The 71,474-nt window shown below is 40.3% G+C and overlaps 2 protein-coding genes across 3 annotated transcripts in view; both read left to right on the top strand.

The window, feature by feature from the left end:
- The window catches only part of PDCD2L (programmed cell death 2 like), a 22,803-nt gene extending 140 nt beyond the window's left edge, over positions 1–22,663 (top strand). Inside the window, exons 2-7 of one of the 2 annotated variants that reach the window (XM_044922276.1) lie at positions 82–248; positions 394–454; positions 1,652–2,018; positions 4,073–4,184; positions 9,389–9,537; positions 22,533–22,663. In XM_044922276.1, coding sequence (XP_044778211.1) covers positions 82–248; positions 394–454; positions 1,652–2,018; positions 4,073–4,184; positions 9,389–9,537; positions 22,533–22,663 — 987 coding nt within the window. Of the gene's footprint in view, positions 1–81; positions 249–393; positions 455–1,645; positions 2,019–4,072; positions 4,185–9,388; positions 9,538–22,532 lie in introns of both variants that reach the window. The other variant, XM_044922275.1, reaches the window with a different exon arrangement.
- Positions 22,664–27,170: 4,507 nt separating this feature from the next.
- Positions 27,171–68,778, top strand: UBA2 (ubiquitin like modifier activating enzyme 2). Its single transcript, XM_021701020.1, has 17 exons — positions 27,171–27,358; positions 29,441–29,524; positions 30,873–30,943; positions 32,558–32,622; positions 34,026–34,126; positions 35,788–35,909; positions 41,288–41,355; positions 41,822–41,943; positions 48,539–48,638; positions 51,072–51,238; positions 53,059–53,152; positions 53,238–53,350; positions 56,351–56,506; positions 57,849–57,945; positions 62,188–62,293; positions 63,863–63,999; positions 65,543–68,778. The coding sequence occupies exons 1-17, from the start codon at positions 27,221–27,223 to the stop codon at positions 65,722–65,724; spliced, it is 1,923 nt and encodes a 640-aa protein (XP_021556695.1). The 5' UTR covers positions 27,171–27,220; the 3' UTR covers positions 65,725–68,778.
- The last annotated feature ends 2,696 nt before the right edge of the window (positions 68,779–71,474 follow it).

The raw sequence follows: 71,474 nt of genomic DNA, 5'->3' as shown, positions 1-71,474 counted from the left end.
GTGCTGGTGAGGGCTACGGGCTGAGGGAGGGGGCGAGGTTCCTGAGCAGAGCCGGAGTCTGAGCGCTTCCCCTGCCCTCAGGACGCCCTGCCGGCGGTAGCAGCGCCGAGGCCAGTGTGTGAACGTTGCAGGCAGCCTCTTGCCCTGGTCGTGCAGGTGTACTGTCCGCTGGAAGGCTCCCCGTTTCACCGGCTACTGCACGTGTTCGCTTGCCCCTTTCCCAGGTGCGGCCGCGGCGGGACGCGCAGGTAGGCGGGGAAGTTCCGAGCTGTCTCGGGGTTTTATGCCGAGTGGGCGGGAGCTGGGGGCCGCACCGGCCGTACCGGATAGGGCTGGCCAGCTGGCTGGTGGTCAGCGTTGGAGCCTCACTGCCATTTATTTTTTACCCCGAAGCTGGAAGGTGTTTCGTTCCCAGTGCCTGCAGATGCGAGAGAGGGAGGCGCAGGACGCTCAGGTAAACCGGTTGTGATTAGCATATTATGACTTGCTGTAATTTGAGGGTATTTTCTAGAATATTGTTTAAGATAAACTTTCAGCCGTGGCCTTTTGAAGTACGTTGGAATGGTTTTTGCACTTTTCTGAACTGTGAAGTGCTATCTCCTTAAGATTTTGTTCTTTTTTTCTTTTAATATACACTGAAGGCCTTGAGGCACATAATTCGATGTTTCTGTTTGGGAAAAAAGTATGGATGTATACATATATGTGTTTGTGTGTAATACATATATATGTGTTTATAGTAAACGTAGTTCCTGTGATACCTGTACATGTATATAGCAAACAATCAGAAAGTTTGAATTTATTGAATTAAAAGGTTGGGCAAGTTGGTAGCTGCAGAACAAAATTCAGTCTCCTTTTGCCTGTAAATGTCCGCTTATGTATGTATATACACTGAGTTCTAAACGTGTGCCAGGCATGGTATCAGCAGTACCAGGAATGAAAAGATGAAACCGATGGTGTCTGCCTATATTTGTCAGGGTTGGGTTGCAGGTAATAGAAAAACACTGACTTTTTAAAGCCGAGACAGAATTAGGTTTTTACTATCACTGGATAGGTTGGAGGGGGCCGCTCCAGGAACGAACCACACCTCAGAACTGGCCTGTCAAGGAGCTGTTATACCACCTACCCCACCTGCAGTCAGAAAGCTGAGATGTGATCTGGTGAAGCGGAAGCTGCCCTTGTTAGATCTTTTGGCTCCAGGTCCAGCTCCAGTGGCTTTATATCACTTTTGCTTCATGGCCTCTCTTTCCACCTCATTCTGTTTCAAGTTTGTGTCTCCCTAATGGACCTGACTAGCCAGCCCTTGATCATATCTGAACCCCTAGCTGCTAAGGAGTCTGGGAAATGTAGTTCTCTCCTGCTAGCTTCTGTAGTACATGAAGCACAGCTGAAAGAGTTGGGAAGAGATGGTTGAAGAAACCACTGTACTACATTTGCCACGCTGCCCCTGGAAAGGGAAGAGACTTATTGTTACCTCCAGCATGCTTTTGAGTGTATGGGGACCAGGAAGTTGAATCAGAATGTGCAAGAGGGGAAGGTGCTGTGTGAAGGCTCCCTCGAGAAGGTGAAGGAATGGGTAGCTCAAGCCAAGGGAATAGGTGAGATCGCTCAAGTGTGCTTGGGCTTCATTCACTGAATATTCTTCCAGAAACAGGAAAATGGCCTTGCAGCAGAGGATTGGTGCGAGGGTGCAGGTGACTGGGGAAGTGACAGTGAGGAGGCGCCGCCACCAGAGCTTACCTTGGATTTTGGAAATGATTCCAGTAGTGCCCGAGACATAGACTGTACTGCCCAGCTCCAAGATCTCCACCTGCAGGATGCTGTCCCGGGCGCTGCTTCTCCTGTTTCTCCTGGGGAGGAGATGGCCTTGCCTTCTGAGGTGCCACAGTTCCTGCCATATTACATCTGTGTTGTGGATGAGGAGGATTACAGGGACTTCGTCAGCCTAGAGCACGCTCATAGCCTTCTGAGGGAGTATCAACAGAAAGAAGGAATGGATATGGAACAGTTGCTTTCCCAAAGGTGAGAACATGTGCTGCTGAGTCTGAGAGGGGACTTGATCAGGAAGCTGCCACAGTAGGTCCCCTTTGGTTTGATTCTAGTACTTGGGGAAACTTTTTCAAGCAGAGCTTGTACGTGTAGGACCTTTCTGCTTTGCTCCTCTTGGATGACAAAGGGAAACAGACAAGGCAATCTTACCAGCCACCCTTGAGTTAGCTGGAAGACACTGCTCTGTTTCTAAGTACCCTCAAGAAGATGAACAAAGGGCACCTGGGTGGCTCAGTTGGTTAAGCGACTGCCTTCGGCTCAGGTCATGATCCCAGGGTCCTGGGATCGAGTCCCACATCGGGCTCCCTGCTCGGCAGGAAGCCTGCTTCTCCCTCTCCCACTCCCCCTGCTGGTGTTCCCTCTCTCGCTGTGTCTCTCTCTGTCAAATAAATAAATAAAATCTTAAAAAAAAAAAAAAAAGAAGATGAACAAAGAAGTTAGGGGTGACAGCTTGTACAGAAGAACATGTGTTTACTATCTCTTTAACTTTATTTTTTGTCTTTAAATGATTGGCTCAGACAGGTAAGTTAGAAAAATGCCATTTGTTTTTTGACTCTTGGCTGTGGCTCAAGAACTGGCCTGGGACGTCAGAGACCCGCCCAGAGCTTCAGCCTCACCAGTGAAATGAGAGTCGTGTTGATATCTCTGTTGTCTGTCTCATCAGATGGTTTTAGGAGTCACTTGAGAGAATAGGTCCTAAAAGGCTTTATAAACCAAAGCCCTATAAAGAAATAAGAATGATCATTTTTGCTATTATAATAGAATTACGATAGGATATTTGGAGAGATGACCTGGTTCTTTTTTTTTTACTATTATATTATGTTAATTAACATACATTACATCATTAGTTTTTGATGTAGTGTTCCATGATTCATTATTTGCGTATAACACCCAGTGCTCCATTCAATACGTGCCCTCTTTAATACCCATCACCAGGCTAACCCATCCTCCCACCCCCCTCCCCTCTAGAACCCTCAGTTTGTTTCTCAGAGTCCATCGTCTGTCATGGTTTGTCTCCCCCTCCGACTTCCGCCCCCTTCATTTTTCCCTTCCTGACCTGGTTCTTTACCAGAGCTGTTTCCTTTGTAAGCTTTTCAGAATAATGTTGGACTGCTTGCAGACTGGTTGGTGTTGAAAAATAATCCATAGTGGGGAAAGACATGGAGATAGTCAATGGGCATAAAGACTTTTAAAATTGCAAATAATTATCCCAGAGTTGAAGATGGCAAGGGAGCAGGGCTTGGGAGAAGGGTGTGTAGGGGATTACTGTTAGATATTACAAGGTATTAAATTTACGATTTTTTTTTTTTAAGATTTTATTTATTTATTTGACAGAGAGAGACACAGCGAGAGAGGGAACACAAGCAGGGGGAGTGGGAGAGGGGGAAGCAGGCTTCCCGCAGAGCAGGGAGCCTGATGTGGGGCTCGATCCCAGGACCCTGGGATCATGACCTGAGCTGAAGGCAGACGCTTAACGACTGAGCCACCCAGGCGCCCCAAATTTACGATTTTTTAAAAAGGTTTCTTGGGGCGCCTGGGTGGCTCAGATGGTTATGCGTCTGCCTTCGGCTCAGGTCATGATCCGAGGGTCCTGGGATGGAGCCCCGCATCAAGCTCCCTGCTCCATGGGAAGCCTGCTTCTCCCCCTCCCTCTGCCACTCCCCGTGCTTGTGTTCCCTCTCTCGCTATGTCTCTGTCAAATAAATAAATAAAATCTTTTAAAAAATAAAAAATGAAAAGGTTTCTTTATTTTAGAGTGAGCGAGGCGGGACGGAGAGGGGCAGAGGTAGAGAGAGAATCCCAAGCAGACTCTGCACTGAGCTCAGAGCCTGACGTGGGGCTTGATCCCACAACCCTGAAACCACGAACTTCGCCGAAACCAAGAGTCTGACCCTTAACTGACTGCACCACCCAGGTGCTGCTTAAATTTATGATTTTTAAATTATGTGCATTATCTTGTTTGTTCTTAAATATTGTAATTCTCTGGATGTAGGGACTCAGAAGTGTTTTCTGCTTTTCTTTTTTTGTCTTCCTAGGGATGGTGATGAAAAATATGAGAAGACCACAATTAAAAGTGGAGATAAGATATTTTACAAATTCATGAAGAGAATTGCTGCTTGTCAGGAGCAGATTTTGAGGTAGAGGCACATTTTCTTTTATTGTTTTTCTTGATTCTAAAAGCAATACATGTTAGTTTGGAAAATACTGGGAAATATAATGAGAAAACCAAAATCTAATATTCCACAAACCGAGAGGCTACGATTTTAGTGTATTATGTTCGCTTATTTTTTATACATTTGGACGTATGCACATGGGTAGGACTTGTGTGGGGTTGTTTGTTTTTTAAAGCTTTATTTATTTATTTTAGAGAGAGAGGGAGAGAGCATGAGCCAGGAGGGGGAGAAAGAATCTCAAGCTGACTCCAGGCTGAGCACTGAGCCTGATGTGGGGCTCGATCTCATGACCCGGAGATCACGACCTGAGCCGAAACCAAGAGTTGGGTGCTTAACCAACTGTGCCACCCAGACGCCTCAGGAAATGTGTATTTTTAAAAAACATAATTTGGGGGGCACCTGGCTGGCTCAGTCAGCAGAGCATGCAACGCTTGATCTCGGGGTTGTGAGTTCGAGCCCCATGTTGAGTGTAGAGATTACTTAAAAACTAAAAAAAAACCCATAATTCGGATCATATACTGTGATTTTTTTTTAAAAGATTTTATTTATTTGACAGAGAGCGAGAGAGCACAAGCAGGGGGAGCAGCAGAGGGAGAAACAGCCTCCCCGCTGAGCAAGGAACCTGACATGGGGCTCAATCCCAGGACTGAGATCATGACCTGAGCTGAAGGCAGACGATTAACTGACTGAGCCACCCAGGTGCCCTAGTATGATTTTTTTTTTTTTTAAAGTAATCTCTACAATATCTTTTCAGTACATTGAGAACTTTGATTTTTTATTTAAGATTTTTTTAAAAGATTTTATTTATTTAATTGAGAGGAGAGGGAGAAAGAGAGAGCATGAGCAGGGGGAGGGGGCAAAGGGAGAGGGAGAAGCAGATTCCCTGTTGAGCTGGGAGCCGGATGCAGGGCTCATCCTGGCACTCCGGGATCATGACCTGAGCCGAAGGCAGAGGCTTAACCAACTGAGCCACCCAGTTGCCCTCAACTTTTTATTTCCTCAGAACTTTCTCTCTAACCGAAGTTTACATTTAGGGGTCTGTGATCCATTTTGAGTTAATTTTTGTATATAATGTATGAGGGTCAAGGTTCTTTTTTTGTATGAATATCCAATTGTTGCAACACCAGTTTCTATTACTAATCACTTTTGTCTCGCTTATCAGTTACTAAGAGAGGAGTGTCAAAACTTTCAGCTATGATTATAGATACGTCTTCTTCTTTTAATTCTGTTAAAGTTTGTCCCATGCATTTTGGTACTGTTTTAAGATGTATGCACTTGTAGGATTATTTATCTGATGAATTGATCCTGTTATAATTATAAATAAATGTTGCTATTTATTTCTGTTGATGCTTCTTCCTTGGATTGTATTTGATCTCCTGTGGGTATAGCCACACTAGCTTTCTTTTGTTTAATCTTTATATGGTTGATCTTTTTTATACTGTTTACTTTTAGCCTCTTCTTTTAAATATAGAGTGTTTTTTGTTTTTTTTTTTAAGTTATTTGATTTCTTTAAAGTAAAAAAGAAAAAAAAACCAGTTTACTTATTTCTCCCACCCCTGATCCCTCGACTCTGGAAACCACCAATTTCTTCTCTATGAGTTTGGTTTGTTTTTTGTTTTTTTTAGGTCCTGCCTGTAAGTGATTTCACACAGTATGTCTTTCTCTATCTGGCTTATTTCACTTAGCATTATGCCCTGGAGGCCCATCCATGCTGTCGCAAATGTCAAGATTTCCTTCTTTATGGCTGAGTGTTCTGTTGTGTGTTGTATTTGTATATGTATGTGTACATGTATATACACACACAACACACACACGTACGCACACACACCACGATTTCTTTATCCATTTATTTGTCGATGGACACTTGGGTTGCTTACATGTCTTGGCTATTGTAAATAATTCTGCAGTGAACATGAGGGTAGTTCTCTTTCTTGAGTTCGTGTTTTTGTCTCCTTTGAATAAATACCCAGAAATGAGCTTGCTGGATCATAGGGTAGTTCTGTTTCTAATTTTTTGCGGGACGTCCATACTGTTTGCCACAGTGGCTGCACCAATTTCCACTCCCACAAACAGTGCACAAGGGTTCCCTTTCCTCCACATCCTCACCAACACTTGTTATTTTTTGTCTTTTTGAGAATTGCCGTTCTGACAGGGGTGAGGTGATATTTAAAGTATACTTTTTAAACAGCTTATATATATGGGTCTTGCCTTTATTTTATCCAGACTGTTTGCTTTCTACATAGGGTCTTGAGTCCATTTAATGTGATTATTGGTGGCGGTGGGTTAATTTTGTCACTCTGGTATTGGCTTTTTTCCTTTTTAGTTTTTTTGTCCGTCTGCTCCCTTTTGTTTTAACCTTATTTTCAGTGAATTGAATATTGTTAATTTATGATTTTATGTCTTTCCTGTTGCCATAAACAGTGTTGCTTTAGTGATTATAATGTGCATCTTGGACTTCCTGCAGTCTGCCTTCACACAGTAGGTGCTACTTTATGAACTAAGAACCATAGCACAGAATCCTGTTTACCTTTCCCCTGCCCTTTGTGATCTTGTTTTCACATGTTCACTTCTCTATGTGCTTTATATCCCATAATGTATTATTATTTTTGTTTGAAATAATAGTTTTTAAGGATAATATATATACAGTAAAATTAAAAATAATGATTGGGGGTGCTTGGCTGGCTCAGTCGGTAGAGCATGCAGCTCTTGATCTCAGGGTTGTGAGTTCAAGCCCTGCATTGGGTATAGAAATTACTTAAAACAAAAAATAAAATCTTTTAAAAAATAATGAAAATAATGATCAGAAGGTCTTTTATATTTATCGACCTATTTACTCTTTTTGTGCTCTACATTCCTTCATGCTGAGCTTCCATCTGGTATTTCCCTTAAGTCTGAAGGACTTCTGATTTTTTTTTTTTTTTTTTTTTTTTTACAATGCAAGCTTAGGGGCGCCTGGGTGGCTTAGGTGGTTGAATATCGGGCTGTTGATCTCAGGTCTTGATTGCAGGGTTGTGAGTTCAAGCCTTGCATTGGGCGTGGAGCCTACTTAAAAATAAGTAAGTAAGTAAGTAAATAAGTAAAATAAAAATAAAGTGTGGGTTTGTTGGAGATAGCCACGAAGGTTTTGTCTACAAATGTATTTGTTAATATTTCTTTTAATAGACATTTTATTGGATATACAATTTGTTTTTTATTGCTTTCCATTCAACACTGGAAAGATTTTGTTCCATTGACTTGTTGCCTTTTAGTGTTTCTGTTAGAAATTAGCTGTAATTCTTATTGTTGTTCTTATGTTTGTTATATTTATGTAATTAAACTATTATGTACTTCAGTGACTATAATTTTTAATATATCCTGTGTGGGATTTGCTGAACTTTTTGGATTTTTGCGTTGATGTCTATTCATGAATTTTGGGAAAATGTTGGCCATTATCTCTTCAAATATTTCTTCTGCCCTTTTTCCTTTTTCTAGGACTCTAGTTACTTGGATGTTTAGACATACAATTTGAAATTGTCCCATGGTTTTTAAAGACCCTGTTTCTTTTTTTAAATTATTTTCACTTTTTGTTTCATTTTGGATATTTCTGTTTTCCTCAGATGCACAGATTTTTAGTTGTTGTTTCCTACCTGCTGTTAACTTTTATTGAATGAAATTCTTTATTCAGCTACGGCATTTTTCATTTCTAGCATTTCTCTTTCAGTTTCCATTTCTGTGCTGACTTCCTCATCTGTTTATGCATGTATACCTTTTCTGCTAGATTCTATGTTTATTATTATTATTATTTTAAAGATTTTATTTATTTATTTGATAGACACAGAGAGAGAGAGAGCACAAGCACGGGAGCGGCAGGGAGAGGGAGAAGCAGGCTCCCTGCTAAGCAAGGAGCCCAGTGTGGGGCTCAATCCCAGGACCCTGGGATCATGACCTGAGCCGAAGGCAGATGCTTAATGAACTGAGCCACCCAGGTGCCCCTATATGTTTATTATAGATATTTTATTATTCGTTTGTTTTATCCCCCTTCCACTGACATTTTAAAGTCTTTTCCTGGTAACTGTCATCTTGTCTGTGGGTATTCCTTTTTTTTTTTTTTAAGATTTTCTTTATTTATTTCAGAGAGAGAGTGCACAAGCAGGGTGAGGGGCAGGCAGAGGGAGAAGCAGGCTCCCTGCTGAGCAGGGAGCCCATGAGGGACTTGATCCCAGGACCCTGAGATCATGACCTGAGCTGAAGGCAGCAGATGCTTAACCGACTGAGCCACCCCAGCGCCCCTGTCGGTATTCTTTTTTTTTTTTTTAAAGATTTTATTTATTTATTTGACAGAGAGAGAGACACAGCGAGAGAGGGAACACAAGCAGGGGGAGTGAGAGAGGGAGAAGCAGGCTTCCCGCTGAGCGGGGAGCCCGATGTGGGGCTCGATCCCAGGACCCTGGGACCATGACCTGAGCTGAAGGCAGACGCTTAACGACTGAGCCACCCAGGTGCCCCCCCCCGTGGGTATTCTTATATTGACTTTTTTTGTGGCTTAAATTTTTCTGCTGCTCTTGGGGCACCCGGGTGGCTCAGTTAAGTGTGCGACTCTTGATTTTGGCTCAGGTCATGAGACCGAGCCCTGCGTTGGGCTCTGCACTGAGTGTGGAGCCTGCTTAGGGTTCTGGTTCTCTCTCTCCCTCTTGCTCTGCCCTCCGCACCCCCCCCCCACCTTATGCACACACTCTCTCTCAAATAAATAAATTAATTTTTTGCTGTTCTGTATATCTAATTTCTTTTTATTGTTTACCATTGTATGTTGAAGAACAGTAGATACTGAAGTAAATATTTACTCCTTGGAAGGGTGTGTCCCTTCTTCTGTAAGGCTAGTAGTGTGGAGATCCAAGTCTGCTTACTCTTGAGCTCTGTCTGGACTTTGTTGCAGTTGTAGTTAGATTTGGTTCAACATTGGCTTTAGTGCCTTCATCCAGACTTTGAATCAAACATTGACAAGACTTCAGATATCTTGCTGATCTCTACAGGCTTGCTGCTAGGTTTTGGGCCTTTGGGTTTTCTTTGCTCTCTGGTTTTGCTCCTGGTACTCTGCAAGAAGGAAGCAAAGTTTGCAAAGCATGGTCTCTGATGTTGAAATGTGATTTGTGTATGGTCCTTCTTCAGGGTCTATTGTTTCCTTGCTCTAGGTATTCCTGGAGTGGAGAACCACTTTTTTTGACCTGCCCTACATCAGAAGTCACTGAGCTCCCAGCCTGCAGCCACTGTGGAGTCCAAAGGACATTTGAGTTTCAGCTTATGCCAGCACTGGTCAGCATGCTCAGAAGCACTAATTTAGGTAATAAGCCCGTTATTTTTTTATTTTTTATTTTTTAAAGATTTTATTTATTTGAGAGAGAGAGAGAATGAGAGAGAGAGCACATGAGAGGGGGGAGGGTCAGAGGGAGAAGCAGACTCCCTACTGAGCAGGGAGCCCGATGCGGAACTCGATCCAGGGACTCCAGGATCATGACCTGAGCCGAAGGCAGTCGCTTAACCAACTGAGCCACCCAGGCGCCCCAATAAGCCCTTTATTAATTTGAGTTTGTGGATTTATTGCACTAATATGGAATTATTTTACAAGGAAAGGCTATCATTTCATTTTTGTTTACTTATAAAATGTAAGCTATTACAAAAAATTTGGGAAATTTATAATCCAACCAATCCAGCACAAACACTGATACCATTTTTCGGCTTTTTTTTTTTTTTTTTAAGATTTTATTTATCTGTGAGAGAGAGAGAGCACAAGCAGGGGGAGCGGCAGAGGGAGAGGGAGAAGCAGATTCCCCGCTGAGCAAGGAGCCCGACGGGGGGCTTGATCCCAGGACCCTGGGATCATGACCTGAGCTGAAGGCAGATGCTTAACTGACTGAGCCACCCAGGTGCCCCCATTTTGTCGGTTTAAGGCCAAGCTGTTTTCTATCCTTAAAATTATTTTCATAGCGGGAGCCCCTGGCTGGCTAGGTTGCTGGAGTATGTGACTCTTGATGTCAGGGCTGTGAGTTCAAGCCCCACACTGGGGTAGAGTTTACTTAAAAAAAAGAAAGAAACAAACAAAAAACTTAAATAGCATTGTATTATAGTCAAAATTTATTATTATTTAAAAAAACTGGGGGCGGAGGGGACAAATAACTTTTACAGGGGTACCTGGCTGGTTCAGTTGGAAGAGCAAGTGACTCAATCTTGAGGTCATGAGTTTGAGACCCATGTTGAGTGTAGCGATTACTAAAAATTATTTTGAAAAACTTTAAAAATTAAAAAATGTTTTAAAAAAATAATTTGGGGCACCTGGCTGGCTCAGTTGGTAGAGCACGTGACTTGATCTTGGGGTTGTGAGTTTAAGCCCCATGTTGGGCATAGAGCGTACTTAAAAATTTTTAAAAATTTAAAAATGAACTTAGGGGTGCCTGGGTGGCTCAGTTGGTTAAGCGTCTGATTTTGGCTGTGGTCATGATCTCAGGGTTCTGGGATCAAGCCTTGCGTCGGGCTCTGTGCTCATTGGGGAGACTGCCCGTCCCTCTGCCTCTCCCCCTGCTCATGCTCAAGTGCTCTCTCTCTCAAATAATAAAATCTCTTTAAAAAAATTTTTTAAATAACTTTTACGTGATTCTAGTCATTATTTTGTCATCATTATATGGTCTTTCTAAACAAAAATTAAGTTTTTATAATAAAAGTAATGGGGCACCTGGCTGGCCCCGTCAGTAGAGCATGTGACTCTTATCTTGGTCATGAGTTCAGGCCACACACTGGGCGTAGAGCAGGGCTCACTCTCACAACCCTGAGATCATGACCTGAGCTGAAACCACGAGTTGGATGCTCAACCAACCAAGCCACCCAGGCACCCCTAAGTTTATTTATTTTTTTAGTAATCTCTATCCCCAATTTTAGCTTGAACTCATAATCCCGAGATTGAGAGTTGCATGCTCTTCTGACTGAGCTGTTATATTAACGGTATTAATTCTTGCAGTTCATCAACATGGATGTCTTTCCATTTATTTGTGTCTTTCATTTCCTTCAGTAGTGTTTTATAGGTTTCAGTGTACAAGTCTTTTGCCTACTTGGTTAAATTTATTCCTAAGTATTTTATTTTTTTAATCTTTTTTTTTTTGGGATTGATTGTTTATCCTGCAACTTTGCTGAATGTATTTATGAGAGGCTGTGAAAGCAATGCTCAAAGAAAAAGTTAGAGTTGAAAACACATATGTTTAAAAACAAAGATCTCAAGGGCGCCTGGGTGGCTCAGTCAGTTAAGCATCTGCCTCCGGCTCGGGTCATGATTCTAGGGTCCTGGGATCGAGCCCCGCATCGGGCTCCCTGCTCCGCGGGAGGCCTGCTTCTCCCTCTCCCACTGCCCCTGCTTGTGTTACCTCTCTCGCTGTGTCTCTCTCTGTCAAATCTTAAAAAAATAAAAATAAAAATAAAGATTTTATTTATTTATTTATTTGACAGAGAGAGACCCAGGACCCTGGGATCATGACCTGAGCCGAAGGCAGATGCTTAACCGACTGAGCCACCCAGGCACCCCAAATAAAATCTTTAAAAAAATAAAAAATAAAGATTTCAAATCAGTGACCTAACATACATTGCAAGGAACTTAAGAACAAGCAACCAGCCAAAGGTGGCAAAAGAAAGGAAGAAATAAAGGCTAAAGCAGAGATTTCAGAGGAGAATATAGACACAATAGGAAAAATATATGAAACCCAATTTTTTTGTGTGGATATTTAGGTTTTTCTACATAGAAGGTAAAATCATCTGCAACAGAGATCATTTTATTTCTTCCTTTACAATTTTGCCTTTTATTTCTCTTTTTTTTTGCTTAATTCCTCTAAAACTTCTGTGTTGATTAGACGTGGCAAAAGTGGGCATCCTAATCTTGTTCCTGATTGAGGAATTTCCCTTCTGTTTTTGGAGTTCTTTTTATCACTACAGGGTGTTGATTTTTGTCAAATGCCTTTTCTGCATCAATTGAGATAATTGTGCAGTTCTATTTATTTTATTAATGTGTATTACATTGATTTTTGTATATTTAACGACCTTTGCATGTTAGGGTAAATCTTACTGGATCATGGTGTATAAATCTTTTTTTTTTTAAGATTTTTTTTTTAAGTAATCTCTACACCCAACATGGGACTCAAGCTCAGAACCCTGAGATCAAGAGTCACAGGCTCTACCAACTAAACCAGCCAGGCATCCTGCTGTATAAATCTTTTTAATAAGCTCTTGGATTTTGTTTGCTAGTATTTTGTTGAGTATTTTTGTATCTTATATTTATTTATTTTTTTAAGATTATTTAAGCAACCTCTTTATCCAGTGTGGGGCTTGAACTCACAACCCCGAGATCGAGATCCTCATGCTCTACCCACTAAGCCAGCCAGACACCTTGTATCTTACATTTATAAGGGATATTGGTCTATAATTTTCTTATAGTGTCTTAGTCTAGACTTGGTATTAAGATAATGCTTGCCTTGGGGCACCTGGCTGGCTTGGTTGATGCAGCATGCAACTCTTATTTATTTAGTTATCTAATTTTTTTTTTATGGTTTTTTTTTGTGTTTCTGTATGTTTTTTTTTTTTTAAAGCAGGCTCCATGCACAGCACGGAGCCCAACATGGGGCTCGAGCTCAAAACTGAGCTGAAGGCCTGAGCTGAGATCAAGAGTTGGACACTCAACCGACTGAGCCACCTAGGCACCCCACATTCAACTCTTGATCTCGGGGTTGTGAGTTTGAGCCCCATGTTGGGTGTAGTGTCTACTTAGAAAATAAATTCCTTGTAGAATGAGTTAGTGATCATTCCCTTCTCTTTAGTTTTTTGGTGGAGTTTAGGAAGGATTGGTGTTCTTTGTTATTTTTTATTTTTATTTTTTTAAAGATTTTATTTATTTATTCATGAGAGACAGAGAGAGAGACAGAGGCAGAGGGAGATGCAGGCTCCCCGTGGAGCAGGGAGCCCGATGTGGGACTCGATCCCAGGACCCTGGGATCATGACCCGAGCCGAAGGCAGACGGTTAACCGACTGAGCCACCCAGGCGTCCCAGGATTGGTGTTCTTTGAATGTTTTGTCATATTCACTAGTTAAACCATCTAGTTCTTGGCTTTTGTGTTGTTGGGTGGTTTTTGATTACTGGTTCAATCTCCTTACTAGTTACAGGTCTGTTCAAATTTTCTATTTCTTGAGTCAGTTTTGGTAGATTGCATGTTTTGGTAGTTTGTCCATTTCATTTAGGTTATCTGATTTATTGCTATACAACTTATAATACTTTTTTTCTATAAAATTAGTAGTAATGTCCCTACTTTATTTTTGATTTTGGTGATTTGAGTTTTTTCTCTTTTTTTCTTAGTCATTCCAGGTAAAGATTTGTTGACTTTCTAGATTTTTCTCTATTGTTTTATAGTCTGCATATTTAAAATCTCTACTCTATCTTTTATTTTTTCTTCTGCTAGCTTTGGTTGGTTGGTGGTCTTTTTCTAATTCCTCAAGGTATACAGTTAGGTCATTGATTTGAGATCTTTCTTTGTCCTTTTTTTTTTTTTAAGTTTTATTTATTAGTTTGAGAAAGAGTGAGCAAGTAAGGGGAAGGGCAAAGGGAAAGTGAGAATCCTGAAGCAGACTTCCCCATTGAGCTCAGAACCCCACACAGGGCTTGATCCCAGGACCCTGAGATCATGACCTGAGCTGAAATTAAGAGTAGGCACTTAACCAATTGAGCCACCCAGGCACCCCTCTTTGTTTTTAATGTATGTGTTTGCGCTTCTAATTTTCCACTTAGCACTGCTTTTACTACATCTGATAAGATTTGGTATTTCGTGTTTTTGTTTTCATTTGTCTCAGATAAATATTGTCTAATTGCCCTTAATGATTTCTTCTTTGACCTCTTGGTTATTTAAAAGTGTTTTATTTAATTTCCACATATTTGTGAATTTTCCAGTTTTATTACTTATTTCTAGTTTCATATCATTGTGATTAGAAAAGATAACTTTGTGTGATTTCAATCTTTCTAATTTATTGAGACTTACTTTGTGGCCTAACATATGGTATATCCCAGAGAATATTCTATGTGCACTTGAAAAGAATGTGTTTACTGCTATAGTTGAGTGGAGTGTTCTGTATGTGCCTGTTCTTTTTTTTGGGGGGCAGGTGGTATGTGCCTGTTAGTGGTAATTGATTTATAGCCTCGTCAAAACCTTTGTTTCTTTATTGATCTTATGTTTGGTTGTTTCATCCATTACTATAAGTAGGGTATTGAAGTCAACTATTATTATAGCACTGTCTATTTTTCCCTTCAATTCTGTCAGTTTTTGCTTCATACATTTTGGGCCTCTTCATATAGAAGTATATATGTTTATAATTGTTACACTATTTGCTTAGAATATATTTTTCTATCCTTTTTCTTTCATTCTCTTTGTGTCCCTGTATCTAGAGAGTCTCTAATAGATAGTGTACAGATGGATCTTGTTTTATTTTTGTTATATCCAATCTGCCAGTGCCCTTTTTTAATGGAGCTTAATCCATTTACATTTAATGTCATTATTGGTAAAGAAGGATTGACTTTTGCCATATAGCTATTTCTTTTCTGTATGTCTTATAATATTTTTGTTTCTCAATTAATTCTTCCATGACTGACTGTTTCTTTCTTTTTTGTATTTAGGTGATTTTGGGGGGGTGGGTTGTATAACATTCAGATTCCCTTTCATTTTTTTAGTTACTCATTTAGTAGTTACTTTGGGGATTACAGTTAACATCTTAAAATTATAACAATGTAGTTGAATAATACCAACTTTGTTTCAATAGTATACAAACACTCTGCTTCTGTATATCTCTTTGTTCCTCTTTTTTTTTTTTTTTAAAGATTTTATTTATTTATTTGACAGAGAGACACAGCGAGAGAGGGAACACAAGCAGGGGGAGTGGTAGAGGGAGAAGAAGGCTTCCCGCAGAACAGGGGGCCCGATGTGGGGCTTGATCCCAGGACTCTGGGATCATGACCTGAGCCAAAGGCAGACACTTAACGACTGAGCCACCCAGGCGCCCTCTTTTTTTTTTTTTTTTTTTAAGATTTTATTTTTAAGTACTCTCTATACCCAACGTGGGGCTCGAATTTACAACCCCAAGATCAAAAGTCACATGCTCCATCTACTGAGCTAGCCAAATGCCCCAATATTACCTCATTCTTTTAGCATCCTGTGTTGCTATAGAAAGCAGTCCCATTCTGACTGTTAGTCCTTTGAATGGGAACTCTTGCTTCCAGGTCACTTTTAGAATCTTCACTTTATTCTTGTTATTTTGAAATTGTATATATTGTGCTGAGTACTTGATAGGTGTTTTGAGTTCAGAAACTCATGTCCTTCAACTTCCTTGATGATTTTCTTCCATTTTTTTTTTGTTGTTGTACCTTTATGGGAACTTCTGTTTTGATTCTGTTCTTTTTTGTTTTGATTTTTGTTTCACTTTCCAGTTTTCTTCAACTGTGTACTTTATTCATCTTTTTAGTTGTGGTAAAAAAATATATATATATATATGTATATATATACATACATATATATATATATATAACATAAAATTTAACATCTTAACCATTTGTAAGTGTGCAATTTAGTAATGTTAAGTTTATTCAGATTGTTATGCAGCCATTCTCCAGAACTTTTTCCTCTTGCAAAACTGCAACTCTATGACCGCTAACAACTCCCCATTTCCCCCTCTCCTCAGCACCAGGCAACCACCGTTCTACTTTCTGTTTCTATGAATTTGACTACTTGAGATACCTCATATAAGTGGAATCATAGTATTTGTCCTTTGAGACTGCCTTATTTCACTTAGCATAAGGGAGGTTCATCCATGTCATACCATGTGTCAGAATTTCCTTCTTTTTTTTTTTTTAAAGATTTTATTTATTTGAGAGAGAGAGACTGAGAGAGAGAGCACATGAGAGGGGGGGAGGGTCAGAGGGAGAAGCAGACTCCCTGCCGAGCAGGGAGCCTGATGCGGGACTTGATCCAGGGACTCCAGGATCATGACCTGAGCCGAAGGCAGTCGCTTAACCAACTGAGCCACCCAGGCACCCACAATTTCCTTCTTTTTTAAAGCTGAATAATACTCTGTAGTATGGATCTACCACATTTTGTTCATCTGTTCATTTGTTGAACACTTGGGTTGCTTCTGCTTCTTGGCTATTGTGAATATTGTTGCTATGATTATAGGTGTACAAATCTCTCTTCATGATCCTGCTTTCAGTTCTTTTGGATATATATACCAGAAGCAGAATTGCTGGATCATATGGTAATTCTATTTTTAATTCTTTGAGGAACCACCATAACATTTTCCATAGTGGCTGCACCATTTTATGTTCCCAGTCAACAGCGCACAAGAATTTCAATTTCTCTACATCCTCACCAACACTTGTTTTCCGTTTTTTTGTTTTGTTTTGTTTTGTTTTGTTTTGATAGTAACCATCCTAATGGATGTAACGTATCTGCTGTGGTTACAATTCGCATTTCCCTAATGATTAATGATGTTGAGCATCCGAATGGCTTGTTAGCCATTTACATATCATTTTAGGAGAAATGTCTACTCAAGTCTTACTGTTCATTTTGTAGTCAGGTTATATGACTTTTTGTTGTTGAGTTGTAAGAGTTCTTTTTATATTCTAGATATGAACCCCTTATCAGGTGGGATTTTTGCAAATGTTTTCTTCCATTTTGTAGGTTCCCTTTTCACTGTTGTGTCCTTTGATGCACCTAAGTTTTTAATTTTGATATAGCCCAATTTGTCTATTTTTACATCTGTTGCCTGTGCTTTTGGTTTTATATTCAGGAAATCCTTGCCATGTACTTCCTTTTTAAAAAGGAAGCACACGGGGCGCCTGGGTGGCTCAGTCATTAAGCGTGTGCCTTCGGCTCAGGTCATGATCCCAGGGTGCAGGGATCGAGCCCTGCATTGGGCTCCCTGCTCAGCGGGGAGTCTGCTTCTCCCTCTCCTGCTCCCCCTGCTTGTGCTCTCTCTCCCGATGTATCTCACTCTGTCAAATAAGTAAATAAAATCTTTAAAAAAAAAAAAAGCACACAGTAAAGTACACCAATCTTAAGCCTACGGCTTGATGAATTTTTACATAAATAAACTCTTGTAATTATCACCCAGAGTAAGATGGGGAGTGTTTGCAGTGTCCCAGAAAGTCCCTTGGGCCTCCTTCCCTCTCTAGGGTTATCACTCTCCCCTGTCTCCCCTTATGAATTTTGCCTGCTCTGGAACTTCACACAAATGGAATCATATGGTGTATGACTTTGAGCCTGAGTGCTTCTATTTAACTTTACATCTTTGTTAACTCTTATCTTCTAACCCTTCTTTTGAATTTAGTTTGGCTGTTCTATTTTTATTTTTCAAAAGCTCTTCCTTGTTCTCTGAAACTTTTTCATACCACCTTTTTGTTTTGTTTTGTTTTGTTTGATGCGTTCTTTCGTATCTTTAAGAAGTGGTCTAGGGGCACCTGGATAGCTCAGTCAGTTAAGCATCCTACTCTTGATCTCAGCTCAGGTCTTGAGCTCAGGGCCGTGAATTCAAGTCCCACCTTGGGCTCCATGCTGGGCGTGGAGCCTACTTAAAAAAAGAGAAGTGGTCTGTTTTTTAAAGTTTTCACTTGTTACCCATGTTGTCTATTTTCTGCAACTTTTTTTAAAGATTTTTAAGTAATCTCTACACCCAGTGTTGACTTGAACCTACAACCCCGAGATCAAGAGTTGGGTGCTCCATAGACTGAGTCAGTCAGGCACCCCCTCCTGTAATTTTTCTGATCCCCAAATGTTATGTTGGAGATTTTCTATAAATGTCTGGCGAACCTTGAAAAATCACCATTACTAACAACATATGTCAACATCATTCTAGTCATCATTCTTTTTTTTTTTAAAGATTTTATTTATTTATTTGAGACAGAGAGAATGAGAGAGAGCACATGAGATCTAGTCATCATTCTTGACATTAATACAGGTAGGAAGTTTAGATAGATCGATGGCTAGAAAAAAATTTTTTTTTCTTTTTTTTTAAAGATTTTACTTACTTAATTGACCCAGAGAGAGAGAGAGTGAGCATAAGCAGGGGAAACTGCAGGCAGAGAGAGACGGAGAAGCAGGCTCCTCGAAGAGTAGGGAGCCCCATGTGGGGCTCAATCCCAGGACCGTGAGATCATGACCTGAGCAGAAGGCAGACACTTAACCAACTGAGCCCCTTAGAAAAAAAAAAATTCTGCCTCCGGCTCAGGTCATGATCCCAGAGTCCTGGGATCAAGTCCCACATTGGGCTCCCAGCTCAGCGGGGAGCCTGCTTCTCCCTCTGACCCTCTCCTCTCATGCTGTTTCTCTCTCTCTCTCTCAAATAAATAAATAAATAAAATCTTAAAAAAAAAAAATTCTAAAGACAGGAAAATTCAGTATATACTAATTAAGAATATTGGAATAAATGTGTGCAAATTCAACATAAGGAAAAGTAAGTGTATGTGAAGCAGTTGCTGGATTTAGGCAGTGGGTTCTTTTACCTAGTTTCTAAACGATCCTTCTGAAGCTAAGAGAATTACATTCATTCCGTTTTTCAGTTTTAGATCATATGTATTTGGCTTTTTACTATAATAAGGAAATTTATGTCCTGCTCTACTCCAAATATTATAGTTTTTTGTTTGTTTGTTTTTTGTTTTTTTATTTCTTCAAGTAATCTCTGCACCCATTGTGGGGCTTGAACTTACAACTCCGAGATCAGGAGTCACATGCTCCCCCAACTGAGCCAGCCACATGCCCCATTTTAGTATTATTTGTACTTCATTGAGGTTTATAAGTCTGTACTCTGTCACCATGATTGTCACAGCTAATAAGCTTTTGTTCTGTGTTTCAGTGGTTTGTGTGTTCACACCATTCTTTTCAGTGAGCTTTTCCATTCCTGAATCTTTTATTTTGATTCTTCTCTGGCAGCTACATTCTATCAAGTGATAGCCTTAAGGAGGGCTTATAGTGGTTATTCTTACTTCAGAATGTCTGCCTTTGTATTGAAGGACAACCCATGTATAAAATCCTGAGGTCCCATTTTCTTTCCTCCCGACGGTGGTAGACCTGCTGCTGTCATGTCCTCACAGTGAGAGCCCCTCTGGCTCTCCTGTCATCTGCCGTGGCCCCGTTTCACAGAGAAGTACATTTTTCTCCCAATCCCTGAGATCCTTTATATTGAGATCTTTAGGCTGTGAGTGAAGTCTGAGGGTGGCCTGATTTCCCCCCGCTTTGTAACCAACGTTTATGCTAGCACCTGTAGATTTTTCTTTATTCCTGAAGTCCAGTCTCTGAACTAGCATGTCTTGCTGCTGCATTGTTCCATAATCCTTTCATCCTGGGACAAGGTGGATTTTCAGACCTGCATTTAGTTTTTCTTTCTTTCTTTCTTTCTTTTGAATTTCTGAATATTTTTTCTGTTGCATGTGTAGCTTTTCTGAGAAGCAGTAACAGTTGTGTTGGTCACCTTTCTTCTCCTGTACTCCCATCTTTCCTCTTTCCCTCTGCGTTCACTGCCATTCTCTTAAGCCTTCCCTTTCTACCTGTAATTACATTTCACCTGTCTTTTCTGTTCCTTGTGGCCTATGCTGTTTTTCATTAGATGCATACTGGGGCTGTTTTGACCTCCACATAGTTTCCTCTTTCTCAGTTTCCTCTTTCTCCTACCCCTCCCTCGCCCTTCTATGCCAGGGCCCTGGGCTCAGGCCTCATGTTCAGTACTCCGCTGTTTGGTATTTTGTTCCATCTGATTCCTTGCCGCTGCTCCTTTGCTACCCTGGTGGCTACCAGTTCTCAGACTGCAGCCTTCTTATGCCCTCTGCAAAGTACATGTGGCATATTCTGGTTGGAAATTATCTCAAATTCACCAGGTCATTTCTCCCAAATCAGCTCTATTTTGGCCTTGTTAGTTCTGTCTTTGGTGCTTTTCTTTCCATTATCCCTCCCTGCATTTTCTTTTCAAAGTGTTTTTCCTGGGGCACCTGGGTGGCTCAGTCATTAAGCGTCTGCCTTCGGCTCAGGTCATGATCCCAGGGTCCTGGGATCGAGGCCCACATTGGGCTCCCTGCTCAGCGGGAAGCCTGCTTCTCCCTCTCCCAGTCCCCCTACTTGTGTTCCCTCTCTCGCTGTCTCTCTCTCTGTCAAATAAATAAAGAAAAAATCTTTAAAAAAAAAAAAGTGGTTTTCCTTTGCTGCTCCAAACCAGTTGTCTAGCTCCTCATGTTGACTTGTTTCACCGTTCTGATATCAGCAGGAGTTCTTGTTGATCATGTTTTCTTGGTGTTATTCTTCATGGCTCTGTACATTGATAAATTTCTGTAAGCACTTAGGATTTGTGTGTGTGTGTGTTTGTGAGAGAGAGAGAATCCTTTTTTGGAGGTAGTGTGTTCTCTTAGTGTGATATTTATTTATGTATGTGTGTAAGTTAAGTAAGCAAGCAAGCTCCACACGCAACTTGGGGCTCGAACTCATGACCCCGAGATCAAGAGTCACATGCCCAACCCACTGCCTGAGCCAGCCAGGAGCCCCATGAAATTTTTTTTTTAAGATTTTATTTATTTATTTTAGAGAGAGAGAGAGAGTGTGAGCAGAGGGAGAAGGAGAGAACCTCAAGCACAGTCCGTGCTGAGCTTGGGGCCTGACACAGGGCTCGATCTCAGGATCCTGAGATCATGACCTGAGCCGAAATCAAGAGTTGGACGCTTAACTGACTGAGTCACCCATGAACCCCCCCATTTTTTTTTTTAAGTAGGCTCAGTGTCCAGCATCGATCCCAACAAGGGCTTGAACTCACGACCCTGAAATCAAGACCTGAGCTGATATCAAGAGTCAGATGCTTGGGGCGCCTGGGTGGCTCAGTTGGTTAAGCAACTGCCTTCAGCTCAGGTCATGATCCTGAGTCCCAGGATCAAGTCCCGCATCGGACTCCCTGCTCAGCAGGGAGTCTGCTTCTCCCTCTGACCCTCCCCCCTCTCATGTGCTCTCTCTCTCAAATAAATAAATAAAATCTTAAAAAAAAAAAAAAAAGAGTCAGATGCTTAACCAGCTGTGTCACCCAGGTGCCCCCAACCCCTTGCCCAGCCCTGTGACATATTTTTAAATGATTTTCAGTGATGGGCACCTAGGTGGCTCAGTCAGTTAAGCAAGCATTTGCCTTCGGCTCAGGTCATGATCCCAGGGTGCTGGGATCGAGCCCCACATCAGGCTCCCTGCTATGTGGGGAGCCTGTTTCTCCCTCTGCCTGCCGCTCCCCCTGCTTGTGCTCTCTCTCTGTCAAATAAATAAATAAAATCTATTAAAAAAACCCTGATTTTCAGTGTCCAGTATCCTAGACAGTTATAATAAAGACTTTAAAGTATATTTCCTATTAAATCTGCTTTTTGTCATCAGCGGTCACTTACTGTGGGGAGGAATGTGGCTGAAAGGTAATGAACACTGGTTTTCCTGTTTCCTAATTTTTTCAGCTTATCGGGTAAAATCACTCCTGGAGCAACACCAGCTACCCTGATATTGCGTCATCGTTCTCCTATTATCTTCTCGTTGCTTAACCTCTTTGTTTTACATTGAGCACTTAAGATATGCCAGGCTCTGTTCTAAGTATCTTAACATGCACTAGTTTATTTAATCCTCCTCACAACAATCTTTTCTTTTTTTTAAGATTTTATTTATTTATTTGAAAGAGCGTGCAAGCACGAGCACAAGTAGGGACAAGGGGCAGAGGGAGAGGGAGAAGCAACTCCCTGCTGAGCGGGGAGCCCGACATAGGGCTTGATCGCAGGACCCTGGGATCCTGACCTGAGCCGAAGGCAGACACCTAACTGACTGAGTCACCCAGGCACCCCTCTTCACAACAATCTTATCATCATGATAAATGCGGTCATTATTACAGAGCAGTGAAGTCCCTTACTCAGGTGGTAGAACTGGGATTTAAACTCAGGTAGTCTTGCTCCAGAGTCTGGGCTCTATCCACTAAGCAAACCTTTAAATAGTGAGTGTATCTCCTAACATTTCCTCTTTGTTAGAATCCTGAATTTGGGGCGCCTGGATGGCTCAGTTGGTTGGGCGGCTGCCTTTGGCTCAGGTCATGATCCTGGAGTCCCGGGATCGAGTCCCGCATTGGGCTACCTGCTCGGCGGGGAGTCTGCTTCTCCCTCTGACCCTCCCCCCTCTCATGTGCTCTCTCTCATTCTCTCTCTCTCAAATAAATAAATAAAAAATAAAATCTTTAACAAAATTAAAAAAAAAAAAGAATCCTGAATATGTTGTGTCTTTCAGGTCTTTCTGTAGAATTTGGAACAATTCTAATTTACACATGTAAGAAGAGTTGCTGGCCTCAAAATCATCAGACTCCCATGGAAGAACTTTGTATCCTACAAGAAGACCCAGATGAATCATTATTTAAGTAGAGCATTTCCCTTTATTTATATAAATTAAAGTAAATTTTAGTGTCCAGATTTGTGTATTTTTACTTCATTTTGAATCACAGATTATCCACTCTTTGTTGTAAGTGTGGTCCTTTCTGCTTTTTGGCACCTGTACTGGGGCTGCGGTGAGATTTAGAAGCTTCTGGCTGTGGACCCGTCTACCCTCCCAAGGCCAGTTGCTTGTCTCCACAGAGGCAGCTCAGAATGTGGCTCCTCTCCAGCCCAGATTGCGGGTGTTCCCTGCACAAGCAACCTAATGGGCTTTGTCGGAGGGAGAGCGGCCGAAGAGCCAAGGGCAGCGGTCAGCCTCTTACCCCACCTCTGCTGCCTCCGTGCTTCACTGCGCTCTGTTGCAGTCCCTGGATGTTGACCGAACCACTTGACCCACCCTGGCTTCTTGAGGCTCCCACCCTGCTATTTAGCTAGGGCCACCTAGCTGTTTAGACCTGCCCTGTGTTCTCCCTACTCATGGTCCCCATCCTCACCCCTTCCCACCTTCTGCCCCTGCAGTATCACAGCAAAGGGGCCCCTTCTCTATTCTGGACATTGTCCCTTCTTCCAGGTGGTCACTTTTCCAATCTCCCCTTTCTCCTTTTGGTTTTTATGTTAACCCCTTCCATTCTGCTACACTTGGACAGCAGTATGAAAACATGCCCACCAACTATACAGACTTGCTTTTTGCCTGCATAGATGAGGAAACTGCTCTAAACAGTTTGATTTGCTACTCTGGCAAATAACACATTAGGGTCCAGATTATCATGAGGAGGGGTTCTCCTGGGCAGTGTGTGACTGGTGGGAACACCACCTGATCCTGCCTCCCAGGGCACCCGAGGGAAAGTGGCTGGCTGTGTACAAACTGAACTTGCTGGTCAGTGAGGCTTTAGGCACGTAGGGGAGGAAGAGTAATTTTCTCTTTACCCTTCTAGGTGCTTAGCTGAGACCCCCCTATAAGAAAAGACATTGACAGGTGAAAAACAGAAGTTTATGTATACCTCCTATATAGATGGGAGATACCCAGACAAACAGAGTAACTCCTTGAAATGTCCCAAGCTACCTCAAATACCACCTTCAGCTGAAGATAAAGACATGTGGGGTGCATGGAACCAGTCACAGGAAGTTACCAGGCAAAGCACAGCAAACAACGGTAAGGTTGTTATATATTGTCAGGGAAATAGGATAATGAGAATATAAGCCCAGTGTGAACCCCTTTAAATGTAAAACTACAGGGGCACCTGGCTGGCTCAGTCAGAAGAGCATGCATACCTCTTGAGTTCTAGCCCCACTTGGGAGTAGAGATTAAAAAAAAGGAAAGACAAAGGCCATCAAGGGCCCCAAGGAGTAGGATTAGGTATGGGTGGGACTTTGAGTTTTCACTTCCTGCACTTGTATCCTATTTGAATTTGTTAAGGTGGGCAAGCATTTTACACTTTATACTCAAACTCACACACACAAATCCAAATCCACAAAGAAAAGCAAAGGCCCTCAGAATTAGGTAACTAAGCCTAGCCCCGTCTAGGGGAAGAGAAGGGAGGCAGGAGAGAAGCCAAGGAAGGTGGCTCCCATTCGCTGAGTGTCCAGAGGGATAAGTAAGATCAGCATCCTGGGAAGGGTCTCCTTTAAATTTAACTGCCAGGATGGGGTTTTTGTAAAAGTCAGCCCTATGTAGGGAAGGAACATCAGCAGCCGGCTGTGCAGGGGTTCCCCACCGCGCCCCTCCCCCCCCCCCCCCCCCCCCTCCCCCCCTCCCCCGGGAGTACTCCGGCACTTCCTGCACTCATGCCTCAGGACAGCAGCCTGAGTATTCCTCAGAGACTAGACCAGCTTGGTGTGTGGTTGGTGAACCAAGCAGCTGATGAGAAAGACCACAGAAGTCAAAAGCATTTTCCTCTGTTTTCTATCTTTACCTTTTTTCTTCTAAAAATTTTTTCTTGGGGCGCCTGGGTGGCTCAGTTGGTTGGGCGACTGCCTTCGGCTCAGGTCATGATCCTGGAGTCCCTGGATCGAGTCCCGCATCGGGCTCCCTGCTCGGCAGGGAGCCTGCTTCTGCCTCTGACCCTCCCCCCTCTCATGTGCTCTCTCTCTCATTCTCTCTGTCTCAAATAAATAAATAAAATCTTTAAAAAAAATTTTTTTTTTCTTACTGAGGGGCACCTGGGTGGCTCAGATGGTTAAGCATCTGCCTTCGGCTCAGGTCATGATCCCAGGGTCCTGGGATTGAGCCCTGCATGGGGCTCCCTGCTCAGCGAGGAGTCTGCTTCTCCCCCTGCTCATGCTCTCTCTCTATCTCTGTGTCTCAAATGAAAAAAAAAAACTTAAAAAAATTTTTTTTCTTACTGAATATATTCGACATATAATATTGTGTAAATTTAAAGTGTGCAATATGTTAACTTCATACATTTACATATTGTAATATGATTGCTGTTGTAGCAATATTTAGTATGTTAAAAAACAAAATTCAACTGATGAGTTTGAAGATCTAACTGGCTTTATTCAATGATTCATGATTCTGACAACATCCCATCTAGCAAGTAGAAAGGAGTTCTGAGGTGTTCAAAATGGGAGGTGTTTATTGGCAGAAGGATGGTGGGACAGGAAGTTAGAAGAGTAGATTATTTCAGGCAAGGTTATCTAACCTTACAAGGGTCTTATCAGGCAGATTAAATCACTAGTGCTGACCAGGAAATTCCACTCCTGAGAAAGGCTGAAACTGCAATTAGGTTAGGTATTAACCTTGGTTTAGCACAAGTGACTCCATTTTTAGCCTTTTGTTTCTTTTTTACAGGCACCTCGATCACATTACATAATTATCTTTCTTTTTAGTATTTGGGATAATTTCTGATTTCAGACTTAGCATTTTCTTTGAGGAGCATGAACATCTGAAAATACAGAAAATCCTAAAAAATAAATAAAAATTATCCACGATTCCATCACACACAGATACACAAAATATTAACTGTGGTTTTCTGCCTGCTTTTTTTTTTTTTAAAGATTTTATTTATTTTTATTGGAGAGAGAGAATGAGAGAGAGGGAGTACATGAGAGGGGGGAGGGTCAGAGGGAGAAGCAGACTCCCCAGTGAGCAGGGAGCCCGATGCGGGACTCGATCCAGGGACTCCAGGATCATGACCTGAGCGGAAGGCAGTCGCTTAACCGACTGAGCCACCCAGGCGCCCTTCTGCCTGCTTTTTAATATATTTTTGTTTTTACAAAATTTAATCTTACAAATAGTTTTGTATCTTTTTTTTTTTTTTTAAAGATTTTCTATTTATTTGACAGAGAGAGAGACAGCGAGAGAGGGAACACAAGCAGGGGAAGTGGGAAAGGGGCTCGATCCCAGGACCCTGAGACCATGACCTGAGCCGAAGGCAGTCGCTTAACCGACTGAGCCACCCAGATGCCCCAATAGTTTTGTATCTTTTATTTAATGTTATATTGTGAGGATTTTTGAATCATATTTCCAAATTACCCTTGTTTAAAAAAAAAAAAAAGAAAACAAGCCCAAAATGGAGTTGTTTAGGCTAAGCCTCACATCACCAAGCAGAGACTTACAGTTAGGGTTCTCCCAGAAATGGAATTTTAAACCAGTCCATCAGGAATTGCCTGATCAGGGGTGCCTGGCTGGCCCAGTCTGATGAGTGTGCAACTCTTGATCTAAGGGTTGTGAGTTTGAGCCCCACAGTGTGTAGAGATTACTTAAATATTTAAAATTTTAAAAAGGTAATCTACCTGATAATCCCCTAAAGGAAAGTAACCTTGCAATAACCAACCCACTTTTGTATAATTTCCTTGCTCCTTTTCTCTTCTAGCCATGAAAGTCTTTCATTTGGTACAGCTCCTCAGAGCTTTTTTATCTCCTAGACTGAATGCTGCCCAATTCAAATCGAGTTTTGCTCAAACAAAAATTTTTAAATATGCCTCAGTTTATCTTTTAACACTCTCTAGAAAAGCTTTGGTTTAGAATCCTTACTTATAGCTATGGGAATGCTTGTTTTCCCATCTCTCGACCACACGGAATGTTGCCCTTTTTTGTTTGCTGGCTTCATAAGTGAAAAAAATTTAAGTACTATTTTACATTTCTTTCTTTAAATTTTATGTTTATTGATCATATTCATTTTCTTTGTGAGTGCCTGTTCACATCCTTGGCCTGTATTTGTTGTTTGGGTGGTATTTGTTTTGTTGTTAATTTGTAAGAGCTCTTTACATACAGGGGCATCTGTTTTCTAACCTGCAAGCCCTGGCTGCGAGTTCAAACCCCAGGCTAAAAGGTGGCCCTTAGGTTTCCTAAAGCCAGACAGCGGTTCTTTGCGCGTGAAAAAGACGACCGGCTGGAGTACGGCAGGAGGTGTGAGAGCTCCTTCGCGCAAAGCCCAGCCTGGACCCAAGCAGCTCACTCCACAGGTCCCGGGCGTCGCCCGCTCGGCGCCAATCGGCGGCCGCAGTGCGCAGGAACGGAAGATGGGCCGCCCTTCCCCCACCTGCTTCCGGCCGCGGCTCAGTTCTCGCGCCTCCGCCTCCGCCGCGGCTCGTGGTCGTCCCGCCATGGCACTGTCGCGGGGACTGCCCCGGGAGCTGGCCGAGGCCGTGGCCGGGGGCCGGGTGCTGGTGGTGGGCGCGGGTGGCATCGGCTGCGAGCTCCTCAAGAACCTTGTGCTCACCGGCTTCTCCCACATCGACCTGGTGAGGGCCAGGCGTGCGCGCGGGCTGAATGGCGGGCCGTATTGCCGGGGCCGGGGGCTCGGGCTCCGGAGGTCGGGACCAGAGTTGAGGTGGCGGGGGTGGCGGCAGCAGGCCTGGAAGTCCGGGGGTCGTGGCTGCCTGCGGAGAGGGCGCTCTTCGGCGGGGCCGGAGCGGGCCTCCCTGCATGCCCGGTCCGCTCGGGACGCCAGAGAGGCCGCGGGCCGGGGTCTTCCGGGCGTCGCGCCGCGCGGCCGCCCCCTGCCTCCCTGGCAGCGCCAATTTGTGGCGGCTCTAGGCTGTGGGAGCGGCCTCGTGTCTTTTCGCTTCAGAGCAGTTCCCCAGCTTTAGTGGGAGGCGGAGGTGATTGTTTGAGTCTCGTGGATGTTGTGACTTCATTTTGGCGGTCTCCCTTAACTCAGAAATACTGGTCCAGAGCAGAGGGTGGCGGTAATAGGAGCCAATACATACTGAGCGCTTGTCCCGAGCCCGGCGCAGTTCTGAGCGGTTAACTTGCATTAACGCATCTAATCTTCGCTACCTCCGTAAGGTTGCAAACGCCATTTTCATCCCCTTTTTTAACAGATGAGAAGAAAAGTGAGATTTAGAGGGGTTTTAGTAACTTACTTGCGTCACGAAGCAAGTGGCAGGACTCTTTTGGGATTCGCGCTCCTCTCTTGTTACAGTCTGCGTGACTGTCATTATCTCCGTAGACACTCGCTTATGTCGTTAAAGATGTTGGTGAAGATTTTAACTTTTGCACTCACGTAGAGTGGCTGTAATTTTAAATTATTTATATTAAACTTTTTAGAGATTGGGGATGTTAGGAATTTGGATGTGAGTTTAAATTGTCTTGAGGTGTGGTGGAAGCACGGAATGGAAAAAGTAGAAGTAGCAGACTGAACTAATAAATGAGTGACTGGAGGGAAAAGAATTTACACATTTTTTCTTTGGCTGTTAAAAGGTTAGTCTTCCCATCCAGTTTTGTACTGCAGATCCAGATACGATTGTGCTTTAGCTGGTAACTACTGCTGCATGTTTAAAGAACCGTTTTGTAATAGACTAGACCGTGGATTGGGCACCTGAAAAATGCTCATTCTTTTTTATTTGATTTAATTTTTGTAATAAATGTGGAAAGTACAAATAGAAAATGATTAGGTGGTTATATAATGATTTTCAGAAATTATAACCCAAACTGTTAAGCTGTTTCACGATTAGAACGTTTGATTACTCTTCATATAAATTTATTGAAATGGAATGAAAGTCTTTAAGTCATTATTATTTTCTTCCCTTATGTTTAAGCAGCAATTAGATAAAACTTAAAACTTAAGTGACACTTTTTTTTTTTTTAAAGATTTTATTTATTTATTTGAGACAGAGAGAATGAGAGAGAGAGAGCACATGAGAGGGGGGAGGGTCAGAGGCAGTAGCAGGCTCCCTGCCGAGCAGGGAGCCCGATGCGGGACTCGATCCAGGGACTCCAGGATCATGACCTGAGCCGAAGGCAGTCGCTTAACCAACTGAGCCACCCAGGCGCCCTAAGTGACACATTTTTAACCTCATGTAGACATTTCCTTTAATAGCCCTTAGGTTAATAATAATTGTAAATGGAGTTGTGTGTAGATGAAGACTTTGAACTAAAGCAGCAAACATTCAGTAACTCTGCCAAGTATCATTTAAGAAAAGAAGTCACAGTTAAATCTAACATACTCGATTTGAAAGAGTAATTAATTAGATTGATAGATAAATGAATTATATATTTATTTTCAACAGACATATAATTTTATGGCATCTAAGGAATTTCCAAACATACTTTCCAGAATGATTAAACAAACAAAAAGATGTGTCCTTTCTAAAATATTTTTGAGAAAGTTATCTCTGAAATTAAATCCCAAGTTCTTTAAAATATGTGTTAAATTATTTTTATCAGTTTAATAATTTTGCTATTACTGGTTGAAAATGAAAAGCATTTTCTCTGCTAATGTAACAAATAGCAAAAGTTTTGGTTTATGGATGCTGAAGATAGTGATCTTGCTCAGACATACCAGAAAATTTGTGATTTATCTGGAGTTTATGCACTTGTAGATTGATCTGGATACTATCGATGTCAGCAACCTCAACAGGCAGTTTTTGTTTCAAAAGAAACATGTTGGAAGATCAAAGGCCCAGGTAACATTTTTCTTATATACTATTTCTATTTATTCGTTAATATTTCTGCACTTTGATGGATCTTCTCTTTCTGTTATCAGATTAATTGGGACTTTTCAGTAGGAGGGAGTATATGGGGGAAGCCACCTCTTTTTACTTGAGAGATTGTGAAGAATAAAGATGTAAAGGACTACACCCTCCTGTTTGGTCTGCTGAGGAAGTAGACGTGCTCTACCCAATCCAGTAAATGGTGTCCCCTTCATATTTAAATTTCTGATTGTTTGCTTAGGATGAGCATTGTTCCAGTGTTCCCCAGAGGTTGACTGCTGTATTTGAGGGCAAGAGAAACTACAGCCTAGGCTCTTGTTGCACTTTTTCTAAAAGGGTGGCCTTCCCTGAGGTTCTAGTCACCTTGACCTTTCGTTAGTTCCTTGAGTGTTCCATCTTGATTCAGGGATTGATTGATTGATTGATTTTAAAGATTTTATTTATTTGACAGAGAGAGAGACAGCGAGAGAGGGAACACAAGCAAGGAGAGTGGGAGAGGGAGAAGCAGGCTTCCCGCTGAGCAGGGAGCCCGATGTGGGGCTCGATCCCAGGACTCTGGGATCATGACCTGAGCTGAAGGCAGACGCTTAACGACTGAGCCACCCAGGCGCCCCTTGATTCAGTGTTTTAAAACATCTTTTCACTTCGCTTTTCTCCCAACCTTTTTGGCAAACTCCCACTGTTTTCTCGTTTTTAGTTTTCAAATTTTGGCTTTATTCTCTAGGGATACACTCTGACTAAACCTCGTAGACTAAGTCAGACCTTCCTCTCCTAACAACTTCTACTTTTTCTTTAAAATTTTGTTACTTATTTAAGTAATCTCTGTACCCAATGCGGGGCTCGAACTCACAACCCTGAGATCAAGAGTAGCCTGTTCTGACTGAGCCAGCCAGGCGCCCTATAGCTTCTACTTTTTCTAGGTATCATTTATCATAGCTTGTAGTTCTGTTTATCAACATTGATCAGTGTCACCTTGGCTCACCAAGTGCTTCATGCAGATCTGGCACATAGAAGATACTCAGTAAATGTTGAATGAATGAACAAATCACACTTAGTTACTGCATTTTATGTTTTTGTTGAAGCTTGCCATTCATGTAGATGTGTATAAGGGAAGGGGCCAGTTCTCCTGTTATTTTATAAATATGTGTATAGCTTAATCTTAATGAAATTTTGTCACATTTTTATATTTCTTTAGTTTTTAATATAAATAGGATATGTAAGTAGGTGAAATGGCAGTGTTGTGTGCCATAAACTTGACATAGAGAGAGAAATGTTGTAGCTATTTAGTAAATTAGTAATTTACTGTTGTTTGTTTTTCCAGGTTGCTAAAGAAAGTGTACTGCAGTTTTACCCAAAAGCTAATATCATAGCCTACCATGACAGCATCATGAAGTATGTTCTAATTATTATGTTGCAAAATTGTGTTTGTTGTCAATTAAACTTCGAAAGCATTAGGTATTTTTAGTAGCCAGATACAGGAGTTTGAAGTCATTCTGGTTTTTAAAAATGATTTTTCTATCCTAACTATAAAGAACAAACTGATGGTTATCAGAGGGGAGGTTGGTGGGGGGTGGGTAAAATATGTGATGGGGATTAAGGAGGGCACTTGTGATGAGTACCAGGTGTTGTATGTAAGTCTTGAATCACTACATAACTAATATTATACTGTATGTTAATTACCTGAAATTTAAATAAAAACTTAGAAAAGAAAAAATGATTTTTCTAGAAAAATTAAAATGTAGTAGCTTGTGCCCAAGTTGAGTTTTATTAACAGTTTATATATATGATTTAAATGAATTAGATAAGAGGAAATAAGAGGTAAGATATTTTAATACTTTAAATAAATAAGTTATTTGGGAACATAAAAGGCCTTATAGTTTTGTTTTTTTGTTTTTTGGGTTTTTTTAAAGATTTATTTATTTGTATGACAGAGAGAGACACAGTGAAAGAGGCAACACAAGCAGGGGGGAGTGGGAGAGGGAGAAGCAGGCTTCCTGCAGAGCAGGGAGCCCGATGCGGGCCCCGATCCCAGGACCCTGGGATCATGACCTGAGCCGAAGGCAGCCGGCTAACCGACTGAGCCACCCAGGTGCCCCTATAGTTTTGTTTTAGATACAGATACACTTAAACTATGAAAAATCCTTGTATGTGATGATTCAGACTTCTAAATATATTGCTCTCATTCTGACTGATTTCAGTTCTGGTCTTTTTCAGTTTAAAAGGTTCCTTCCCAAAATAATTTGTTTATTTGGACTATGACTTTTGTAATATAACGCTAGGAATTGTGACGGGACCATAGTTTTCACCATACATAAATATGCTCTGATCTCAGTAAAGATAGAGTAAATATGTAATTTTGGAAGTGTTGGAACAAAGGAACCCTGGGTCTAAATTATCCTTTATAGTTGTTGCCTAACTTACAAGTAAGTGGTATTAGAAATAATTACTTCTTGTTTGAGGTCTGGAATTAGAGAAAGTCTTACACTTTCTCAGGAAATCTGTATCCAATTTTTTAAATTTCTGGATGTTTGCTCTGCAAACCTTCCTGTAGCTCCATAACCCCCTTACCCTGCGTTGCTTTCCCAGTGCTGCTAAAAGCGGGGACCCTAGAGGCCTGAACCTTGCCTGATCCTGACCATGTGAGGTGAAGCCAGAGGCCAGGCAGATCCTGGGAATGTGTTCTTTATATGTTCCCAGGCTGCCCGGAGAAGGCCTGGTGGGACTGGTGAAGTCATGCCATCTTTCTGCCAGTTTGAGATCGTGCTCTTAGGCCCCAGATTGCTGACCAAAAAGGATGTCAAGTCACAGGGATTAAGGGGAAATCATTTCTTTGAAATCTGCTATGGTGTTTTGAAAAAGTCAAACCTATTATATGATACATACCCCTAATATCAGTTATTTTTGCACTGTTACTTTAGTATGCTTTTTAGGACCCTGTATTCTGCTGTGAAGATCAGGTATAAGGCCAGTTGTTTTGGTGACGTTTTGTTTTGTTTTGTTTTGTAGCCCTGACTATAATGTGGAATTTTTTCGACAATTTATATTGGTTATGAATGCTTTAGATAACAGAGGTGAGATTATTTTAATACATTTAATTCCTAAGTATTTCCCTTCCCCCGTAACAAGGCTGTTTCCACAGCCTTTTAGTGTTTAAAGTATTTCCTTATGAGTTACATCTAGAGAGCAGTAAGGTTAGGTTTAAAATTTGCCAGTTGGTTGTAGTTTTAACTAGAACTGGTTTCAGGCAGGAATTTAGCTATCACATACTCTGCTGTTCTAGCAAAACGTGTGAACATAGAAGTTGTTAAAATCGCTAAAGAGGGTGACTACATATGGTATGTGGGTGTGTGCTTGTTTCAGAGTATCCCATCACTTAAGCACAGTGTGACTTCCTTCATTTACATGGAGATCTAAGAAATATCTGTGCCTGTATCTCACATCTCAAGACCAGTTAAGTCAGACTCTCTGAATGGCGCCTGAGCATATTTTTTCCAAGTTTCCCATGTGATTCTAAAGTGCGATCAGGGCTGTAAAACCACTGTTTCAAGACTGGGGCAAGAGGATGTCAAAGTTAGTATAGATGCCATGGATCTTGAATTATTTTAGGTATAGGTGGGTGCCGTAAGATAACAGGCTGGATTCTATTTAGATGTACATATTTTAGACCATTTAAGCTTTCCACAATAGGGGGTAATGTTTCTTATAATCAAGTGCTGCATAGCCAGTCATTGTTCTACATGTAAAACAACATTTGTGGAGTGGTTTGTAACCATTTTGAGCTTGAAATACCAAAGAAAAAACACAAAGTAGCATGAGGAAAGGTCAGAAAGACTTTTTTTTAAGATTTTATTTGAGAGAGAGTGTGCTCCTGAGTGAAGGGGGAGGAGCTGAGAAAGAGAGAGAGAATCTCAAGCTGACCCTGTGCTGAGCATGGAGCCCGACACAGAGCCTAATCCCGCGACCCTGAGAACCTAAGCCGAAATCAAGAGTTGGGTACTCAACTGGCTGAGCTACCCACGCATCCCTGAATGACTTTTAACTAGACTCCTCTTTATTCCCCTTGCCTTAAACTGCCTTAGTAGTTCCAAGTTGATATTCTCCATTCTCCATTCATTTCCATGTGTTACCTGATAATTTTATTAGAATAATAGTAAGGATTCAGAACATACTGAAACAATGTTTTAGCCAAGATTAATAGAGTAGGCACACAGCAACAGAAGAGAAAGGTGACACTTTAGAATCCAAAAATTATTTATAGGTGTGCTTTTCCTGGAGTAAATTTGTGATATAAATTCCTTACGTTTGGAATTTTGCTAGTGAATGTCTCTTTAAGTGTAACCGTTTTATTACACTGGTCATAGCTATAAGAAAATTACATAACAAATTAAAAAAATAGTTTGGGTAAATGTTATCCTAATTAAAGTAACTAATTTTTCCCCCCATAAACTCCTGCTAACTAGTATTTTTCTTCCAGCTGCCCGCAACCATGTTAATAGGATGTGTCTGGCAGCTGATGTTCCTCTTATTGAGAGTGGAACTGCTGGTTACCTTGGGCAAGTAACTACCATCAAAAAGGTAAAGTAAGTTTTTACTTCCCAAATATTTATTTGGGATCTTAAGGAGGGTTACTTCCCAAATATTTATTTGGGATCTTAAGGAGGGAAGAAGTAAACTTTGGATTTATATGATATGGGCTGGTCACCATCCAAGATGTAGGGATTTTTGTGCTCTGATAAAACTTAGATACTATAAAGGTAATACAAAGAATATAGGCAGAGATTTTTCTAGCTCTGTGCTACTTTGCTTCTGTAGCTTATATATTAGACTGGTAAGCTTAATGACATTGCCTTTTAAAATACTTTGTAGCTATAAAACTACCTGTGATGCCATAGTTGGTGTATGATAAAACTGCCTTCTCCAAAGTTACTTTTTATCTGAAGTCTGGACTTCAAAGATCTGAAGAGTACTTTGAAAATATTTGTTGTATTTGTGAAATATTTCAGACATTTAGAGAAAACTAGAGATTAATAGAGCAAATAAATACCTGTGGACTCATAACCCAGTTTTATAAAATCCAGCATTGTGATCTTTTTTCCTTTAGTTCTTTTAGGAAATTAAACATAGATACATTTGAAGAGTCATTTTGCAGGTTTTGAAACCAAAATTCGAATTACCACTTAAAATTTGCTACTTTTGTCCATTATTTGGCAGTTTACCCATGTTGGAAATTGTGGCTCTGCTTCTTTTGTTTTAGCTGATAAATACTCTTGGAAGCTTAAATATTTAGTATCCTTTTACAAAGATTTGTAAATATCAATGTGTATTAAATTTAGTTAAATCAGTGGAGCCCTTCAGGGTCTGTTTATAGGTCACAGCAGTCGTTCTCTTATCCACTGTGATTTGAGGGATGGCTGCTTGTCATATGGCTGCCCCCAAGAAGGTTTATTGAAAGGACACCAGAAATGGTATTATGGAGAAAATCCTGGATCTGCTGTCATTTATATTAAAACAATATTTGCAGGTTTTGGTTCGTTAACCTGATCCTAAGGTACTAGTATGTATTAATACTGAGGTTGAGAATTGCTGAAATGAGGAATGTTCATTTGATGGTTTTGAAAGATTGTCTGAGGTGCCATAGACTTCTCTCAAGGACTCCTTACATTGCAAATTAAAATGTAACCCTAGCTCAACAAAATGAAAAGTATTTTGTTTGGTAATATCTAGGATTTTTCTGTGTATCTAGGTGGCTCTTGAAATTATTAATTACTTTTAGTTTTCTTAATTTTTAGGAGATTATAAGGTAAGGCTATGAATAATATTTAAATAACTGAGGTCCACACCTTTGAGAGATAATTGGTTAGAGAGCTGTTCGTCTTTCTAGTAGTTTTTCTTTGGTTTAGTGTGATTAAGATAAACTTCTTGTATTTGATACTCAGGTGCAGTGTGGCTTTTTGGTTTTGATTTTGTTTTTGGCTTGTTGTAAGTGTTGTTTACTGGGCCAGAGTCAGAGGAATCCTGGCTTAGACTTAGCTGTGACTGTGATTGATTCAGTTCACTTTTGTTACAGTTCCTTGTTTGTAAAGTAAGGATTTTGGAGTCACTGATATTTTAAAATTTTCTTGACAGTACAAAACCCAGTTAGAATGTAGATGAATGAATATTTATGATGATTACTTTATGATGTTGAGAAACTACCATCATGGGATAAATACTTTTCTCGTATTCTGACTTTGCAGGGTGTAACTGAGTGTTATGAATGTCATCCCAAACCTACCCAGAGAACTTTCCCTGGCTGTACAATTCGTAACACCCCTTCTGAACCTATTCATTGCATCGTTTGGGCAAAGTATTTGTTCAAGTAAGAGTATATATATTTCTGGGTGTATTTTCAGTACTGACGATGGGAAATGGGGTCATTTTTATTTTTATATCTCAGATTGTATTTATGAGGAATATTCTTTTAAATATGGCAAAGAGACGCTCCGTTAACTTTCTTGTTACTTCTTGTGCTGAATTCAGCCAATATTGCATGCGTGTCCGTTATATACCATGGACTATTTAGGAAGCCTGATATTGGAGACAGGCATATAACTAAATGAATACAAGTCTGTGTATTTGGAATTATAAAAACATACTTAGAAGTAATTCATTGGTTAAAAAAGAAATCATGGAAGTTAAAAATACTTTTTAATGATAATGAAAATACTGCATGTGAAACTTGGATGCATTGAATGTGGCAGTTGGAAGAAAAGTTCTAGGCTTACACACATGAAGAGAGATGAACATTAATGAGCTAAGGACCCAACTTAAATTAGAAAAAGGATAAACTCCAAGGAAATTAGTGGGAAGGATGTAATTGAGGTAAGAGGAAAAAAATACTTCATGAGTTAAATCATGAAAAGGAGAGAGAAATAAATGGGGAATGTAATCTTAGCACAGATTTAAATGATAGTAAAGAACAAAAGGATGATAATAAAAAGACCATGCCTGTATACAGAAATTTTTAATGATCTGGATAAAATTTTTTTTTTTTTTTTAGTTTAGAGAGAGAGTGCAGGGGGGGGGGGGGGAGAGAATCTCAGGCAGACTCCCTGCTGAGTGTGGACCCAGGTAAGGGGCTCGATCTCATGATTCATGAAATCACAACCTGAACCAAAACCCACGAGGGGGATCCTTAACTGACTGTGCCACTCAGGTGCTCCTGGATAAATTCATTTTGAAAAAAAACTTAAAAAAAAACAGACTCAAAAAGAAAGAAGAAAGCCTGAACAGTACTATACCTTAGGGGAATTTAATAAGTGGTTTGAATTCTGAATAATGCACCAAACCTATCTGAATTTACTGGTGATTTCCACTGAACTTGCAAGTACTATATCGTTATAATGTTAAGTAAATTGTCCCAGAGACGTTTTTGAATACCTGAATACTTCTCAGTTTGTATTATGGGGCTATCATGTTTTTGATAACAAAACCATTTAAGGCCATTACAGAATAAAAGGAGAATTTCAAGACTTTTTTTTTTTTTTTTTTTTTTTTTATTTGAGAGAGAGCGTGGGGAGGGGCAGAGGGAGAGTGGGAGAGAAGCAGATTCCCCATGGTGCACAGAGTCGGACGGGCTCAGTCTCATGACTCTGAGATTACAACCCTGAGCCGAAATCAAGAGTTGGACGTTTAACTGACTGAACCACCGAGGCACCCCTCATGACAAATATTCTTGTTCTTGTTCTTCTTTTTTTTTTTATATTTTATTTATTTGTGGGGGAGAAAGAGAGAGCACAAGCAGGGATAGTGGCAGGGAGAGGGAGAAGAGCAAGGAGCCAGATGTGGGACTTGATCCCAGGACCCTGGGATCACAACCCAAGCTGAAGGCAGACGCCTAACCGACTACACCACCCAGCCATCCCAAAAATTCTTAATAAAATAAGAACATTTTATCAACCTGGTAAAAGATACCTTGTACAAACTTATAGCAAACATTGGTTTTCTTTATTTTTTGATTAAGGTATAATGTGTATGCACTCAGAAAAGTACACATAAATGGTATAACAATGAAATTTCATAAAAAATATACTTTGTAAGCATTATTTGGCAAACATTTTTTTCTTTTTAACAGATTTTACTTGTTAGAACAGTTTCAAATTTACAGAAATAATGAGAAGATAATACAGAGTTCCCTTTTAACATTGTTAGTATGATACATGCAGCGATTAATGAACCACTATTGATACCATATTTAACTGAAGTCCATAGTTTATTCAGAAAGTCCTTTGTTTTTACCCAGTGTCCCTTTTCTGTTCCATGATACCACATTACCATTAGTTGTCTGTCATGTCTCTTTAGGCCTCCTTTGGCTGTGATAGTTTCTCAGACTTTACTCCTTTTTGATGACCTGATAATTTTGAGAGTGCTGGTCAGGTAGGATGGCCCACTATGGGAAATTTTTTTTGATGTTAACACCGTTATTATGAGCTATTGGGAGGGAAATCACAGAGGTAGATAAATTGCCATTTTCATCACATCGTATGAAGAGTAAATATGTTACTGACATGATTTATAACTGTTAATGTTGGCCTTGATCACTTAACTAAGGTAGTGTTTGTCAGGTTTCTCCATTGTAAAGTTACTCTCCCCATCCCCCCTTCTCTATTGTACCGTACACTTTGGAGGGAAGTCACTGTGTGCAGCCCACACCTAAGGAATGGGAGCTGTGTTCTGTTTCCTTGAGGGCAGAGGTATCTACATAAATTAGAGTTCTGCCTAGAAGGTTTGTCTTTTCTCACCCATCTATTGATTTATTCATCATTTATATCAGTCTGCATTCATATTGAATATATTTTATACTTCGGGTTAAGTCCAGTAGTATATTTTGTTGCTCAGATTGTTCTAGCTTTGGCCACTGGGAGCTCTTTCTGTTAGCTCTGTGCTCTTAGACATACTGCCATCAATGTGAGTGGGGGTGTTTGGGGAGCAGTTCCTTGCTTTCTGGTACTAGATGTTCCAGGCTCATTATGTTATTTCCTGCCGTAGAATCAGACCTTTCTCCAAGTCGCCCTGGTTCCTTTTTTTGAAGAATGGCATTAGAAACCAAGATCTGAATGCTTGGCATGCTATTAGTTGTTGTATCTTTTAGGCCCTTTTAGCCAATGGAGCAAATATATATCTATGCTAATCTGTATATATACACAAATTTATAAACATTTCTGTATATTAAGGTAAATATGAATTCATACTGGTGTCTCCAGCTCTAATCCATTACTACAGGGATCATTCTAGCTTCCTCCCCTTGATTATCTGTACAGTCTCACTCCAGCAGTCAGAAATTTCCACTATTTGCCAACCATATACTTAATACAAGCATTATTTTTAAAATTTTTTAAAAAGTTTTATTTATTTGAGAGAGAGTGTGCACACAAGTGGGGGTGAGGGTCAGAGGGAGAAGCAGACCTCTGCTGAGCCTGACACAGGGCTCGATCCCAGTACCCCGGGATCATGACCTGAGCTGAAGGCAGACACCCAACCAACTGAGCCACCCAGGCGCACCAATACAAGCATTATTTTTAATGATAAAAGTTACAAATCATCCCCTTTGAAATCAGAGTTGACATGAGGATGCCCATTATTGTTGCTTCTACTTGGTGTTGTAATGAAGTTCGTAGCCCATACAATAAGACAAAAAGGAAATACAGGAGAAGAGTTGAGTAAAAAAGAAACAAAACTGTTGTTTGTATACAATATAGTTACCTGCATAAAAAACTCCAAAAATCTATAGACAAATTATTAGAAATAATGACAGTTTAGCAGCATGGCCAACTAAAAGATTACATTTCTATATGCAGTATCACGCAGTTAAAAAATATAAAAATGGATAACTCACTATAAAATTGTATAATTAAATATTAAAGATACCTAAAAATAAAGCATCTAAAAGCATGAAGTCCTCTCAGGTACTTATAAATCTTGATTTATAAGACCCAATATGGAAAATTATAGTAACCATTGGAACATAAAAAGAAGGATAAAATAAGAGGAAAGAATGTATTTGTGGATTGGAAGTCAATATTGTGTGTGTGTCATTTGTCTTCAAGTTGATCTATAGATTCAAATGCAGTTCCAATCAAAATCTCATCAGGGTTTGTACTGGAACTCGTTCAGCTATTATAAAATTTATAGAACAAGGCTTAAACATTCCTGGAAAGGAGTAGGTTGAGGTGACTTGTTCTAATAGATGTCAAGGTTTAATATAAGCTAAAAGTAACTTACAGTGTGTTGCTGGTACAGAGATAGAAACACAGACCATTGGGACAATGCAGAGCTCATGACCAAGGTTGCATACGAGATCCCAGATGAAAGAAGGGATTAAATAAAAGGTAGGACAATTCATTATCAATGTGGAAAAAACTTACGTTCTCTACTTTAAAGAATATATAAAAATTAAGTCCAGATGGATTAAGTATTTAGATGTTAACAGAAAAAAACTTTCCAGGGGCGCCTAGGTGGCTCAGTTGGTTAGGCGCCTGCCTTCAGCTCAGGTCATGATCCCAGGTTCCTGGGATCGAGTCCTGCGTCAGGCTCTCTGCTCGGGTGGGAAGCCTGCTTCTCCCTCTCCCACTCCCCCTGCTTGTGTTCCCTCTCCCGCTGTCTCTCTCTCTGTCAAATAAATAATAAAAAAAAAAATCTTTCTAATATAGGGGAAAATCTTTAGGGAACAATGTCTCAAGACACAAAGTGCTAACTGTAAAGGAAAGGATTGATTCATTGAAATTAATTAAATATCTCTTGTCAAAAGACATGAGAAAATATTTGCAACTAAAAGTCAACTAAAAATTATGATCTTAGAATATATTCCTGTAATCGAGAAATAGGCAACCTGACAAAATAATATGAACAGGCATTTTTTCACTTAGAGAGAAACCCACATAGGCAGTAAGCAAATGAAGATATGTTTAACTTCATGACTAACATGGAAAATTAATAAAATCACAAGATACTATTTTATACTCAGTAGTTTGGTAAAGTGTTAAGTCTGGAGAGGAAGTGAATTGATAGGAACTCTTACATGCCATTGGGGTGAAAATTGATACAGTGACTTTGGGAAACAAGTGGACATTTTCTTGTAGAGTATATCAGGAGTTTTGAGAAACTTTGAGATGATACCTTTTCCTTTTTTTTTTTTTAACTGCAAAGGATTCCTTTGAAAAGATAGCTTTCTTGTAAGTCAAGTACTTGAGGAAAGGTGGAACATTATGTTCCTGTAAGTGTTATTAAATAGTTTTTAGGATAACTGGATTAACAGAGGAGAATTCCTGCTTAATATATTATTTCTGAAGGCCTTTTAGTAGTAAAGAGATACAGTACCATGAAAAAAACATCTTACTCACTGCTTATTCTTACACCTAGATCAGTGCCCAGCATGTAGCAGATGTGTAATAATGTTTTTCTAGTAGCTAGCTGCAGGTGTATTTCACAAGTATCATTCTGGCATTAGAATGGTATCCAAGTAAAATGTAAAAGCTGCTCACCTGTGTCTTGATCAAAGATTTTAACATAGGAATTTGCAGAACCTAGATGATAGGAATGAATATAGGTTTACTAAAATTTAGCCTGCCAATTGTTTATTCCTCATTCCTCCTATAGATTTGGAATATTCTAAGTTAGTTGTTTTGAGGGGAAGTAGGAAAAGTAAATATTTGTTCACAATATTTTGTTGAACATAAATATTTATTACTCTTATTATAGCCAGTTGTTTGGGGAAGAAGATGCTGATCAAGAAGTATCCCCTGACAGAGCTGACCCTGAAGCTTCCTGTGAGTAGATTGGGATATGTTCTCTTATATAATGAGGACTGCCTTTATTTTGCTGTCTTAATATTGATAGCATAAGAGGAGAAAAAAATAATTGCTGTTTTGTGTTAGACAGTATATTATGTGTTTAAGATGGATTATTTCATCTTTAAAACAATGTTTTAAAAAAAGAGTAGTCCCATTTACTGGTGAAGACAAGATGCAGAAATGTCACAAATGTAGTAAATAGAGCAGAGAGTTGTTTCCAGATCTGATTACAGGTCCATATTTTGAACTGTTCTACATGTGGCCTTAAGAAACTGAGGTAGGAAAAGATGCTAATGAGCATATTATTTTTCTTTCTCTTTGAGGCCCGAATGTGTCATGTGCAGATGACTTCCACAAATGACTCTTTTTTTCCCCCAAAGGTAGATGAGAGCTTAGTTCTACATTTATTATAGCTGAGAATAAAATGGTGTTCATTTTATAGGGGAACCAATGGAAGCTGAAGCCAGAGCCAGAGCATCTAACGAAGATGGTGACATTAAACGTATTTCCACTAAGGAATGGGCTAAATCAACTGGATATGATCCGGTTAAACTTTTTACCAAGGTTAGATTTACTTCCTTCATAATTATGGATAGATTTATTATTCTGTTTGTTTTAAAATAGTACATGAAATATATGCTTTTTATGCTTAATGTTGTCTTAATAAGTTGATGGATATATCAGGATAAGCAGGTTTTGGAATTTTAAAGATTATTTATTTGAAAGAGAGTGAGAGAGCGAGCATGAGCAGGGGGAGGGGGAGAAGCAGACTCCCCTGCTGAATAGGGGAGCCTGATGTGGGTGGGGCTCGATCCTAGGACTCTGGGATCATCACCTCAACTGAAGGCAGTCGCTTAACCAACAGCCGTGCAGGCACCCCTAGGTTTTGTAATTTTAGCACTAATGATAAATCAGTATAGCATCTTCATAGAAATTAAAATAGAGAGGCTCACCTATACACTCTTGGTTGGCTTTCCTTCCCTCACTTACCCTGAACTTCTTGATTTTCCTTTTAACTGATCTTTGGTTCCTGCTGTTTTTCATCTTCTCTTATATCCCTTTCCTGCTCAAATCTCTTGGGAATCTGACATGTACTTAATTACTCTTGAATCCCTAATCCTCTCGTTCTTGGTCAGATCCCTCTTCATTAGTATATATTATTTGCCTGCTGAATATTTCTAGAGAAATCCACAAGATTGTTTAATTGGCTCTATCTAATTTATAGGCCAGCTAGGTATTCATGTCTATGTTTAAAAGTCTTTTTACTTCTTTTGCCTTCACTCCCTAGCAGGTTTATCATAATAGATACTTGAAGATTTCTCAGCTTTTCTTGAACTGCCTAATACACTCCTACCAGATGAGCAGATGACCTTAAGGATTTATTAACAGGTTTGAAGCCATTGGACAGATGTCAAGAGAAGGTCGCACTTTGTGCGTGCTTTTTCCCCCCTGCTATTTGAGAGAAATCTCTAAGTAAAGGTTAATTCTTCTACTTTTCCTTTCCCCTTGTACCGTTGTCTTTTTTTTTTTTTTTTTTTTTTTTAAGTAAGCTCCATGCTGAATGGGGGCTTGAACTCAAAACTGAGACTGAGAGTCACATGCTCTACTGACTGAACCAGCCAGGTGCCCCCTGTACCTTTTAAGATTTTTTCTTTATCACTGTATTTTGCTAATTTAATTACAGTATGTTTTGGTGTGGGTCTGCTTTTGTTGATTTTGATGGGAGTTCTCTGTGTCCCCTGGATCTCTGAATATCTGTTTCCTTCCCCAGATAAGGGAAGTTTTCAACTATTACTTTAAATAAATTTTTTGCCCCCCTTTCTCTCCTTCTTCTGGGACTCCTATAATAGGGAATGTTAGTTATGTCTGGTGGAGTCACTGAGTTTCCTAAGTCTATCCTCATTTTGCATAATGCCTTTTTTCTCTTGTTCAGCTTGATTACTTTCCATTACTCTCTTCTAGGTCACTAATTCATTCCTTTGCTTCTTCCATCCTGCTGTTCATTCCATCAAGTGTTTTCATTTTTTTGTGGTTGTTCCTGAAGATTTTCTCTGATCCTTTTTTGTCTTTCTCTCTTTAATGGCTTGCTGATTTTCTTTAGTAACACATTTGGATTTCTTTCTCATTATTCTTTGCATATTTATTAGTGGTTTTGCCATTAGATTTGTATATAATCTCTTCTGCATATAGCAGTCTCTGTTAAGTTGATGGTGGTTTTAAGTTTGAACCCATTTTTTTTTTTTTTAATTATTTAATTGACAGAGATACAGTGTGAGAGGGAACACAAGCAGGGGGAGTGGGAGAGGGAGAAGCAGGCTTCCGGCCGAGCAGGGAGCCCCATGCGGTGCTCGATCCCAGGACCCTGGGATCATGACCTGAGATGAAGGCAGTCGCTTAACCAACTGAGCTACCCAGGCGCCCCTGAACCCATTCTTTATGCCTTTTCTCCACACCTTTTAGATATATGTTGTTATACTTTATATCCTTTTATTTTGTGAGTTCCTTGGCTGACTTTTTACAGAAATATTCATTCTTACTGCTTTTGTGTTTCCTTTCATACTGCCACTTCTGGTCTCCTTTCCACTCAAGGAGTCCCCTTTGATATTTCTTGCAGGGCTGGTTTAATGGTCATGAACTTTTTTTTTTGTTTGGGAAAGTCTTTATCTCCTATTCCGAATAATAGCTTTGCTGGATAAAGTATTCTTGGCCACAGGTTTTTCCCATTCAGCACTTTGAATATATCATGTCACTTCCTTCTGGCTTGAAAAGTTTCTGCTGAAAAATCTGCTAGCCATAAGGGGTTTGTTTCCCTTGTAAGTTACTGTCTTCTTTTGTCTTGTTGCTTTTAAATTTTTTTCTTTATCACCGTATTTTGCCAATTTAATTTTATACCTTAGTTTTCAAACAGTGTTTTTTTCTCTGCCCCGCATCTTGATCTTTCCTGGCTTCTGTCTGCTTTCCAACATGCATAGGTCCTACGCAAATGGCCTACTACTCCCTCCAGTTTGTTTCCTCTCTTTTTCCTCAGTGCAAGAGATATCATAGGTTGATTCTTAAACCTGTTGCATTTATTTCCTTGTTATAGCCTTTTCTTTAGAAAATCAATTTTGGTTATGCTTAAAATGTACTTAATTCCGTTATGGATAGTGACAGTATTTTCCAGACTTGTGTCCGTATACCTATTCCCATTCCAGTTTGAGCAGTGTTGAATGCCAACATAATCTCAAGTACATCTCCAGTCTGTTCAGTAGTAACTAAGCATCTGCTGTGTGCTGGTCACCACTCTGATAGGAGATACAGCAGTGAATAAGATGGAAAATAGGGTCCCAGCTCTTTGTAGGTAACTCATAGTTGAGAGGGAAAGTCAGACATTGAACAAGTAATATCAAAATCAGAGTGTTAGGACATTAAGATCAGATGCATTAGAACCCTTTAAGACTAAGTTGACTTAATATTGTTATTAGACAGTGTTATTAGACCCAGTATGAGGTTTCAAAAGAGGCTTTCCAGAGGAAGTGACATTTCAACCCAAGACTTTAAAGAATTGGGCTGGGGATATGAATGCTACATGTACACAGAAGGTCTCAGGTCGGAAAACTGAAATAATTCTCATTAAAGGGGAGACTGGGAAGAGGAATCGAAACATAAGCTGAGGCTACATCAGGCAAGACTTCCTAGATCATGACAAGGATGCTATACCAAGGCAATGGGAATCCATTAAAAGGTGGTCTATAGGATCAGATATAGAGGGTATGCTGTGCACCATTCTAGGACCTGATATTCCTATTGTAATCAATATGGGACAGTACCTTTTGAAGTTGTACAGTGCTAGAATAATCTGAAGTACAACCTATCTGCATTCCCAGTGGAGGGTGGAGAAAAAGTAGATTTAACAAGACTTAGGATGTTTAGGGCACCTGGGTAGCTCAGTTGATTAAGTGTCCAGCTTTTTTTTTTTTTTTTTTTTTTAAGATTTTATTTATTTGACAGAATAAGCAGGGGTAGCTGCAGGCTGAGGGAGAGGGAGAAGCAGGCTCCTGCTGAGCAAGGAGCCCAACGCAGGGCTCGATGCCAGGATCCTGGGATCACGACCTGGGCCGAAGGCAGCTTCTTAACCAACTGAGCCACCCAGGCACCTCAAGTGTCCAACCCTTGATTTTGGCTCAGGTCATGATCTCAGGGTTGTAAGATTGAGCCCCACGTTGGGCTCCATGCTCAGCGGGGAGTCTGCTTAAGATCCGATCCCCACTCCCCCACCCCTGCTCATGCTATCTCTCTCTGAAATAAGTAAATAAAATCTTTTTGTAAAAAAATAAAAGACTAGGTTGTTCAAAGTGAGGAACAGTGAAGAATCAGGAATGATACCTGGTTTCCTGCTGGGCAGCAGAATGAACAAGGTGCCATTCTCTGAGGTAGGTAAGGTGGGAAGCAGGTGTGTTGTGTAGGGCTTAGAGGATGAGATAAGGTGATAGAATCAATTTGAGATTCCTCTGGAATATTAGAGTAAGGGCAGGTAATTCTAAAGGCAAGCAGAGAGGTTTAGACTGGGATTTGTAGGCCTAAGAGAAAAGAGCATGAAGATGGTTTAGTACCATCTTAGAACTCTGAGGGATTCCCAGTATTTAATAATTGGATAAAGGGTGTGGAGCTTGTGCATGGAAAACCATGCTAATTCCCCATTGCCTGGGAGGCTTTTCAGCCAAGTGCTTAAGGTCCTCTATAAAATGTGTCTAACCAGTTTTGTTACCCAAGTCATACTGAACTTATTTCCTTGCCTATGCACCCATTTCAGATGTTACCATCTCCTTGAACTCTCCTTATTCCTCAGAACAAAATTCCTGCTAGTACTCAAAGCTGTGTGATTCTCACACTAAATTTGTATTCTAACTGTTTGTATATTTGGCTGGTTTTCCAAAGATTTAAGAACGCTTCATAAATACTGATTGGATTGAATATATTTTGATAGAAATAGTTCTGAATTTTTGGGGTGCCTGGGTGGCTCAGTTGGTTAAGAAGCCAACTCTTGATTTCGGCTCAAGTCATGATCTCGGGGTCACAGGATTGAGCCCTGCGTTGGGCACTGGGCTCATGGGTGAATCTGCTTGAGATTCTCTCTCTCCCTCTGCCCTCTTCCCCCATGCTCACTCTCACTCTCTTTCTCTCTAAAATAAATAGGGGGGCCTGGGTGGCTCAGTCATTAAAGCATCTGCCTTCGGCTCAGGTCATGGTCCCGGGGTCCTGGGATCGGGCCCCGCATCGGGCTCCCTGCTCGGCGGGGAGCCTGCTTCTCCCTCTTCCATTCCCCCTGCTTGTGTTCTCTCTAGCTGTGTCTCTATCTGTCAAGTAAATAAATAAAATCTTAAAAAAAAAAATTTTTTTTAATTAAATAAATAAAATCTTTTTTAAAAAGAAATGGTTCTGAATTTTTTTATTAAGCCAATTTTAAGTTCATAGCTGATACATAAATGTATTGACTAAATCAACTGACAGTAGAAAATACAGCTGAGGAAAAAGTAAATATAATAAAATCATCTGAAATTCTACCACAGGATGGTGCCATTCATGTGATAGTCTCTCAGGCTATGTATAATACTGCTTACAACATGATTTTATTTTGTTTTGTTTTTGAGAGAAAAGAGTGTATGTGAGTGGGAGGAGAAGGAGAGAGAGAATCTTTTTTTTTTTAAGATTTTATTTATTTATTTGAGACAGAGAGAATGAGAGAGAGAGAGCACATGAGAGGGGGGACGGTCAGAGGGAGAAGCAGGCTCCCCGCCGAGCAGGGAGCCCGATGCGGGACTCGATCCAGGGACTCCAGGATCATGACCTGAGCCGAAAGCAGTCGCTTAACCAACTGAGCCACCCAGGCGCCCGAGAGAGAGAATCTTAAGCAGGCTCCATGTCCAGCACAGAGCTTGACTTGGGGCTCGATCTCATGACCCTGAGATCATGACCTGAGCCAGAATCACGAGTTGGACATGACTGAGCCACATGGGCACCCCATAACATTTTTGAAAAAGAAATTGTTTGGGTTTTGGGCTTTTGGGGGGCCAGACCACATTTCAAAGATGTTACAGGTGATTAAATTCTGGTTTTGAGCACTGTACTTTTAAAATGTATGCTTGGGGTGCCTGGGTGGCTCAGTCAGTTAAACATCTGCTTTCGGCTCAGGTCATGATCCCAGGATCCTGGGATCAAGTCCCGCATCGGGCTCCCTGCTCCTTGGGGAGCCTGCTTCTGCCTCTGCCTCTCTCTCTCTCTCTCTCATGAATAAATAAATAAAATATTAAAAAAAAAAAAATCTGCCTTCAGCTCAGGTCATGATCCCAGAGTCCTAGAATCCGAGCCCTGTGTCAGGCTCCCTGCTCTGGGGAGTCTGCTTCTCCCTCTGCCCCTCCTCCCTGCTCATGCTCTCTCTCTCATCTTCTCTGTGTCTCAGATAAATAAATAAAATCTTTAAAAAATAAAATGTTTCTGCTTTATTGCTATTATACCCATGAACTTGGAGATATTGCTAACTGGTATCTCTAGGCTCAGTGATTTAATTCAATTCTTACGGAACTGGTGTATGTTTATTTAACTTCTTGATTGGCATGATTTTGCTTCAGATCGATCTTTGGAACTTTAGGTATGCTTGGGGGAGGTGACTTAGCGGGGCAGGGGCCGTGAGCACTATTCACAGTTCCTTTACTCTTTTTCTCAGCATTTCTGCTTTCACTGTTTCAAATGCAGACGTTCTGTATAAATATTTTTTTTTTTTTAAAGATTTATTTATTTATTTGAGGGAGCGAGAATGAGAGAGAGAAAGAGTACATGAGAGGGGGGAGGGCCAGAGGGAGAAGCAGACTCCCCGCTGAGCAGGGAGCCCGATGCGGGACTCGATCCAGGGACTCCAGGATCATGACCTGAGCCGAAGGCAGCTGCTTAACCAACTGAGCCACCCAGGCGCCCCTCTGTATAAATATTTTTATAAAAGGTTTACGTTTTGTGGGTTTTTCTTTTGGAAATTGTGCATCTGCTGGTATAGGACAGATCTTTAAATCAGAAGATTTTATGGTGTAATATTTATAGTAAATCAATGAAATTTTGTTATATTTTATCAGCATAGGGACTATAGGATTTGTGGGATTTTATCTTTGTTTTTTAATTTTTTTTTAAGCTTTTTAAAGATGATATCCGGTATCTGTTGACAATGGACAAACTGTGGCGGAAAAGGAAACCTCCGGTTCCATTGGACTGGGCTGAAGTACAAAGTCAAGGTAAAGAATACATTTTATGGGGTGCCTGGGTGGCTTTGTTGGAAGAGCATGTGGTTCTTGACCCTCAGGGTCGTGAGTTCAAGCCCAACATTAGGTGTAGGTATTACTTAAATAAATAAACTTAAGTACATTTTAGTCTTTGGGATACCTAAATTGGAAATTCTCTCACTTAAAATCTTTAAATAACCCTGAATTTCATGGTAAGAAATTCAGTTTAGAAACATATGAAGAAGGAAGATGGCTGGAAATCTTGTCACCTAGAGAAATAGCCACTATTAACATTTAGGGAATGAATGTCTTGGTAGTCAACTCTATCTGTGCACAGAAATAAAGGGCAGTTGTTTATGTGCTTTACATAAATGGAATCATACACATTTATATATTGTTACTTGCTTTTTCCAGTCAGTATTATTTAACTAGTCCCTTATTGGTTAACCTTTGTTTCATATTTTCCCTCAAATAGTGTTGTGATAAGAATACATGCACATCTTTGTACCTTTGTGTGATTATCTCTTTAGGATTTAATTTAGGGACATACTTATAATTTTAAATGTGAGAAAAACTATTGTAGTGACTTCTTCCTTATCCTACCGCCCCTTCCACACATTATGTCTATGCCTTAAATAAGTTACATTACGATTAATGTATGCACTGCAGTGATTAGCACATTGAAACTTAAAGGGTCCCAGGAGATTTGGGTGTCAGTTGGGAGCAGTTCTCTACAGTAATGAATATTTGTCTTTACGGACTAAATTTTTTTTTTTTAAGATTTTATTTATTTATTTGACAGAGACACAGCGAGAGAGGGAACACAAGCAGGGGGAGTGGGAGAGGGAGAAGCAGGCTTCCCGCGGAGCAGGGAGCCCAATGCGGGGCTTGATACCAGGACCCTGGTATCATGACCTGAGCCGAAGGCAGACGCTTAACGACTGAGCCACCCAGGCGCCCCTGGACTAAATTTTTTTAAAAATTTTATTTTATTATGTTAATCACCATACATTACATCATTCGTTTTTGCTATAGTGTTCCATGATTCATTGTTTGCATATAACACCCAGTGCTCCATTCAGTACGTGCCTTCTTTAATACCCATCACCAGGCTAACCCATTCCCCCACCCCCTCCCGTCTAGAACCCTCAGTTTGTTTCTCAGAGTCCATAGTCTCTCATGGTTTGTCTCCCTCTCTGACTTCCCCCCCTTCATTTTTCCCTTCCTACTATATTCTCTCTCTCTTTTTTTTTTTTTTTTTTTTTTTAAGATTTTATTTATTTATTTGACAGAGACAGAGATAGTGAGAGCAGGAACACAAGCTGGGGGGAATGGGAGAGGGAGAAGCAGGGAGCCCGATGTGGGACTCGATCCCAGGACCTGGGATCATGACCTGAGCCGAAGGCAGACGCTCAACGACTGAGCCACCCAGGCGCCCTCTCTCTCTTTTTTTTAACGTATATTATTTGTTTCAGAGGTACAGGTCTGTGATTCATTAGTCTTACACAATTCACAGCGCTCCCCATAGCATATACCCTCCCCAGTGTTTATCACCTAGCCACCCCATCCCTCCCACCCCCCACCACTCCAGCAACCCTCAGTTTGTTTCCTGAGATTAAGAATTCCTCATATCAGTAAGATCATATGATACATGTCTTTCTTTGATTAACTTATTTTGCTTAGCATAATACCCTCTAGTTCCATCCACGTCGTTAAAAGATTTTGGTTTTTTGTTGTTGTTGTTGCTGGCTGCATAATATTCCATTGTGTGTGTGTATGTATATATATATATATATTTTCTTTATCCATTCATCTGTTGATGGACATCTTGGCTCTTTCCATAGTTTGGCTATTGTGGACATTGCTGCTATAAACATTGGGGTGCACGTACCCCTTCGGATCACTACATTTGTATCTTTGGGGTAAACAACCAGTAGTGCAATTGCTGGGTTTTACAGACTAAATTTAAGTATGCTTCTGATAGGGCGCCTGGGTGGCTCAGTCATTAAGCGTCTGCCTTCAGCTCAGGTCGTGATCCTAGGGTCCTGGTATCAAGCCCCGCGTTGGGCTCCCTGCTCAGTGGGGAGCCTGCTTCTCCCTCTCCCACTCCCCCCTGCTTGTGTTCCCTCTCTCGCTGTGTCTCTCTCTGTCAAATAAATAAAATCTTCAAAAAAAAAAAAATATGCTTCTGATATCTTCCACTTACTGAGTGCTAACTGTGTGCTGGGCATAATGTTTATCTTATCGACATTGTATCTTTGAATTCTCTAGTGATTTTATGAGGTTCCTATTAGCCATTTTCTTGCACAAATATTTGTAGTATCCTAATAATTATCTTAATGGAATTTGTTTCATTTTGATTTTCTTATTGGTCAAGCATTGAATTTTTAAATAAAATAGAGGGATGATGTTTAATAGTGAAATTTCTAATATTTTTTCCCTTAGGAGAAGAAACTAATGCATCAGATCAACAAAATGAACCGCAGTTAGGTCTGAAAGACCAGCAAGTTCTAGATGTAAAGAGCTATGCATGTCTTTTTTCAAAGAGCATTGAGACTTTGAGAGTTCATTTAGCAGAAAAAGGGGATGGAGCTGAGCTCATATGGGACAAGGTTCGTTTTGAAAATATGTGGCAATTCTATATCACATGCATATTTTTGTTCTTGAACTGTAACCAGAAACTAGTAATTTTTTGGATATCATTTATTCTACCAGAATTTGAGGACATAATGTTGAGTTTGCTTGGATGTTTTCATTTCTAATTACTACATTGAACTATGAATTTTCTCTACGTGAATTCAAGTAATACAGAACTTGATTTCAGATTCTGGTTATGGATTTGTGGTTTATAATTATGTTTTGAGAACATAATTGGACTGGAGAAATAATGTGAATTTATTGAAGTAAAATGTTTCACTGACTTAAAAACTTTCTTGTGTAATACAGATTTGTTAATAGAAGTCATAAAATCCTTTTGGAGACAGCAGCTCATGAGCCTAAATAACCTTGAAAGTAATAAAATTGCCTTTCTATTGAAATAGATAGTGAAAGGTCTGAGACCTCTAAATACAAAAATTAAATGTAATTATTCTTACCAAGTTAAAATAATATTTAATAGTATTTTGTGGTTAGATGTCATATTTTGAAATTTAATGAGTTAATCTGATTTTTAATTGTAATCAGTGTTCTCTACATCTACAAGTGATTTATTAGCTGTGTTAAAGTTTATATGTTTCAGTGATGGTAGAGATTTGCCGTGAGTTGTAAGGGGAAAGGTTTGGTCAGTTTTACTAAGCTGAGATGATAATTTTGTGCAGATTTTGAAACTGTGATTGAATTAGACATCCAAAATGGAGTTAGTAAGTTCATATTTTGGGGATTCTTGTAAACCTTATTCTTTTGGGTTTATGTATAAAGATTAACCTATTTAATAAATACATATTTTCATTGTTGGTGTTCTAATAGTGATTTGGGACGTTTTCATCCATACACAGGGGCTAGATAATGAAACTGAAACTGGGAGTTGTTACCCTCTGATTAAAATCTACACCTAATGGATATGGTGAACCAGTTGTCTAGGGAAGTACCTAATGTACACTGTTGGGTACTATTAAATATTCATACTTGATCCTCATCACAACCTCATAAAATATTTATATAATTTTCCCTACTTAAGGAATTACAGATTTAAGGAATTTCATTTGCCTGAGGTTAACCAGCCAGCCAATAAATAGAGAACGCACATCCTGTCAGTGCTTTCTCTTCTGTACTTTGGTGCTTCTGAATTATAGGCTGGGATAGTATGTTCTCAGTGAAGCAGAAAATCTTGCTGAAATCTAAAGTGACCAAGATACAATCTCAGGAAGAATATAAATTGTCAAGGGAAAACTTTTGTTGTGTTGCCATATGTGAAAAGAAACCGCAAATGCAGGAGACTGGTGTATATGAAGGGAATTTGGAGAAGGAAAACCAAAAGGTGTAGTCCAGATGTTTGAGTCTTTAATGAAGCCCTTTTCTCTAAAAAGCCCTTATTATCTCTTTGCTGTTACCAAACAGCCTTTCATTACAGACTGCCATCAGGCTAGGAGAGGGATAGTGAGTCTACTATCATTTCTGCTAGATTTCACAGTATTTGGTTGGAATTGAATGTGAATGGAATTGGTGTTGTGGTCTATACACTTAGTGTCTGCTGTATTTCTGTAAGCAGGATTGAGGTCCTAGAAGCCTGGTGGGTCTTAGCATTCTTGTCAGGCTACATTCCTGGATCCAAGAATCTGATAATGAGACCCTAGCTTCTTCCTCAAGGCCATCTCTTGTTCTAGTTGACTGTCTACAGTGTTACAAGACGTGTGAAAGTACTGTTTTGAAGGTGATACCAACCAAATTAGTAAGTTTGTGGGAAGACTTAATAAATTGTTTAAAATATTGGCAGGATGACCCATCTGCAATGGATTTTGTCACCTCTGCTGCGAACCTCAGGATGCATATTTTCAGTATGAATATGAAGAGCAGATTTGATATAAAATGTAAGTTATGTTATACTTTAGTTGTATTACCTAAAATTCTGTTACTCTTTTTTCACAGTTAACCATATTCATCTTTGTTTTTCAGCAATGGCAGGGAACATTATTCCTGCTATCGCTACTACTAATGCAGTGATTGCTGGGTTAATAGTATTGGAAGGATTGAAGATTTTATCAGGAAAAATAGACCAGTGTAGAACAGTGAGTATTTCTATTTGCATTCTTTATGTAACCTCTCTCTCTTTTTTTTTAAGTAAGCTCTGTGCTCAATGTGGGGCTTGAACTCTCAACCCTGAGGTCAAGAGTCACATGCTCTGCCAGCTGAGCCAGCTAAGCGCCCCCGTCCAATCTCTTTAATAGTGTAGTCTGTACTTTAGGGGGAAAAAAGTAACTTATAAAAAGCACATTAAACAGATCATTTAAAAAATTAAAACAATAAAATTGATTAAAGCAGTGGAAAAACCATGTTCCACTTACCTTGTGAGTTTATGTGTAAGTAAGCTTCCTGGAAGTTATAGCAAAAAGGAAAACACTTCCTTCTGTTATTTCTGTCTGAAATGGAAGCAGAAGCTAGTTTGCTTCTAATAGTTGCAGTTTTACTGAATTCTTAGAGGGACTAATTGTGTGGTTCCTTTTTTTTTTTTTTTTTAAGATTTTATTTATTTATTTGACAGAGACACAGCGAGAGAGGGAACACAAGCAGGGGGAGTGGGAGAGGGAGAAGCAGACTCTCCGCTGAGCAGGGAGCCCGATGTGGGGCTCCATCCCAGGACTCTGAGATCATGACCTGAGCCGAAGGCAGATGCTTAACGACTGAGACACCCAGGCGCCCCTGTGTGGTTCCTTCTATTACGTTTTTTTCAATTCTAAAAGTTCCCTGTAGTTTTATTAAATTTTGCTTTGTCATTTTATAGTCCTCTCCTTTGTTCATGCTTTTTAGTCTCCTTTTTTGTTTTAAACCTAGTTTATGTTCTTTGATAATGTCAGTGTCTGAACTCTATGGGTGAGTCTACTATCATTTCTGCTAGATTTCACAGTATTTGGTTGGCTTACGATTTTTTTTTTTTTTTTGAATTAGTGTTTGTTAAAATTGTGTTTGATAATTTTTTTTTTTTTTTAAGATGTTGTTTATGGGGCACTTGAGTGGCTCAGTCGGTTAAGCAGCTGCCTTCAGCTCAGGTCATGATCCCAGGGTCCTGGGATTGAGCCCCACATCGGGCTCCCTGCTCAGTAGAGAGTCTGCTTCTCCCTCTCCCTCTGCCTGCCGCTCTGCCTACTTGTGTTCTGTCAAATAAAATATAAATCTTTAAAAAATATATATTTATTCGAGGGAGAGCATGGTGCAGGGGAGAGGGAGAAGCAGACTCCCCACTGAGCAGGGAGCCCAACATGAGGCTTAATCCCAGGATCTCGAGATCATAGGACCTGAGTCAAAGGCAGATGCTCAACCCACTAAGCCACCCAGGCACCCCTGTGTCTGGTAACTCTGAAGGACTTATTGAAGGTGTACTTCTTCAAAGAGGATTTGATCTGGGTGCCTGGCATCTTACCAATTCAGGACTACTTTTAAATTCTTAGCTTTAGTTTTTCAACTCCTATGTCTGACAGTAAATCCGCATGAGCCCTGTCTTACTGTAATGAAATATGAAGGAAGATATGTGCCGTTCCCTCCCCCCCCACTTCCCCTAAGCACCAAGGCCAAGATAATTTTTCTTGCTATTTTTGTGGGAAAGATATTTGTCTTCTTAATTCACCTCCCCTTCTAGGTCCTTGCTCTACGCAAGAGTCTCCTGTTAAAGAGTTCCTATGTTGCGTGAGATTTGGACTAGGTTTATCTTTTAAAACTAACACCACTTGGGTGGCTCATTCGATTTAAGTGTCTGACTCTTGATCTCAGCTCAGGTGTTGATCTCAGGGTCATGAGTTCAAGCCCCACGCTGGGCTTCATGCTGGGTGTGGAGCCTGCTTTAAAAAACAAACTTTTTATTGTTTTCATGAAATTTTGGAGTGAAGGACTGTAGAATTACTGCCAGTCTGTCGTCGAATTTATTAAAATGTCTGCTGTTTCCTGTAATATCCTTCTTGTTTCTTTGCTTACTTAGCTTTGTCCCTCTCTTGGGTTAATGATGTTTATGTCTGGATTTTTTGGTTCACACTTACGAAGTGAATTTTAGGACAGAGTAATAGTGTTAGCCTGTATGTTAATGGTGTTAGCATTTGTTTTCCTGACTGTTGATTTCCCTTAGCACAGTTACCTTCCCAGTGAAGCCTAAGATCGATCAAATCTGTTCTCCCATTGGACCCTGCCTCTGGCCCTGCCAGTACAGTGATTAACTGCTAGCAGTACTATTGTTACAGGAGTCCTCCTCCCAGCACTTACTGCCTCTCACAGGATTGACTTTGTTAAAGTTGGGGAATCCATGGGGTTCCTCTTTAGAATTAAGTCATCTTAGCAGGTGCCACACTTAACATGGTCATCAAGAAATGAGAATTTGTATATCTGCTTCCAGTGTTCATCTGACATTTGTTTGTATTAATCTTACTAGTGTTCACCAAACTCTGTAGAAATACGAGGTTGGGGCCTTTTTAAATTTCAGTGCATTTTTTTTCTAGTGCAATTTTTAAAATTTGCATTGGCTTTTATTTTTTGTTTGGGTACTAGGGAAATGGTAAATAGGTGCTAATATTGCCTGAAGTACATTATTTTTTCTCAAAATTATATAAACGTTAATATCGTAATCATCATAGACAACTTGAAAAGAAAGGCAGCACATTGGTTCCATACATCTGTGAAAGCGTTACCATTAATTGGAGAAATAAGTGTATTGCTGTTGAGAAGTTGGCTTAAAATTGATAAGAACAACCTTAATTGGGAAGACACCCAAAAGCTGTTTTAATGATACCAGGGATGAGTACAGCTAGGCCTTTACTTTTGTAAATTAGTTTGCAGAATAGTTTAGAGTCGTTAGTACAAGATTTCTTTTCAGTAAGCACAGCCTTTCACATGGTAGCTAATTGGAAAAGAAAGTTGAAAAATCAGTCTCTTATTAAAAAGGCCATGATTTTCCTTATGTTTTTTCCCATCTAGAAGGGAATACTTATTTTTTTATTGGCTGTACAGTAAACAAGATGGTAGACTTCAGGTTGTGTGGTATTGTAACTCTGATTTGGGTTTCTGCTTGTATTTTTTCTCCTCCAAAGATTTTTTTGAATAAACAGCCAAACCCAAGAAAGAAGCTTCTTGTGCCTTGTGCACTGGATCGTCCTAACCCTAATTGTTACGTATGTGCCAGCAAGCCAGAGGTGACTGTTCGGCTGAATGTCCACAAAGTGACTGTTCTCACATTACAGGATAAGGTAAGTGCAGGGGCTGGTTCTCTTCCACAAGGTTTGTTCATTTTCCTCTTCTAAAAACAGGAAACCTAGGTTCCCTTCTGCTTGATAGTGTGATAACAAACTAAAAGCCACGTAATTATTCTGAAAGATTCTGACTACTAAGGTGTGTTGCTCTAATATTCTACGTTACTTTACTATCTGGGTTGCTACTGGATTTTTTGGTCTGTGGTTCCAGAGTATGTGCCTCACATCCCAGAAAGGAATAGATGAATTTGGATGGAATATGCACCACAGGTGGTACAGAGATGATACAGTTTCTTGGCAAGCAAGAGACCCTTTGTTCCCAGATAGTGTGTAAATTCTGTGTTTCCTGACAGGCGATATCCCTGATTGTGGTGTGTTAAGTTGGCCTTTTATGAAATGTTGCATTTGGGTATCTGGATTCACCAGTAGTAGAGCTCTGGAGTGAAGGAAGTGGAAGTTTAGGATGTGGTCTAATCCTTAGGTTCCTTCTAAGTTGGCTAGATTAGTTTCTCTATAAATGGCCCAAATGGGTGCCACTTCCCACTTTTGGGATCATTTCAGATTGCTCTCTGATAATCCCCATCATCATGTTTCATATTTATGTGACATGGGGGCGATAGACCCTTGCTGCCTAGACTGCTTGAGAGGGAATAGCCTTTCTCCCAGAACTGATTGCATAGGGCAGATTGATTTGAGCTTATGTTTTGATGGAGAAGCAGCAGGATTTGGTAAACTGGCCAGCAGAGGGTGATTGCCCCCCCCTGCTTTCTTAGGAAATAATTATAGTTGGTATGTAGTCATTCTTGAGCTTAAAAGCAAGCCAGCTATTTGTGGGATAATCAGACCTTTAGAGAATTCCTGTTATTTTTAAGAGCAGCTAGGATTTGACAGATTATCATCACTCCTGATCCATCTTGGAATTTAAAGAGAGTTGGAACTTGGGAAGAGGAAGACTATCCAAGAATCAGTTTTAATGAGAAATTTTCCATCTATAAAACATCTGCAAATAGAGGATTGGCATAGAGACTAAGATGAAATATGCCAAGTGTCTAGCTCAGTACTTCATCTGTAGGGAAGAAAAAATACTAAGCCAGTCAAGAGTTCGCAATCTCCCATTTGGAGGAAGTTTTATCTGAACTTCATCAGTGGTCAACATGGGCATGGAGTAATTGGGTGAATTTCCAGTGCTTTCCTTCATGCCCTGAGGTATCTTGACAAACGACTTTGCCCCTTTCCAATGGAAGGGGAAAGTAAGAGCCTTTATGGAAAAAATGTCTTAAGTTTTTTTATGGTCTTTAGCTATATATACATTAATATTTTGTATCTTTTTTTCTTATAGATAGTGAAAGAAAAATTTGCTATGGTAGCACCAGATGTCCAAATTGAAGATGGGAAAGGAACAATCCTAATATCTTCAGAAGAGGGAGAGACAGAAGGTATCATACATTGCATTTATTCACTCCCCTCATTTGGGTGGAAACTGTATACATGAAAAAGTAACATTAGTTTGTCCATTTACTATACATGTTACTCAGTATCACAGCTGATGGGGCAATATTTGGTCATGGAAGTGCTCTCCCTAGGTGGCACTGCCTTGCTGGGATCACTGCAATTCCAGGTCTGGGGACTCCCGTGTTGTCAGGGTATCTCAGGGACTGTTTCTCAAGAACCCAGTGCATAGTCAGGTTTACAGTGACCATGATGCTCTTGTTCACTAACAAGGAACCACCTTGCCTGTATCATGGATCCTGGGAGCTGAATTAGTAATGAGAAGATTGCTCTGGCTGTTACGGTAGGAAGGGTAATTTAAGGCTATTAGGTGTTTTGTCCAAGAGTAGAGAAAGAAGCCTTGATAGCCCATTATAGAGCAGAAAGTAATGCTGAAAATCAGTGCCCACTTTTGGTTTTCTAGGCTTTCCTTTTCAAAAGTTTAAGCAGGTCAGGGCACTTGGGCGGTACAGTTGGTTAAGCGTCCAACTCTTGGTTTTGGCTCGGGTCATGATCTCGGGGTTGTGGGACTGAGCTCCGTGTTGGTCTGTGCGCTCAGCACAGAGTCTGCTTGGGATTCTCTCTCTCCCTCTCCCTCTGCCCCTCCCACTTGTGCACTCTCTCTCTAAAATAAATAAATCTTTTTTTTAAAAATGCAAGCAAGTCATCCCTTAATGCATTTATTGTAAAAAGTATGATGCATTTGATTCTTTTTTAGCTTTCTTAGAATTAGTTATGGTTATGTCCCCTTCAGACTGCACTAGTCTACGTTCCCATACCTCTTTGGTCACTTTGGCAGCTCATCTCTTTGGGCTACTGTTTTAGTTGATTTCTCCACATCCCCAATTTTGTCAGTGTACCATTACTTTAAAAACCTGGGGGCAGTTTTCCCCAAGTACATGATGTATTTATTCACACATTTGTTCATTGGTCATTTATTCAGGACACTTTGCCATATCCTAATGAGGTTATTCAAATGTCAAGCCTTTACATTAAAACCTAGTGTCAGGATTCTTGACTGCAGATTTTGTCAAGAAAATATTTGAGATACTAGGTCATGAGTAATTCGAGGCCGTGTTTTGGATAGGTAGTAGTCTATTTTAAGAAATCTAGTTGAATATTTAAGCCCCATTTTAGCCAGCTGTCTTCATACACACAGAGAAAGTTTATCCATGACTATATACATTCTCTCCTTGGTTCTGTGGTTCTGGCCAGCTCTTTCAAATGCTAGGACTTTAAAAATGGAAACAGGTCAATAATCTCTGTGGCTTAAGTCTCTGGCCCTTTTCCACAAAATACATGTGCTACTGAGGGGGCTAGCATTTATTCAAATATGTTTAGAGTCCTTCTGTGTTATAGGTATAGTCCTAGGTGTTTATAATTCAAGAATGAATAAGGCAGTGGTCCCTGTCTTGAAGTACTTTAGAGCCTGGAAGGAGAGGAGAAATGATGAACAAGTGGATTTAGTACAATCTAAGAAATAACTATAGGAACAGACGTATAAGGTAAGAATTAGAGCCTTGTAAAGAGAGGAGGGTTACGGGAGAAAGGACTCCTGGGCCAGTTCCTAAGGATGTAAAGGCCCTCTGGGCAGAGAAGGCAGTATCTGCACCTGCACAGAATCAGCAGCCTTTACAAACGTAAACGGCTTTTGGAATGGCCAGTTGTTTGTTTCAGTGGAAAGTGGGGTGCTGCGGCTTAGCGGTGGTGGCACAGCTAGAGGGCTTTCTGTGGCGTACACGTGACATGTGTTTGTCATCCTCTTCCCCAGTGCCCTGCTACCACCAAGGCTTCTAAGCAGGGAAGTAATATATTAACTTCTAGCATTGTCTGCCGGGGGGGATTAGGCATGTGAAAGAGGAAGCGGGGAGCTATTTAGGGAGGAAAAAATGAAGGTAACGAGGGATTTTTACTGAGGCAGTAGCAGATGTCATGGTTGAGATTTGGAGTCAGAGTTCAGGGGCCAGGTGAGGAAAAGTGGCACTGTTGGGCTGATACAGGACTGCCGCCATGACTCTGCCTTTAGAGATGGTGCTAGGTGACGAGAATAGAATGAATGCACAGTAACTATTTTTTCAAACATGTTGGGTCTGAGGAGTTTGTAGTGAGTGGAGAATGTGAGAAAGGACTTGAGGATGGAAGTGTGGGTAGGAATTATTCTCTGAAGGCATTCCAGGTAGATTAAAAAGTTAAAATAAGAAACCTGCAGGGGCATCCCCATGGCTCAGTCAGTAGAGCATGCGGCTCTCGATTTCCAGGTCATGAGTTGGAGCTCCACATTGGGCATAGAGTTTACTTAGAAAAAAAAAAAAAAATCGGGAAGGGAGAGGAGGGGGGATTGGTTAGCCCGGTGATGGGTATTAAGGAGGGCACGTACTGCATGGAGCACTGGGTGTTACACGAAAACAATGAATCTTGGAACACTGTACATCAAAAACCAATGATGTATTGTATGGTGACTAACATAACATAATAAAATTTTTAAAAAATCTATAAAAGAATTAGAAACTGGGGCGCCTGGGTGGCTCAGTCGTTAAGCGTCTGCCTTCGGCTCAGGTCATGATCCCAGGGTCCTGGGATCGAGTCCCACATTGGGCTCCCTGCTCAGCGGGAAGCCTGCTTCTCGCTCTCCCACTCCCCCTGCTTGTGTTCCTGCTCTCGCTATCTCTCTCTCTGTCAAATAAATAAATAAAATCTTAAAAAAAAAAAAAGAATTAGAAACTGTCAGTAGTTTCTGGGTTTCAGGTTCAAGGAGGGAGGATCCTTTCTAAGCATTTTCCTTATAAGCGACAAAAGAAATTATAAACACTAACAAAAAAAAAGATTACTAGATCATATAGAAAAATCACGTAAATTTAATGACAACTAGAATTTAAAATACAGTTTACTTAGTATGTGCCAGGCACTACATAGGTCAACAGGTTCTATACACTCTGTGCCCCTCATGGAGCAAATACTCAATAAAACGCAGTCTGTCGTGAAGAGGGGGTGAAACTGGGAGCAAAGTGAGGAAGCAGTTTTGTAAGTGATACTTGAGTGCTTTTACAGGTCGAGAGAAGAGCATTTGAACGTGCAGGAGAGAAAGGGTAATTAAGGCAGAAAGACTCAGAAATAGGAGGAGGTGGTGACATCAAAAGTTTGATTGGAGGAATTGTTCTTCATTGGAATATTTATAATCCATGTAGCAAAGATTTTTTTTTTTTTTTAAAGATTTATTTATTTATTTATTTGAGAGAGAGAGAATGAGAGAGAGTACATGAGAGGGAGGAGGGTCAGAGGGAGAAGCAGACTCCCTGCCGAGCAGGGAGCCCGATGCGGGACTCGATCCCGGGACTCCAGGATCATGACCTGAGCCGAAGGCAGTCGCTTAACCAACTGAGCCACCCAGGCACCCTCCATGTAGCAAAGATTTATTAAATGCTGTGGGTATTAGGCACTGTGCAGAAATGACACGTAGAAGCTAAAACTAGATTGGAGTGATAGGGGAGGTCCTGTAGGCTCGTCATTTGAGAAATGTTGAAAAATGGAAAATCCATTCAAATCAACAAATTTTCTCATTTTCTGAATCATAGAATTTGCTGAAAAGTAGTTTGTTGGAGTTGTCATGGATAACCTCTTTGCAAGTAGAATATATTTTGAACAACTCTAAAAGTTGTCTTCCAACTCCTCCAGGATTCCAGATTAATTTGGTTTGAATGGGAGAATGTTGTCAGAACTCCACACGGTTTGGTTCTTTTTAAGCAGTTTTAATAGTTGGAGTATTCTTCATTCAGGGCTGAATTTCTAAGTGCCTAATATTTTAGTGCATTAGTTTGGTAGAGTCACCATTCCAAAATACACAGACAGGGTGACTTAAATAACAAATTTATTTTCTCATAATTCTGGAGGCTACAGGTCGTTAAAATCAAAATGTCCACAGGTTTGGTTTCTCTTGAGGGACTTCTTACAAGGATTCTGGTTAGGTTGGATTAGGGTCCACCCTAACAGCCTCATTACAACTTACTCAGCTCTTTAAAAAGCACTATCCAAATACAATCACGTTCTGAGATGCTGGGGTTAGGACTCCCAACATAGGAATTTTAGGGGGCAACAGAATTCAGCTCATAGTAGGGGTTTAATCTTTTTTAAATTAATAGGATTGCTCCAGTGGAATATATAACTGAAGTATCTATTCCTTTCCAATTTCTTAGCTAATAATCACAAAAAGCTGTCAGAATTTGGAATTAGAAATGGCAGCCGGCTTCAAGCAGATGACTTCCTTCAGGACTACACTTTATTGATCAACATCCTTCATAGGTAGGAACTATTAATATTTTAAGTGTAAGAAATTATTTGAATATAAAAACTTTAAAGTGAAGAAAAAATGTTTTCTTACCCTTAAGCCCTCCTGTTCGTTTGAAACCATGCAGTATATTTGCTTGAGTTGGCTACTAAGTTCCCTGAGGCTTGACCTACAGAAGAATTTGGGAATTCAAAAACAAAAGGGATAGGCAAAAAATATTTAAGGGTAAGTCATCATAGTGTCTAATCAGAAAGATCTAGAAAAGGTAGAAATCCAGACATTTGAATCAGAAGTGAATTCATTTTGATAATTGAACTAAAATAAAAACTTCTATTATTTTAAAGATTCATTAGAAGAAAAGAAATCTTCCTCCCATTAGACAGATATTTCATTTGTGGTGTATAACAATAACAAGACATTTAAAAATTATCCTATAGAGAATTTTGAATCAAGTATTTTTTTCTTTTCGATTTAATGTCCTGCTATTTTTATAAAAAGCATTCATGTGCTTGCATTACAGAATATTTGCGTATATGTAACAATTAGAATGAGATGGTCCTCCACTTTGGTATGGTTAGCTGTTGAATAAGGTGCATTTTTGTGCATGCTCCCATTGATAGACCCAAACTACACAGTGACTTAGACTTTTGGGCACCATCTAACAAACGTGAACGGGGTTGCCATCTGCATCCAGTTGTTTTGCCAATATTGCCATCTCTCTATGAACTTCAAGCTTGTGTAGTTGTTTGGAGAATATCACATTTTATGTACTTGTTTGGTTTATAAAAAGCGTAAAATGACAGGAAAAACTGAATGTGAGTTAGTAGTAATAAGTACAACTTTCACAAAGTTAGACAGTTGAGTCAAAGATAGATATTGCTAGGGAGTGATCTCTAGCCTCAGACACCATTGGATGCCAGTGGTGTGCTTGTGTTCAATTATACAAGAAAAAACAACGGAAGGACATGTACAATAAAATGGATATATATCAGATGGTGTCTAAAGAGGAGGCATAATTAGGGTTTTTTTTATCATATTTTTTAGCTCTCTGGGAACAGAACCCCCCCTTATAACATGTAAGTCTTTTGCTTGACTTTCATGCATTAAACTTTCATACATGTTTTTGGGAACTCATTACCAAAGCAGGGTGCTGCTGGTCAAGATGGGAAACCCAGAGCCCATGTAACCCCCCTATTCCTAGAACACCAAATGGCTCTGGTCAAGAGCAGAGTAGAGTGTGTAAATCTTTAAACATGGTAGCTGAAGAAATAATGCCTAAGAGCTAGTTTGGGCCACAGAGTTTTGAACTCCATTTTCTGCTCTAGCAGTAAAAGTTGTGTTAATATTTTTTAAAGACCTTTTCCTTGATTTGAAGGGGCATTGGTATTGACCATTTGAATTATCCCAAAAATTTGTTATGTGCAGTCTTATTTTTGGTTTTATTAGCTCTTTGAAAATCAGGATCTATTTGGTGTGTACATCGTACTTGCACTTAGAGCTTTGAGGAGCAGTGTCTCTGTTGTTCCTTTGCTTTTGTCAGTAGTTGTGGTGGCCCAGTTTTACAGTGTGTTGTTCTTTTACAGTGAGGACCTAGGGAAGGATGTTGAATTTGAAGTTGTTGGTGATGCCCCAGAAAAAGTGGGGCCCAAACAAGCCGAAGATGCTGCCAAAAGCATAACCAATGGCAGTGACGATGGAGCTCAGCCTTCCACATCCACTGGTGAGTCATGGCCCCAGCCAGCCAGCACTTTAATTATCCACCAAGCAGGCCATTATATAGAAACGAACTGTGATTATTTTATGAATTTGACCATAAAACAGAAATCCATAGGACTATTAGAGGTGTGTATTGATTTGGCGTTGATTGTTTTAATGGAGCTCTGAATATATGAACCAGTGAAGACATTAAAGACTAGGGGAAATTCTTACGGAAAATAGGAACTGTTCTTTTTTGTTAGTGGGTTTTTACAACTGGAAATGTCCGTGAATTTACAAGTGCATGAAGATACTTCATCCTTTGTAGTAGTAGTTTTGGATTTTGGGTACCTGTTTTATTTAGGGGAAACAAATCAGTGCATCTGACTATTTTGAGTGAACAGATGCTGTGAGTATAGGATTTTTAGCATTTCACAGTCTCTCAGAACCATTATGACTTTGGTAAAGTGCATCAGAGGCTCTGTTTCCCTGGGTTTTCAGTACTAGTGCTTGGTGCTTTACTGTGTGCTCAGATTTGGATGTTTCCTACCTACCCACATCCCACAACAGCCCCCCTCCCTTCATTCTTTACTCAGGAAACTAAAAGTTACCAACTTTTTTTACTTCTTTGTTTCCATTTCTTTAACCCTGTGTCTTTGGTGTTCTTTGGAATATGGTTGTTCTTGGTTCTTACGTTCTCTGAGAATTTTAAAGATGGACTTTGAGACTAGCTAGAGTGTGGTCCACCTATGAGCCATGGGGTCATGGCCTTTTTCCCCTCTCCAAAAATAGAAAAGTCTATCATTTTCCTGTGAGGAAGGGACTGTGGTAGTTTTTCAGAAACCATAATTTGAAATGTGAATTGATTGATCCCTTACTGTGGGTCGGTTTGGGAGGCAATAGCAACGAGTAAGATGGGTAGGTACTCTGCCTTTGCTTTGGCGCGGGGGTGGAGGGTGGGTTGGGGGTGGTACACGAAACCAGCTGTGGTGTAAGGTTATGAGCATGCACGGTAGAGCCAACTGCGTGGATTTGAATCCTGGCCTCATCCTCTGCTATTGTGTGACCTTGGGCAAGTCAATCTCTGTACGTCAGTTTCCTTTTCTGGAAAACGGATAATAATGTTATCTTCTTTATAGGGTTGTTGTGATGATTAAATGAGTTGTTATATGCAAAGTGCTCAGAACAGTTCCTGGCACATTGTAAGTGCTATATATATGTTGTTGTTGTTGTTGTTTTATTACTATTACTACCACTACCAGTATTAGGATATGCACCCTCCCCTTTTCTGTTGGAGAAATAGAAACAAGGAGCTATAATAACTTGAGTTCTATAATGCTTGTTACAATTTTTTGTTAAGATTAGAAAACAAATTGGTGCTTGTTACAGAAAACATTAAAACAGTACAGAAATGTGTCATGTATAAAGTGAAGGTTCCCTAACGGTAGCCTACCATTCTTAAGTTTGGTGTATATTAGAAATGCCAGCTTTTCACTTTCATAAAATATTAGTAAATCACTCATAACTCCCACACTTGTAACCATTTTTTCCTTTTTTTCTGAAATAAGCACAAGAGCAAGATGATGTGCTCATAGTTGATTCAGATGAAGAAGGTCCTTCAAATAATGCTGACATCAGTGAAGAAGAGAGAAGTCGCAAGAGGAAATTAGATGAGAAAGAGAATGTCAGTGCAAAGAGGTCCCGCACAGAACAGACAGAAGAGCTTGATGATGTTATAGCATTAGATTGAACAGAAATGCTTCTAAACAGAACCCTCTTACTGGGCAGAACCAGGTTATTTGTTATGTTCTTTGTTCCAAAGGGAAAAAATTGACACCAGTGACTTGAAGATGATTCTGCTCCCTTTGAAAGCAAGCATTCATTTTGCTAGAACAATTAGAAACACTGCAGTATGCTGTATTGAAAGTAGGAATATAGTTTTAAAGCCCTTTGAACAAAGTGTGTGCATAACCAGTCATGAGATGAAACAACACGATGCATGTTGCCTTTTTAATGTAAATACCCTTAGGTATCATTTAACAGTTTTAAAATATTGTCGTTTAGTAAAGTTGATACCTGGTTATAAATATTATGCCTTTATTTTTGGTTAGAAGAAGAATTATTTTTAGCCTAGATCTAACCATTTTCATACTCTTAACTGACTGAAACAGATTCAAAGAAGTATCAAGTGCTATGCATTGAAATGTGTTTTTAAATGTTAACTGGCACTATGTATATTAATGTAAAACAATGTTAATTTACTCAAGTTTTCAGCTTGTACTGCCTGGTATGTCTGTGTAAGAAGCCAGTTTTTGTGTATTGTTACAGTTTCAGGTTATTTATATTTGATGTTTTGTAGAACTCAAATACGACTATACTGTACTTATGGACCAAATAAATGGCATCTGCATACTTGTTACACATGCCTGCATAGTTCACGTCTCTGCTGCCTTACTGGGTTTATGTATTACTGCAGGCATGAGAAATTCTTTCCTTCTAAAGAGTTAACTCATAATGAATGTGAAGGTTAAATGATCTCCACTGTTTGCCATAGATAAGTACTTTCTAAAATAAAGCTTTTATGGCAGTGTTACTTTTTAAGTTTGGATTGTAAACAACTGGCCTTCTGTTGAGAACATTAAGTGATCTTTGCCCAGCCCCAGGAACTTAGAACCTTGGATTTGAGATTCCAGAGCAGGGGAGAGTCTTCCTTATTCTGCAGTCTTCTCTGGGTTGCCCCTCCCCACCCCCCACCCCCGATTCATCAGAGTCCCTTCTTGAGTATACCATTTAAGGTCCAACTCCAGCCTACAGAAGTGGCCAGACCAGCCCTGGATGGATCAGCACCCATGTCTCCGCCTTGGACCTCAGAGGGCCTTGGCCCTTAGGGTACTCTCCTCACACAGATGTGCCTTGAGTTTTCAGATAACAGAAACCCCTGAAGCTGTTCCCCCCCCACCCACCCCATTTGATACCTCAGCCTTTGGTGGTTTTGTGGCTACAGTCAATTAAATTTCAAATTGTTAACTCATTAAATTTTGTTCCACTTTGTATAATTCTTACTCTGCCTTCTAGCTTATTAACTCTTGCTCCTTGTTTTGTATCATTTGTAAATTCAGCATGTAATCAAAGCCTTCAGAAAAATGTTGAACAAGACTCAGCCCTCAGGAGCATGCCGCTTGATGCCTGCAGGATGGACTGACTTCCAGCCTTCAATACAGCATTGGGCAAACTGAAGCCCCACCTACAACTATATGAGCCCGTGAGGTTCACTTTGCCTTTAGATTTTTAGATGTTCCATTTTCCTCCAGAAAAAAAAATCTCAAAATTACAGAACTATGTAACAGACAATGGTGAAATATTCTGGAATTCCACCTCTCAGAAATGTTTCAGTTAACTGGTTGGTCACTGGTGATCATGTTTCAATTTTGAAATGCCATTCCTAAAACCTAACCCTGCCCTTGTAGACTCAATTGTCAAAATGGTTTCCAGCATTTTGTATATTTTATTTTTTTCCCATTTGTACATAAATAGCAGTAAGAGCCAGTTTGATCTGCAGAGATAGGTTTCTGTTTTGGCAGACCAGTGGTTTTTATCTCTGCAACAACTCTATTACTACCTTTTCCAGCAGGTTCTGTCCATTTTCAACCTGTTTTTATAAAATCAGGGTTTATCAGCAAGGCAGATCCGATACATGGGTCTTGCCCATGTAGACTAGGCAGATCCAAGCTGCCTGCACGCCCCTGGAGCATGGACACGCTTTAGATGTGGCCTGATATTTGTGGTTTTCCCGTGCGAGTTGTCTTCTCAGTTGGGGAGCCAGACGCAGAGCTCGTCAGGGGCCTTTCCCCAGTAGCTCTACCCTGAAATACAGTCTGACAAACCATCTTCCAGCCTTAATGGGAACAGTCTGCTGACCCAAGCTTACCTATCTAGTCTGTTGTCCCAAAGATGAGTCTGTATACTTGGCATGTACGAGAGGATTCAGTGTTTTAATATGGAGCCTGACCACATAAGTAAGCAATCAGGCAGACATCAGTGTAATCAGTCAGCCAAAACCTTCAGTAACAGGCTGTTGAGGAACAGAATCTTTACAGTGTTCAAATGTTGCTGTACAGATAACTCACCAAGGAAAAAACAGCCACCTTGGAAAATGGACTGATCTGTCCCCGCTGTAATCACATACTCAAACCTGGTATCAGGGACACCTTAACGTGTGCTTCCCAGTGAGATGATATGAAGACTACAACAGCACTGAGAAAAAAACCTGTTCACCTGAACCTAATGCAGCAGCTAGACCCAACTTCCAGCTGACAGGAAAGAGGGTGTAGAGGAACGAGCTAAACAACATTAGGAGGAAACAAGTACAGAATGTGGGACGTTCTTGAACTCAAGTGCAAAATACATGACTAGCAATTCTTGCGATAATTGGAAATTTGGAAATGGGATAAAGTGATAATGGAAGTATTTCTTAGGTATGATAATGTCCTGTACTTAATGTAGGCCAGTGTCTTTATTCTTCGAATATTAGGGATGAAGCTTCATAACAATTTTTAAATGGCTCAGCAAAATACACAATACAGGAAGAAAAAGATAACATTTATTAAATCTAGGTGGAGCCTATATACGTTGTTCATTGTACTATCCAACTTTTCTCTGAAAACTTTCGTAATAAAAGTGGAGAGAGAGAGATATATATATAGTCTGTATTTTCCTTCTGTGCCTATGTGACTTTCAAGTTTTGTAATGAATACTTATGATTTTAATCAGAAAGGCAATAAAGATTAAAAATATAAGTTGGCATGGAAAAGTGTTGCAGTGATTCCTGGGTCCAACATTGATGAAGTCCGCTTTGTTCATCCTTGTTGCTAGGCTGTGACTTAGGAAGAATTCTTTCATTTGAGCCTCCAGAGAACTAAGAAGAGAGCCAAGTTGCTCCCGGTAGATTAATGGTTCACTTAGAAGTTCCAGAAAACATTTGGTTCATAATAGATGTTCCTCTTCCTGGAAATTGCCCATGGGTGGCCAAGGAACATTGGCAAATTTAAGCTTCCTACTAGCCCTTTGTAATGTACAGAAAATAGAAACTTACAAAGTAAGTAAAAGAAAACCCAAAGAAGTTAGGGAAGAAAAAATGATATGTTTCTAGTCACTGTGACTTGGGGAGGGGGTAAAGGCCTCCTGGAATCTCCATTTGACCATTTGTGGGAGGATATATTTAGAGAAGTATTTTTATAGACCCTTTCATACTGGGAATACATTATTTGCATTCTGCACACAGGGAACTTTTCCCCCCTGCATCTAATTTAAAATAAATTCCAGCCAAAAGTTTATTTGAGAAATTTTTGAACTGTTCTCAATAAAAAGATCATCTGAGTTGAACCTCAGGACTATGATGATGCTCTGAAGTTTGACTATATCCCGAAGATAACGTTTTCCTGGTAAAATAACAATTTGAGGGTTTTGTTAAATGTCTCTCAGCTTTAAAAAATTTTAAATCTTAGCAACAAGTGATGACTTACATAGGGAAAGACTCAGAAAATTTTTACTAGAATGTACAAATACTCCAAGTAGATCCTCAGGCTTTTACTTTAGAAATCCACTGGAGCGCCTGGGTGGCTCAGATGGAGGAAGACTGGAGGGATGGCTCCCCGAGGAAATCCAGAGAAAGGAGAAAGTGCTGAGCAGGACAAAACAAGAAATGTTCTCGATGACAGTTTTGTCTTTGCCCCTTCACTTAAAAATCTCTCACCTAGGGTGCCTGGGTGGCTCAGATGGTTAAGTGTCTGCCTTCAGCTCAGGTCATGATCCAGGGTCCTGGGATCAAGTCCCAAGTCATGCTCTCTGCTCAGCAGGGAGTCTGCTTCTCCCTCTGCCCCTCCCCCTGCTTGTGCTCTCTCTGTCTCTCTCAAATGAATAAAATCTTAAAAAAAAAAAAAACTCCAGTCAATCTCAGAAAAATTAGGCATTGTGCACACTGCCATTCGCTCATTCTGTAAACGTGTGTTGCATCCCTACTCTGCACCATGCTACTACACTTCTTAGAAAACCATGCCAACCTTGCCAGCCTGGGTAGAAACCTTTGAAAGCAGTAAGACACTAAGGTCTGGTGTTCACAGAAACTTCTTACCAATGGCAGCAAGAGGTGGTGGGATGGGGATCCTGTGTGTCTCCCAGCTTCCCAGTTAGTCCCAGCGTCAGCTTCCAGCAGCACTAAAAGTCATGAACGCCAACCTCCTGCTCAAAAATGTAGTAACAAAGTTGTAGAAATGAGGATTCCCAAATGTCCCACCCCATGGAACTGCAGGTCGCTGGGGTGATCACCACATACAAAGTTTGTGTATAAATTCCCTTTCCTGGATGCAGGATAAGGTTTCAGGGCAAGGAAGTGAAGGTCCTTCTGAGGTGGCCATTCCCACCCTTAGGAAGGAAGCAAGCTGAAATTATCTGATCCTAACCCTAATTCTTAGATTCGGGGAACCATGCCTGTCCATGGCTTTAGATGTCAATGCTTTGACCCTTCTCGTCCCCCGAAGAGGCCAAAGGGGATACCAGGACCAGGGGAAATTGGCAGACTCAATCTGGTTGAGAGAGCTGGGCCTCAAAGGAGAGGATGGAAATTGCTGCAGGCTGAGGGAGAGAAAGAAGAGTGGGTCCCAGAAACCCCCATATGGTGTTTGGCTGTGTGCCATCCCTCTTCCCTAGGAACCTAAGGTAAACAGCCACACTTGATTGGCATGAGTGTGTCCCAAGACTGGGAAAACCCCTGACTCGTGTCCGTAATTGGGGTCCAGACAATACAAACACTACAGACAGATAAGGGGGTCTGATGGAAGCCAGATTACAAGGAGAGACAGGAGGGGGAATCTTTAAACCACCATTAGTGTAGACAGTCTGGGTAGGATTGGCCTCTGGAGAACTACAAGGAAAAGACTATGGTTTAGGACTTAGTGTGAGACTAGCCTGAACATGTCCTGTTCCAGCCTCCTGAGTGTGTCCCCATCCCCAGACAATGGGAAGATTCTGGTTGAGAGGATGATAGGACAGAGGCCCCACAATTCCATTGTGAAACTTTAACAGCATAACCCAGGTAGTTAGAACCAGCTCATACTAGCTTCTGAGAGCTGATTATATCCATTTCTTCCCCACTCTCTGCAGTAATACCATGTTGGTGGTTTGAAATTCACCACAATGGTATTGGTAAATGCTATAAACCAGGGCTCCTGATTAGTACAATTCTCCCCCAAGAGCACTGCTTGCTAATCAACTATCAGCACACCACTGGACCGAGGAAGAAAAAGGCCAAAGAGAGTGGTGAACACGGAGAACATCCCTCCATCAGTGGAGGAGGGAAAAGGCATCAGCAGAGGCTGGGGAGTGAGAAAGCAAGCCTTCTGGGTCATTTCTGTTGGTGGGTCTTTGTTATTAATTACTTAATTACCATTAGGGTAAGCAATGTGTTTTAGCTGACCCTATATATTGTTACTTAGCAACTCCAAT

Source organism: Neomonachus schauinslandi, chromosome 16, assembly GCF_002201575.2.
Source record: "Neomonachus schauinslandi chromosome 16, ASM220157v2, whole genome shotgun sequence".
Classification (NCBI taxonomy): domain Eukaryota; kingdom Metazoa; phylum Chordata; class Mammalia; order Carnivora; family Phocidae; genus Neomonachus; species Neomonachus schauinslandi.
The sequence above is the reverse complement of the archived record's forward strand: the minus strand, read 5'-3'. Positions and strand labels throughout refer to the sequence as shown.

Coding starts and splice junctions, on each gene's coding strand:
- UBA2 (XM_021701020.1), top strand. CDS start 27,221: ATGGCACTGTCGCGGGGACTGCCCCGGGAGCTGGCCGAGGCCGTGGCC. Junction 30,944..32,557: donor TACCATGACAGCATCATGAA/GTATGTTCTAAT, acceptor TTTGTTTTGTAG/CCCTGACTATAATGTGGAAT. Junction 62,294..63,862: donor TTGATCAACATCCTTCATAG/GTAGGAACTATT, acceptor GTTCTTTTACAG/TGAGGACCTAGGGAAGGATG.